This window comes from Micropterus dolomieu, linkage group LG18 (genome assembly GCF_021292245.1).
Source record: "Micropterus dolomieu isolate WLL.071019.BEF.003 ecotype Adirondacks linkage group LG18, ASM2129224v1, whole genome shotgun sequence".
Taxonomy (NCBI): Eukaryota; Metazoa; Chordata; class Actinopteri; order Centrarchiformes; family Centrarchidae; genus Micropterus; species Micropterus dolomieu.
Genome location: NC_060167.1, coordinates 35,705,476 through 35,776,187, shown reverse-complemented (window position 1 = coordinate 35,776,187; position 70,712 = coordinate 35,705,476). Strand labels below are relative to the sequence as shown.

Below are 70,712 nucleotides of genomic sequence, written 5' to 3'. Positions count from 1 at the left end.
TTTTTCTGCCTCCTAGTGGCAAAACACTGATTATTGCAGCATTAAATAAATGTCACATGACATAGCTTGTAGCATCTTAAGGGCCATGAAAATAAGGTAGAGCAATAACAACCTTTTGCATGCAACAGAGCAGTGAACATGGAGGAGGTTAACGTCAATGTATTGTGATTTTATTGTTGTTATTTACAGGATGTGACTGTGAGTTTAGAATTGATTTTGAAAAGGAGATGCAAAGAGATGTAAAGGGGGCAGGGAAATGGAACCAAAACAATGTGTGAATCGTGTTGTCCAGAATGTCATTTCTGATGGCTCTGTGATTAGGTAAAGTTTCTGAGTTCTGCAAATGGGCTCAAGGATGGGGTCAACCAGCCCTTCATAAGTTCAAACATAGCCTAGTTATAATGTTATTTAATTAAATGCATCACTGAATTGAAACAGATTACACAACACAAACTATTTCTTACATAGAGATTAGTTGTTATTAAATACACTCTAACTCCCAGGTCAGCAGCTAGTGACGCAGTGACTTCCTGTTTACTGTACAGTCACCATTATATATTTTAAATATGCATTTGTGACATTTGTCACTGTGACTTCATGAAACATGGCTCAGTGTGTGTCAGTGTTGAAAGTGTAAAGCACACAGAGCATGAATGAGTCCTGACCCTTCTTCCCTCCTGCAACCCCCCCCCCCTCTCTCCCCTCACCAGGTATATTTCTACCCAAACATGTTGATTTATTTTTCTCAGCTAAGATGTTGCTGCACCCGTCCTGACGCAGTCTCTCTTCTCTCTCTGTTCCCCCTCCAGATTGAAATCCGGGACACCAAGGATCCAAGATTCGGAGTCCGGCGGTTCCCCTGAGAACCAAACTTCCTGTCCTCCTCTTCCATTTTCCCCTTCCTTCAGTCCATCCATCCATCCATCCATCCTCCTCTTGCTCATCTTCTTCTCTCATTAGCTCTTCAGGTTAAACCTTGATCTGGGCTTGGAGGCCAAAGCCCAGCAGTTTGTAAAATAGGACTGAAGTGGAATCACCTAACAAAGGCAAACTGTCTTTTGGAAGACAATTACATCCTGAGGGGAAGTATGACCATCAGCTTTATCAAACTCTGGGATACAGTCATTCATAACATACAGTGTTACTGTCTCATAACATTGTTATAACAAAGAATATGACGTTATTGATAATGATAATGCTTGCAGTAGGAGTATTCTATGAAACTATACATATTTTTATTGAGTGGAGAAAAGCTATTTCCAGCTTTAAAAGTAATGTTATAAAGTGCGTATGTAAAAGCACACAGGTGCTACTTCTGATATAATAAGAAATAAAAAAATAAAAAAACAAGGAAAAAAGATGATTTTGTACAGCCACAGTGTAATTTTGAAGTCTTTTTCAGGCCAATTTTCAACTGCTCTTTGTATATGACAAGGTCTGATCCCAGGACCTACAAAAATAAAACATGTAAATGACAAGTTTCTATGGAAACAGGGTATAAAGAGACACTTAAGCCCCCCCCCCTCCGCCCTCCATACATGACGCATCCCTGTGAGCTGTGGAATAGTAAAACTTGTTTAATTGTCAAATAATGAAGAAAAAAGTGTGGATTCCACTTGTATTTTAACCCTGTGTGTAAATGTAAGCCAGCCGTCATCATTTGGGCCACACTACACTGAGAAAAGAAAAGGCTGAGAGGCAAAGAAATGTCCTTCCTGTCCTCAGCTATTTAATTTAGTCACATTTCACTACACTCTGTTTTTTTCCTTTTCCTCCCCCAACTCACTGGTCCTGTTCAGTTCTGCTCTTGTCGACTGGTTTTGGTGTGTAAGTCCGCCACCACGAAAGGCCCTGCATGCTGCATCTATCTCAGGCTTGCAAAGACAAAGTTTCCTGTACACGCTCAACAGGTCTGCTGCACTATCCAGGCCCACCAGCTGAAGAGCACAGAGCTGAGCCTCCATGTGTAGAGGACAGACCCAGCACAGACATTCATCAAGACAACAGGCATCATCACGCACTGTGCCGCTTCCCTCCTCTGAATCCGCACCGGACCCTCTATGGAGAGAGATTAGTGCTTTAAAATACATACATCTGAATTTGACATGTTAATTTTGAATGGAAGGCACAATTGAATGCAAAGGCTGCAAACAAGGCGAGAATGACCCAAATGTCAACATTATTTAATTTTTGTCACGAGGGTAGCAGGAATACAGAGTTAGGGCCCAAATGCAGACGAGGCATCTGGTGGACAGCTAGAGGAGGGCAGGTCTGGGGAGAGACAGGGACAAATAGTGAGAATAATGCAGGGGGCTGGGGATGAGAGAGTGTGGCTGCAGGAAGGGACTGAGAGGCAAACTGTGACAATTCTACCTTCAACCACAGTTTTAAATTTACTTTTCTTAAATTCAGATTGTGCTCTGAAAAACACATCTGGAGGGAAAATACAGACAATAGACAAGTACAGATCCAGTCCAACAACACTGGGCTGTAATGCTGCACTTTGGGTGCGAGGCAACTTTTTGTTATGCAAGTGTTTGGTAGCTTCTTGGCTAAAGGTGTATTCACATTACAGCGGAAAAACAAGGGTAAAAAATGTCCACACAGTATTTAGTGCTGTGAATACAGGATTTACCAGTCCGGAATACCTGATGGCGCTGCGCTGAACGGCGCCACTTACAATGCTAATGTTGCTAGTAGTAGATCGCTATGTTTCAGAGACTCAATTTGTGTTTTTGTAACAAACCTGGTAATTTGCATGCTGATATTTCACCAATCGAATGTCTTTTTTTGTCTGGTCTCGATAGGAGGCCAATTTATTATTGTACAGTTGTGGAGATTCAAAAACACAAGTAATTTGTTTTTTGTCCATCTTTCACTTTAAGCAGTAGTGAACAGCAATTGGCTGCACCCTCAAAGGTCAGCACAGTCTGAGTCAAAGTTCAGCAAATTTCAACTTTCGCCGCATCCCCACTCCGCGCGGCGCACCCTCTGGCATCACACCACACATACACAATAATGGCGCACGCGACAGCTGTTTTTCCACGATAATGTGAAGAGAACCAACCTGTCCAGGTGAGCATTGTGGCACAGTTGGGGGAGATGATCATTCAGCAGCACAGTGTGATTTAGCTTTCACCTTAGGGATAAAATTTACATCTGTGCTCATACCCACAAAGACCACACCTCAGCCAAGACCTCTCAAAAATCACACTGTGTAAATCTGCATCTGACAAATATAATGGAAACACATTATGTCTGTTACTGTTGACTGGAGACAATCCCCCTGGTCCCTGATGTGTCTGACAAAGCTCAGTCTCAGATGAGGAACCTGTATCACAGCAGAGGAACCTCTGGAACCCCTGGCAAATTACATGTTGATATCTTTAGGCACATGTAGATTGGCAGTTTATCTCAGGATCATACACAACACACAGGTAATTATGATTTTTTAAATTTATTATTATTATTTCCATCAATTTCCATCTAAGTATTTCTATGTCTTTAGTCCAGGATTTTTGAGGATGATATACTTTTGTTTTTATTATTTTCAAAAATACGGAGAGAAATGGAGATACTCATATATTCCAACTTGTGTTTTTACCAAATACTCAACCACTGATCAGTTTGAAGGAGTTCTCAAAGCAGGTTATTGCTATTCACATTACTGTGCAGTGCAAATCTCTTAATCAGTTTAAAATGTTCCTTTCTTGTCATTCATCCACTTTTAGGAACCTGGAAGACATGGCATAGTAGGAATGACCAATCCATTTTTTCTCATAAAAATACCGAAAGTATCTGTTTGTGTCAAAATACGTGTGAAAGGGTTTCTATTTTTCTGGCCAAGCTGTGAGGGCTGAGTATGACAACATTTACTCAAGACTTAGGTTTCCAGTATAGATCTCTTTCAACTAACCTGCCTGGTCTCTGACATTTTGTCAAATGAGCACACTCTTTTCTATTTATACTGAGGGATTTTTGAGCGTTATTGGACAAAAAGACAAACACGTAGCAATGCAGTGCCTGTGAAACACATCCAGCGTTTCCTACTCACTCATGCAGCATGCAACACCTCATTGCTGGCCACCTGAAAAATATGAGGAAGTATTCATTCTCCATTTAGCTCTGTTTTGGTCTTCACTAACTCCAGATTCAAATATCCAGCTCTGAATTTGCTGAACTTTGTTCACTGTGTAGAGATGTAGAGTTGTGTGAGGTTTGGTGACCCATTTCCCATTACATAATGTCATTTGATGAAGTGTCATATCAAAGGTATCATTTCATTGAAATTTAATTCCAACCCTTATCTATAGAAGTAGTTCCCACAACGCAATTCCATTAAACCGAAATGTGCGCAACTCTTCTCCAGTACACCATGCTTTATACACAAACGTTTTCGACTACCTTGCCTTCGTCAGGGTGTGCTGGAGAAGACCTGAACCTCGCAGTGTGTGCGCTCTCAAAGTAGGAAATCATTTCCACAATGCAAACACATTTCACCTCATCATAGTGTCATAGTCATAGTCACCAGTGTGAGTTTGCAGGTAAATCACCCGAGTCATCAACAGAGCTATGTCAAAAAGGGCTCCTGTTTGAGACCCAAAGAGGTCAAATTGTCAAATATTTCACGAAAAAAGCACACATTCCAAACTGTGCAGCAGAACGTTGTCTTCGCTCCTCTCCCACCATCCTCTCTCTCTCCTTTTGGAGAGGGGATTTTTACTGGAGACAGATGATTTTGATGTCAAATCACATAATGTTTGGGACAAAACCTGACAGCAGTTTGGGTAATCTGAAGCTAACCCTGATACTGAGTTGAGTTTCTATCCACATATTAAGGGCACACTGCATAGTTGTGTTACAGCACCCGATGATTTAACAAACCATTAAAATTAATGTATAATAATAGAATCAAAGCTCAAGCTTTCAACCACATCTCATTGAAAGGTCACAAATTAACTTTCATTCTCAAAACTTAAAAAACGATGCTTTCAATTTGTGCCACTGTTATACAAAAACAGATTCTGCCAGAGTCTGTGCTCATTTCACACAATAACGTGAGACCATTTATACAACTAGTCTATTTCAGGATTCAGTCCTGCTTTCAAGATTTTGACACCAGTATTACTGGTGTATTAAAACCTGTACAGTACATAATTAGATTTGGAATTTGGTACAGTATGTTTTTTTGTATTACTTACACTGTGTAGTTTTGGTCCACCCTGGGTTTTTGTAGTTGGTGGGATCATTAGTCCAAACCATGAAATTCAAGCGTCATCAGTAGTTAGTCCTTCTGAATGAATCATATGCCAGGGCCGAGCTCACTGAGGACACCTCAACGCAAAAATCTGTCTCCTCTCTCAGTGTCTGTCTTTTTTATTGTACATCTGCCCACAGGTATTTGACTTTATACCCTCTGTTATGCAGTTGTGCCAAATCAAGAAATGGAAACTGTACTTTTATATTTGACCCCTGACTTTCTATTTCAGTGCTTTTCAAAGTGTTTCTTTTTTTCTTCTTCTTCTTCTTTTTTTTTTTTTACATGGTTTGATTTTCATTGCTCTGCTGTTGTTGTAATGTTATTTTTTCTGTGGTTATGGGATGCTGTGATGTTTCTCAATATTGAAAAAGGAATGTTTGTGCCGGATTGTCACAGAAGAGTTCAGCATGGCAACCAGTGTCATACACCACTTTATCACCATTGTTGTTGTTGTTTTAACAAGAAAATTAATAAACTGATTGACTATTAATGTTGTTCAAGCTTTTTTAATCTACCTTCTCAGTTTCATTTCAGTGAAAAGATAAAGATAAAGTTTTCAACTCAAGTCTATAAATCAATTCTATACATTAATTAAAGCCTTGTTTTAGTCTTTCACAACCCAACCTGGAAAACACTACAGCCAATTTGTTACAGTGCTCCGTGAAAATTTATCAAGTTTACTCCTTTAAACAGATCAAGTAATTATTGTAGGGGATTTTAATATTCATGTGGACATCTACAAGCCTTAACACTGCGTTTATCTCATTATTAGATTCAGCTGGCTTCTGTCAGAGTGTTCATGAACCGACTCACTGTTTTAACCATCTCGGCCTTGTTCTGACTGCTTTATGAGCTGCAGTTGGGTCCTTTTAGAGAAATGTCTAACATCTGATACGTTTTAGGAACAGAGCTTTGGCATACTCATAATTCAAAACAGAAAGGCTCTCTTTTTCTGCTGCCATTTGTGCTCACACCAGAGTCCCTCCTCACCGCCCCTCCGTTCGTCCTTGTTACATCATTATATCTGAAGCAGCAGCAGTTGACCCGTATCTTCCTGCTCTTCCCACACACAGTCTTTACAGCAGACATAACTGCTGGAACATGGAGCCCCGGGGAACATAACACACCCAGCCACGGTGTGTGTGTGTGTGTGTGTGTGTGTGCGTGTGTATATACAAATGAAGGCATACGTGTGCATATGAATGTGTTGTTAGCCTAACTACATTATGTAACTATGTATGTGTGTGTCTCTATAGGCCTATCTGCTTTAGGTCCTACAGTGTAAAGCCCCTGACCACCTATACTGTGTTTTATGACATCCTCTGACAAGTTCGTCTCATTCACAAGCTTCTCTCTGTAGTCAGTAAAAAACAGTGACAGGATTGTGATGTATAAATGCTACCTGTTAACCAGGTGAGCATTAATACCTGCACTGCTGCACTGAGAAGTCATAAGAGACAATGTAATCACTATGTACTAAGTGTAGTGCATAAGCGTAAAACTGACAAGGGAGAAGGGTCGCAAAGTAGCAAATCCTACATTAAGCTGCCATGTCACCAATACACATAAACAGTATTCATTTCAGTCATGCACCTCCTCCAATCAGCGGACGCCATAACATCAGTATCAGAAAGACGAAAGGGCCACACATTACCATGAAACCCCAAACCTCATGAAAACATCTCCACAAATCTCTCCACCCCTCTGCGTCCGTTAGCCCACGCTAGCCGGCGCTATTTATAGTCATGACAGAGTGGCTAAAAGATAGCCGGGGGCGGCGGGCCGCACGGTACGTCAGAAGAGATTGGTGCTTTCTTTGTTGTGGAGCAGCGTGTCCAGACTGCTGTGTGGATTGGGGATAATAACAGAGATCCTTAGTGATGTGCCTTGCGGTCCTCTCTGCCTCCCACTCTCTCATTTTGTCATCTCTCTGTCTGCCTGCCTTCACAACTCAAAGAAGAGCTGTGACCGAAGAGAGCTGATGTGGCCCTTCAGGTGAGGGTCCAGGGGCCCAGGTGTGACTACACACACCAATTATCAAGGAGGTCGAAGGCCAAAATGAGGAAAAGACAACGGGGTCTGGCATACCGATGTCAAATTTCGTCTTTTGATAAAAAATGTATATTTTGACCATCCCATTTATATCAATGAGGGTGGACTAAATAACAGAAACATCTGTCTGTGTAAGGCAGTACGGTTCAACATCACCACCACCAATGACCTAAAACAAATATAACAAAAACAGTCCTACACCTTCATGAAGATATGATCAGCTGCAGGCCTGTTGCATTAGACTGCATTTATTTTAGTATACCTAATAAACTGAATGTAGGTGTCTTATACATACAGTGTAATTCAGACACGACGGGACATTAAGTCACATGTGCAAGAAGGAGTTCAGAAATGCCCCTGCTGGAAAACAACAGCAACTTTAAAAATGTGTGATGTAAAGGGGGAGGAGCGGTTTCTGCTCTCTCAAAAGGGATTTGAAAAGTATTTTGGCAGTGTAGCCTTAACTAATGACCATCAGCAGCAGGGCCGTACACAGACATTTTTGGGGCAGAGGCTCAAGTGAAAAAAAGAGAACTTCTCATAATTATTTATTTAAAAAAATGTTTTTAAACAAAATGTTAAATATGTTAACACAACTCTCACTTCAATACCAATTTATTATAATTCCCTTACACTCACGCAATTTTTTGGTACTCATCAGATTTCTACAAAATAAAATAATCAGTCCACACAGCGATCGTGGTCAGTATTAACATGGGCACGCACACACGCACACACACAATAACTGATGGTGACAATGACTTAGTTTCACATTTGAAGGATGGTTGTCTTTCAGCATACGACAAACTAATAGATGGACAGTTCAAACGATCAAAATTATATTAACTTTGGTCTATTTTGCATCCATGTCTTCTTTTACTTCATGTCTTCTAGAAAACTTCCAAAATACACATTCAGATGGTGTTAGTTTTAAGCCTACCTACCCTCTGTCTGTTAGCATCTGTAGATTTCTTCTAAATTAAACAAAACAAGTTAATCTTTATATTTAAACATATACCATTTGAGGGGAAACGACTCTTGATGTACGTCAAACTGACTGGGGAAGTTCTGCGGTGAGATGCTTTAGTTATTTTGTTTATCCTATTCACCTGCAGTGCCTTGGTAAATGGATGAAAATTAGTGCATTTTTAAAAGTTTTTTTCAGTTAACGCCTGATGTGCATCAATGTGGCGACTATGATGACGTTATAAACACAAATGTTACTGTATTCACGTGTCTCCATTAAGTACAGTACATTAGCCTGTATGGCCATGATATATTGCCTTAGCTAAACTTTAGCTAAATTATGACAGTAGCTATTTGTCTTTTGGCTTATTAGCTGTAAACTGGAGACACTGGTAGCTTGGTCTTTTGTTCATCACTACTCATCTCCACACAAGCCAAGAAAAACACAGCTGGGAAAGGAGCTGGGAGGGGCTGCTGGCTGCCTGTCTGTGTGTCTGATGTGCTGATGTGTGCATCTGCTGAGATAAGGAAGGAGAGAGAGGGAGAGAGGGAGGGAGGGCAATGTATTCTATTTTTTTTTTTTTAAAGCACCCCAGAAAAACGGCCAGGTGTTCAAGCCCCTTTTGACGTTTATTTGTGCACGTGCCTGATCATGAGCGCTTCTCACAATCATTCCGCTAATAAACTTTCTCAGGAATTAGACAGGCCTATCAAATACTTCTAAGTTGGGACTCATATTTAAGTCTCATTTGCTCACATGCTGTATGTAAAACACTACTAGATAGTTTTTTTACTGTGAGGGACCAAGCAGTAAGGCAGGAGGAGTCACAGGTAAATTTCAAAAGAAAGGGTTTTTATTTCCCCCCAAAAATCTTTACAACAAATAAAGATAAAGTTTGGGCCCTGCTCTGAACCTAACAAACTCAAAATACAACTGACCTACTGGAAGAGAAACAAAGGGGACTTATATACTGGCTGATCAGACCAGATATGACACACAGGGGAGACTAACAAGAACACGATACTACTTAAACTACAAAAAAACGTTGAAACTAGCTAAACACTCCCCTAAAAAGCAGCTCTTGCTCCAGGATCCACCCGTTTAGACCAGCAGACTGCATGGTGAGCTCAAAAGAAATACTGGTTATTAAAATAGAAAGACAATCCAGTCTAAAAGTAACTAATTGTGTGCGCTCTAAAAAGATACCTTTGTACGGTCAACTACATAAAGTATATGTAGGTGAAAAAAAGTGTCCTGTACATTATTTGTACCTCCATAAATGTCTGCAACTAAAGTATGTATGTATAAATAAACCAGTCCTAAGGGGAGAAATAACTGCATAAACTGTGCACAAGGTTACCACTTTTAGCATGTCTGTGGCCATCACATTTACTCATCATGAGTTAGCATGAATGATAATTAAATGATAAATAGCAATAGAGAGAGAGTCCTGGTCTGTTTATTACTGTGGCTGTATAAGCTTTGTTTTTGTTTTTTACCTCCAATCAAAAAAATAATCAGCATTTTTATAGACTTTTATCAAGTCCTGAAATAAGAAGGTATCAACAACTTAAAATCACGTTATTTTGTGATTTATTTGAGTGACCTTCTTTTCTTTGTGTAATAAATAATAATAATAATAATTAAAAGGCAACATAAAGTATGTTTGCCTGTATCTAATTAAGATAATACATACTATCATATAGTAAAATCTGTTCTGTAAACTGATGTCAACATATCGCCAATGTTAGGTAGCTGGGTACAACCTCTGAAAGTCATCTTAGTTATTCAGGAAAACATTAGGAAAAATACAACAAAGTTCCGTATGTTTATGTCACTTGTTTTCACTGAAACAGCCATCTTTTTAGTTCACACCAAGCGCACTGCACTGGGTCAGCCATGTTTTTTGTTCACGTTTGGGTTCAGGCACCTGGAAAGGAAATTCTGACCCCCTATTGTGACTGGACTGCAGCATTAGGCTTCAGGGTGGAGTGTGGGATTGTTCAACCCAGAAACTGTAGCAAAACGATGCACACCGATTTCAGACTGAATTTGCCCCCCACCTTTACTCATTTCTTGGCAATTTGGAACACAAAATATGTTATTTATTGATAGCAATCAATCCCAACATCCTTCAAACATTATTTTCCGCCTTATTTTGATGAGTTGAACTTCTTAATGATATTCTTCTCACAAACATCAAAAAATGATATTTAAGTTTGTCGATGTTATCAAGCTTTACTCTTGCGTCTTTGCAATAGGGGGGTTTTGGCGGAAAAATGTCACTTCACAAACTCAATGCGCACACAGAACACAGAACTGTTTGCAGAGCCAACACGAAGAGCAAACACTGTGCAGGGAAATGTTTTCATCAAACATGCAAATTTCAAGACCAACTCAAACACACCAAACGCAAATTACAGTACTAAAATATACTACTATAATATGATTATTAAATAATATGCCCTATATTACATCATTTTGCACCCTTCCGCTGTTGTATGTAGCATAATGAAATCACAGCATCTGTCCAGGCTTCCAGCTGCCTTCTACAGCCTCTCCAGTCTGTGCACACTACCTTCTTCTCTTTTTGCACAAACATCACACAAATAGACACCACAGAGACAGGACAGTGGAACAACAGCAATAAACAGCAGCTGAGCCATGCCCCCATGAAGCCTTTTGAAGCCTCCAGTTTGGCCTTTAGGCCGCCGCCATGTTGATTTTTTGCAACCAGCGGCACCGGATATGACCATATTTGGACGAGACGGCGGAGCTAACGGCCGTGTGCGGAGCTAGCTAGCTTGGTTAGCTAGGTGCATCTGTAATACACCCTAATTTTAACAGGGCTAATAATTTTGTCTAAGGAAAAACAGGCTTAAAACTAAATGTACTCACCAGAGAAAGTGAACAGCCAACTCCTTATAAGCTTTTTCAACGCCGCTGGTTAAATTTACACAGTGCCGAGGGTACAAGTCACTCTAGCCTGATTGACAGGTTACCATCATAACGACATGTCAATCACAGATAATCCGGCCCTGAAGCATACTCTGCTTTCTGGTCTATTTTCCTCTAAATGGGACCATAATTTACTAAACGAACATCATGCTGTGTTGAAGAAGACATGAAACTAGCGACTGAGACCATAAACTCATTAGGAAAGTGTTTGCTGAGTAAGAATAAATCAGCTGAGGAGTAGGGTCATTTTATTTCTAATGGAACTGGACTTGTTTTTGCAACAAGAAGAGTCGCCCTCTGCTGTCGCGTTCTCATCAGTTTGTTGACCGGAAGCTTCCCGCTCGGCCACACAGGACCTGAAGAAGTTCACCAACACATTGATGGCATCAGTAAGACTGATTATTCCACCTGAGAAAGATTGCATTGCATTGGTGTTCTCTCTTTTGGACTCTTGCAGCACACTTTAAACTGGATTGTCAAAAAAATTCAGTGAACAGACTTTAAGTTTATAATAATTATTATAATAATATTATTTATAAGAAGACAGAAAGGGTTAAGGCAAGAAAAAAGAAGAAAGCGGAAGAAGAAACCCAAGAAGAAATATAACATTCAATATACATGAATATACTCAAACTGGGACCGAACCAGGGCAGCAGCTTTGGAAACTCATGGAGTACACTCTCAGTGGTCCTTGTGGAGGCATCAGGGGGGAGTGCCTTGGGTCCTTGTAATACTAGTTTTCAGTCTCTGCAGGTGTTTCTGAGTGTTCATGTGGGACTTTGAGACACAAACTCCCCCAATTACCTCTAGTTTTACAACCAGACTGTATTTGTGTGCTGCTGGCTCTGTCAGAGCCACGCTGGTGGAGGGTGCATAAAGGCCATCTGGAGCGGTGAGAATGAAGACTTCCACATGCTGACAGGCCTCAGACCAGCCATCTGCTCTCTGCATTCTCCTCCAGTCAGAAAACCTGTCGTCAGAGCCAAAGCTCCCCACCAACATACCTGTTCACTCACTTGCTGCAATTAGTGTCTGCGTGCCTGCTGCCTTCAGGAGGGAGCCGACAGAGCGGGAAGACCTCACACCGGAAATGTGTTTTTCCACATGCTTTCTGGAACTCATTCAGGTCCATGAGTGTATTATGGCTCTCAGAGGCTCCACTCTGTTCATCCTGATAGAAACACTGGCATAGCGTTACTATTGACAATCAACACTGATGATTTTGCTCTGAGTCATTATGTTTGGATGAACGACAAATCCCTGGAAATGCTTTTTAGGGCACTGACAGTGAGAAGCATGTCTCTGTTGATTCTGAGGAAAGACATAAATCAGCCAAAAGACATTTACGGAGCTGGCTGTAATGTGTTAGTAGCTTTGGAAACCACTAATACATTTAGCAATTAATGGACATAAGGCTTCCTGGACGATTGTGTTTGCAGCAGTAAATCAAAAGGAAGGTAAAATATCATCAAGACCTACAGCCACGTATAGCCTCTAGGTCACTGCTTTGTATGATGTGTCATTTTATTTGAGATAGCCTGAAAACATGAGCAAACTGCAGGACATCCCTGTATTTTTTCTAACAGTAGCAATCACAAAGTCAGAGAGAATAATCTCAACAGTGAACCTTTCTGCCTTGTTGTTTTCAAATACTGAGAGACCAAGTCACATCTCTGCCTTCTTTGCATTATTCACCTGTAGCTCAATGCTTTCCTCTGGTGGATAAACGCAGTACTGATGCTCTATTAGTAACACTGGACCAAGACAGAATTGATTCAAAGAAAATCTGTCGTCAGACAGGAAAACAAGTTCAGTCAGGAATGATCCTGTACATCTTGTTATTGCTGATAAACAACGTATAAAGAAACCCACTGTCATTTTATGTAATTGAAATATGAGAGGTTATTTTTTTGCACACAATAAATGACAAACATACCTTCTCAATACCTGGATATTTAATTCCCTGAAATATATCAATATATGGGAATTGAGGAGGTATGTTTGTTAAAGAGAGGAGGCCATTTAGACGAGTTGCTTCTTAAGAGGGAGGCGTTCTGGATTTCTAAACTGGGCACCAGAAGGGTTATAGGAGGAATTAAACTTGAAGCCAGTTCTGTAGAGTCTTACTGGATTATATTTGTTCTCCATTACCATCATTTCTTTGAAAGGACATTTTCTTGGATGGTTATGTTAAGTTCAGAACAGACAGACTTTAGTCCAGTGAGTTAAGGTTTTTGGTAATGTTCAGCGATAGAGGTGATCTGAATACAGTTTTGAAAGAGTAGTCACGTTGAAAGAATACAGAATGTTTACTTCTATTGAAAAATGGATATTCAATCTTTTCACCCAGTGAAGAGTCAAGATCAAAAGGTGTATTTGTTGGAGAATACTGTGAAAGGTTGACATGATAAATCACTTTATTGTATATAAGGAAATTGGAAAACTTGTGAGGGCAAGATAGCTGAAAACATCTGGTGAATAAAGCATTGTGTACTGGAGAAGAGTTGTGCAACGGGTTTTAATGAATGGACTTGCATTGAATCTCACACTGGTCTGCATCTTGCGGTGTGTGCGTTCTCAAAGTAAGAAAAACAAATTCTGTTTTAAAATCCTGATTGTGGAGCCGAACTAAAAACTATCAAGTTATTGCTTAGCCCACGGCCTCTTCTATTACCACACCAACACGCTTAAGATGATTTTTCTGTCTTGTCTGGTGGTTTGTTCATTAATAGATCGAGTTTTCCACCAAATATCGTTGAAATGTTACCAGGTTTTTAATAGATCCTGTTAACTAGCAAATATAAGCAAAAACAAGCTTGTTGGCGGAGATCTGTTCTGCTGGGTGAAATCAGGCTTTGCACTCGGCCGATCATTAAGCAGAGCTAGGCCACAAAACGGCAGGAGATATTTTATGCATCCTAAAGCGCTGTGTCCACTGCAGTGCTAACATGAACCACTGAAGATAAATAAAGCTTGTCAAATAGTTCAGATATCTGCCACAAGTGAAAGATACTCTATGAAATACCATCATCAAGCCCGCTTGGACTGCTGTGACGTGTGCAAAACATACAAGTGACTCCCTCAAATGACACATCACAATGGTAGTTTCCAAAATACATTACCATCATGATTATTTTATTATCAAAATGCATTACATCTTTTGCTTCTTAAACCTTTTGGAGAGGAACAATAAAATAGCTACTACTATGATCTGTGTAAAAATAAAACCAAACTAACAGAATGACCTTTACAAAACAAAACAAAAAAGAATGCAGCGTCTGGTTTTTGGAGGAACCCAGGAACACACCCGATGATTAGCTTCCAACGATCTGAACAAGTTGGTCACTCAGACCCTAAAAACAAACATCATGCGATTAACTCAGTGCACTGTATTTTGTCCATATAGGTCTGCATCACATTTCTTTCTATACAGGTACACATCACAATACATATTGTCCTATTGTGTTTTTAGGTTGTATTTCTTTCATTTTAAGGTGCTGGTTAATTTTGGGTCACAACTTTATTTTTTCAATCTGTCAAACATTCACTAAGTACCCTTCTGTGTGTTGGTGGACTGGGGGGGTTGGGGTGGGGTCCAGTCTCATGACTGTTCTCGGTCCTTGAAGTCTTCCACACAAACAAGGCTGTTTTCCACATCTGGTCCAAAATAAAAGTCTCAGGGAGGAGAGGGCGACTCCTGCTGCCAGCTGCCAGCTTAATGTCGGTTTGAGGTCCCACTGAGGCGGACAGGAGAACCGCCTCTTTCTTTACAAGTCAGTTTGTGAGGATCAGAGTTAAAAGGAAAAATAAAAATACAGCATTCTGTGGAAAAGGAAGCAGCTCTCACAGGAGAAAAATAGCAGCTTTTTTTACCTAGTTTTTATAAACAATCCATACACTCATTCAGAGTGTCCCCTTCCCGGTTTTCCTTGGTGTCGCACGGAATGCAAGGATTGGTCAGAAGAAAATACATATACATATCTATATTTAAAGAAACCGGCTGAATAAAAACAGTCAAATCCAACATTAAAATAAAGTTGGATTATCTGCCTCTTATTTTGTTCCTGCATTTCATCTCTACAATATATGATTAGCATGAATTTGGAGAAAAATAAAACCGATTTCAACTGATTCAATGACAAGATGAATGCAGCAGTAGGTGGGGAACATAACTGGATTTCAAATTTATTGGAAAAAACAAGAATGCAGCACCATGAATCATAAGACCTGTACGTCTCAAGTACAATATCAGAAGTCTACAGTGAAGTAGTCCTAATGTGAAATCAAACAGTCCAGTGGAGATGAGAGAACAGAAGAGAACCCAAAACAACAGAATATTGGAACAGACGGAAAACCTAGAGAAAAAAGGGTGTCTGTTTTCATGTTTAGTGAGAGAACGTGGAAGCTGGTAATCATGTGGAATGATCGTATCCAAGGAGAAACCCTTCCCCCTGCCTCTCTAATGCATCTTTAGAACGGATGATTAACATGTTGCCTTTGCTTGTATTATTTCCCCCTTTTCAAATCAAACACTTGTTTACTGCAGCACAGACTCGGCCACCCGCCAAATCAAAAAGAGTAACATTGACAATGAAAATGTTTTTTAAAATAAAACAACTCTTGCTTTCAGTTACATATGCATCTCAACATTTATCCAACCTGGGTACCATGACGACAGGTACGGCATTTTAGAACATTTTACAGACATTTTTTTTGTGGAAGTTTTTACTCTCCGACAATATAGAGCCTGTTTGCACAGTCCGGCACGTGAGGAAACACTGGGGAAAATTTCAAGTTACATTTGATTTCTTGTTTTTCTGCAGAATGCATCATCCAAATCGCTTTTTCCACTGATTCTGTGATGATGTCCAAAGTCAATGATTAGCTCTGTGCAGAATGTGGTAATTTGTTTTTTTCTGAAAACAAAGAAAGAAAAGACAGAAAATAAGAAAAGGAGAAATCCGTAAAGAAGTCCTTGCTCCTCTTAGGTCTGTACATTTCCCCTCCCCAAACTCCCTGAGCCCCATTTCACCACAGCTTTAGGGGTTGAGGAGGTATGAACCTTCATACACACTCACGCGCACACACTCACACTTACAAACACACTTGAACAAGGTCCTAAAAGCTTCCTGACTGTGTCCTTACTCCGGGTCCCTGGAGGGGGGAGTGCTGGAACTGACTGAGGCTTGTCCCTCGCTGTGGGTAGTGTGTCGGTCCAGAGGCCGACAGCAGCCTGGAGCCGGCCTGCAGCGCCGTCTGGCCAGGGCTGCCTGACTTCAGGCTGCGAGAGGCCTGCTGCTGACTCCCTCTGGAGGCCTGAGCGCCCAAGTCAATTTTAGTCTGCCCGTGGGCCCTGGGTCCCGGGTTGGGGCTCCCCACCATGCCACTGCTGTTCATGAGGCTCGCTTTTAAGTGGCTACTGCCATAGCCATGACCTCCGTCCACATTACTACCGCCACTCTGCTGGTGCACAGAGCCTGCTGGCGGCCTGGAGTCTGAGGAAGAGGTGGGAGTCTGACTGGGATAGGAGGATGGAGGGTGGTCCTGGGACAGAGAGGAGGAGGGGCGAGGGTAGAAGCTCTGGCCTGATGAGGGACTGTAAGAACCCCGGAATGGAGAATTGGAGGTCTGCTGGAGAAACGACGGACTGTCGGTCTGCTGGTGGCTTTCTAATGACTGAACACACACAAACACACTCTTTTGTGACAATGACAAATTTCCAAGGCTGCATTCATGTGATGTGGAAAACAACGCAGAGAAGTCTCCCATGCTTACTAAATGCAAATATTCATGCCACTGGACAAAGGAAGATGGCATCTGCTGGTACTAACAATGAATAAAAAAAAAAAAAAAGAATGTTTGGGCTGTGGGGCTAAAAACAATGTGCGTATTCAACAATAGTTTAATTTAAAGTTTCTGAATCAGCCAGCAAGATGGATATATAAGACTAGGCCTGAATGATTTTGGGGAAAAAAAAAAAAATCAAATTGCGATTAAGATTTGATTTGCGATTTTTTTTAAAGTTCAATATTCACTGCCAGTCTATTTCTGACTGAAGCCGCATTAAGCAGCACAGAGCAGATGAACCGGCCAGGAAGTCAGACACAGAAAGGCATAGAGAATCCGGTCAAACACCCTGTGCAGACTCCTGATCGTTTATCAACAATAAAGAATAGAAATAGGACAAATAAATAAACAATTTAACTACAAAGCCAGCTTAACCATGGTAGAATGTAAACGCCCTGGGTCCACTCTGATTGGTGAGTAGGACCGTAACAGAAGGCGCATGGCGCTTGTGTTTGGCAACGGAACGAATCTGTAACTTCATGACCGCTTAAAACAGGTGCGCTGTGTAATTAACCTTAATCGCCGTCTTTGCGATTAGCTAATCACGTTCTCTTTCTCAATTTGCAATTTCTATTTGAAAACAATTAATCGTTCAGCCCTATTAAGACTTTTAAACTTTTTAAAAATGCAGGATTCCAATTCATAATTGGCAAATGCTAATTACTTCAATATGATCAGGTCTCATTAACAACATTAAATAATTAATTAATCAATCAAGGTGTGTGTGTGTGGGGGGGGGTGTGTGAATAGAAATAGCAACACAGAAATGGACACTAACAGCGTTTTTATCATTGCTGGTACCAGCTTCACTTGACGAGACTCACTTTTGGCCCTCCATCATCCATGTTCCATTGCAGATAGTACCCTCTCAAAGTAGCTGGTCATCATAGCAACGGCGCACGAAACTGCAGCGTCGTCAACACAACACACGCCCGTGACCCACACACACCAGATGTCTCTTGATTTAAGCTGGCTGGCTTGCTAGCTACCCCGCTCGCACTTCTCAACTCCGAAAAGGTTTAAAACACATTTTCTATCCGCCATCAATTTTTGTTAAAGTGCCAATATTCACCTTCTGGTGATGCCTCAACCCGACTGGAACCTCAACGGAGGTGATTCCAAAAAAAAAAAAAATGTACCAGGTAAAAAGGTACCAGGTACAACTTCTCCCCATTGGTAAAACCAACAAAGGCGAGTAGAGTCTAGGCGAGTGGAGCTGTTACCATGCGGAGGAAAAGGGCCATAAACAAGGCAACAGCCATCAGGCAGCTTGTATGCCAATATCAGTGTCACAAGCAAACTGTCCAGATACTAGTGTTTTGGGAAAGAAGTGATATAAATGGTTTGTATAGGTTACCTGGTGAGAGTACACAGAGGGACTGTATCTGTGTGGACTCTTCATGGGAGAAGCCATGGATGCTGCCTGCACCTCATATCGATCTGCATCTGAAAACACAGAGAGGAGGATCAACTCCAGCACTGAAATAAACACGTTATCAAAGCACAAGATATATTGATGTATGTTTTTGGTACATCTTAGTAGTTTCTAATGTCTTCATACCAGATTCCTTCTCTGTAGAGCCATCACTCCTCTTCTGAATCCGCTCCATCTTGATGCTTCTTAGCACTCGCTCCAGACCCCCCTGACCTTCCCTTAGACGTTCAACAGTAGTGGGGACCATCCTTGGAAAAATACAAATCCAAAAGGTTATCTGCCAGTCGACTCTCATCAGGAACAAACCCTGAACCCTTCCAGGTAATGTGACATGTACTGAAAGGTGTCCTCTCACCATTGGTTGTTGCTGTCCTGGCGTCTGGACGAGCCCTGGTGGTCTGGAGGACTGACCTCCTCTATCTGTGGGATGGAGGAGGAGTGTGCTGAGGAAGAGAACGAGCTGTGCGGGGAGGCCAGGGACTGCATCTGCTGATGGGAATGGGAATGGGTATGGGAATGATGGGATTCCTGGCTGTAGTGGGAGCCAGGCCTGGTGGGGGTGCTACCCAGAGATGAGCTACTGCCGACTGGCTCCGAGTCGCGACCACTGCTCTGCTTCCTCTTACGGTACTCCAGCAAAGACACCTGAGGCAGCAGAGAGAGGGAAAGTGCTATTTAATAACTGTTGTTGAAGGAGTGACACACAGTGTGATCCCCAGGTTTAACATCCAACTTCATGTCATTCACACTGATGCTGGGCCGCTGACTGAATCACATCATTCACCAAAACTGCACTGAGTGATGGGCAGACCGCATGCACCACATCAGAGAGGACTCACCTGGGAACAGTATTCAACACGACAGAAAGACAAACACACCTTAATCACCATGGAAATTCTTTTGTTCCATTCCATAAACATTCTTCTAGTCATGAGAGAGACTCAAATACAACACACTGAAGATCACTGTGTGTTCTGAATGCACCAATGTTAGTAACATACAGCATCTGAAGCTTAGACGAAGGAGCAGGCAACTTTAAATGCACCACGCCATGATGCAACCACACTGAAACAACCACTACACAAACACCCATATCAATGTCCACAGAGAGTTGCGCGCGCGCACACACACACACACACACACACAAACATATACACGCCTCCACTTTTAACAATGAGAATGAGAGCACTCATCCCAGCTTAATGTCGTCATGACACAAAAAACACTTGCAGGGATGGAGGGGTATAAGAAAGAGGCAGGTGAGTGGGGTGATGACCACACAGTCAAATACTGACATGGATGGCTCTTTGCGTAATATTACAAATAGGGGACACTGCAGAAGGCAGCTGTGTTGTCAGGAGAGCTGGCAGTCAGGGTCTGAAATTATATTATAAATACACACAGTACTTGTCTGTTGTTAAACCTTCATAGGGCTGCCCAGCATACACTTTTTTCAGGTCAAACCAAGGTCTCTGATTGGTTTACTGTTCAGCACCATGAAAACTGTTTACAGATAAACAATGGTTAATTACAACATGAGTTTTAATTTTGGAACCATCAGTTCTATTGGTTTTACACTGTACTTTGAATAATTGCTGAGATCTGAAACACCCAGGTAAGTCAAACTTAAACAAAAAGGCAAGTGGGAAAATTGGGTATTCAAACTGCCCGTCGTAAACATCCATCACAGGCTACAGGCTGACTTTCTGTTTCAACTTTGACCTACTGTAATTGCCACAGCTGTTTACACTCATTTTCCTGTGCAATAAGGGGCTATTTTTTCAGGTGTGCTCAGGTTCAGTTTTAACACCAAATAAATAATCTACTGGCTAGTTTACAACATGTCTGATCATCTGACTGCTTCTGTGTCCAGTAATGTTGGACCTATTTTTTCAGCGATGTCACCACATCCAAAGATCTCAACAAACACTATGATGAGTACAATGTTGTTGTTGTTGACTAAAATCTGAATTTCACAGCCTGGGATTCTTTACACAAAGTAACAGGACAGGTGATATTTCTTTAAAAAGTGTATATTTGTTTTGTTTTGGCTGGTGAACATGAATATGGATAACCAATTCATTTACACCTACTTGGCAAGTTGATCTTAATACTTGACTCTTTGTAACAAGGACTGATGTTGGTACTTTAGAAATATATAGTGGCCATCTATAGAAGAGCAGAATGTGAGGTATTTTATGTTCACATATTTCCATAGGTTCATGTTTTAGATATCTTCTCAGTGAACGTCTAGCCTGGCTTGTCCTCCAGGTTCTGGGCCAACGCTGCTAGTGGCCACTGATTTTTCAAGTGCAATCCATTACATTTACCCTTATATTTACAGGAGTATGTGATGTGACCAGCTGTATAAACATGTTAGCTAAGTTTAACATTGAATTTGCTGCTTCTAAAGAGGCATCTATTTGTCACGTCCTTAAATTTACCCTGAACCCCAGAACTTCCCACGGTGCCTTTTGATATTGCTTTAAACCAGACTGGCAAATTTAGCCTTGCTAGCGGTGGATGGATCATTGATCACAGTTTGGAAAGAGCCATGGATGACATGGAGCAAAGACACATGGGCTTTATCTTGACACAATCATGAAAATTCATGAACCATCGGCCTCTTGCGTTGAAGGCAATGGATGAACCTTCACACACTTCAATGAATTTGACTGAAATGGCATAATAACTTAAAACTCCTGCTCAAAACATTAGAGTCGTAATTTAATGTAGGTTTGGAGGAGGGGAGGGGACAGGGCTGTCGGAGCATGGGGTGGGTGTTGTATGCAGATGCAAAGAAACAATATTTACATGCACACTTCTAAAGATGTAGTTGTAGGGAGAATATTCACCATATTTTGTACTGGCTTGTATTCACTTCTTACAGCTATAGCCTGGTAATCTGGCTTTCCTGTCAGCAGACTAATGGTATGCTGGTTGGCCCTCTGCCTTGGAAGAAAAGTGGAAGAGAGACTTGGCAAAAAGTTTCAAGGAGCAGCGAGGGGGAGGAAGGGGACTGAGGGAGAGGAGGGGGAGGGTAGGGTCAAAGCTAGTCGAAATCATTTCAGATATACACATAAAACGGTTAAATATGTTTTTGTTTTTTTAAATGCCTTTTGCTTTTGGATTTGACCACCTGACACAAGGGACTAATTGATATACATATTTAAGACAACACAGAGCAAGGGGAAAAGCACATCATGAGGTTTGGCTTTTCAGTTTGCACATTTCACACTCAAAGTCATTCGTGCTTGAAAAGAACAGAGGAAACTCCTTAAGATTTACCTGAAAAACTCAGATTTTTCACATTCATATCATTAAGATGTGGAGAACTTGCCTTCTTCTTTTGTGGTGGGTTGCTGGTGTGAGGAGGTGTTCCACTATCCGGGTAGCCTCCCCCATAATGAGGTTCGCCATAGGGTGACATGGGGCCGGGGCCCACATCTCCCAGAAGCCCCTGGCCGCTAATGGAACTGTGGAAGGACTCTGCTGGGGAGAAACCACCTTCTGACTGGGAGAGGCGGAGGTCCGTGGCCACAGGGTTCCCCAGGTTTGCGTTGAGGGGCGAGCAGGTGTATATGAGGTTAAACTCTGTCCTGAAGGCCTGCTCCCTGTTTTGGGGGGTTAGGTCTGATGAGGGACAGGACACTGGGTTTAGGGAACTGTTCCCTACAGATGATGGACCCTGGGAGTCGGGGCCTGAAGGGCCTCCAGGAAGGGAAAAATCGTCTGAGGTCACAGCCACAGGGCTCTCCAAGCTGGAGGGGAGTGACAGGTCTGGGAACTGAGGCCGAGGAACGTCAAAGTCTGTCTGAAGACATGGCTGAAAGAGGATGAAAATAGAGAGAAATGAAAATTAATTAATTAGAAATTAATTAGACAAATTTGTGTAACAAGTTAGCAGTTGGCGGCATTTAAGTGTTAGAGGTAGAGCGATAGGAGTGTACCTCAGGAGAGATGGACTCTGGCCGGTGAACGGGAGAAGCCTCAGGGGATGATATGTTCTAGAGAGAAATAATTGTCAGTTATAAGAGGATTCATAGTGTCAAACACACATGGTGTATCCCAAATATAAATTATATTTTCGAAATCTTGGAATCTGCCCATGTAAATTGTGTCTAGCAGTTCTTCTAATGTGTTTAAACCAAAACAAAGATTTAATTAGGTCAAACACCAAAAAGGTTCATTTGCAATGTTCATTTCAATAATTACAAACACTAACTATACTCTAAGGCAGTGGTCGGCAATAGGCGGCCCGCCAGCAATAATAGCCGATTGTTTTGATAGCAGAAAAATAAATAAATGATATAATGACAGCGGCTGGTGCTGAAATAGATCTCAGTCATGACAGCTACAGTTACTCACACAATCACTTCCTCTTAAGTGATTGTGCCTCCAAAATAAAAGAGCGAGAACTTTTTCTGCAGCAATGCTTTATGTGGAGTTTGAGAGCTTTTCTAAACGTGCAATTGGATTCCCCTGAATTTCCTCAGGGAAATGAAAATCCAGCGTCCATAGGTTTATGAATGCGGATGAAACGCCGGAACACACACACACACACACACACACACACACACACACACACTGCAGCACATGCTTTATTGTAAGCATGGGCAAAAGTGGCCTTATAATCAATTAGTTTAACAAGGGAGAAAAAAATAAGTAAATATCCGCCGTTGGTTGGAATCAATCGTACAACATTCCTAACGGGAGTCCCGCACAATACCGACTGAGCTAAACGTTCACACGAGTACACAAGGATTTGAAATAATTTGACTATGATCTCGCCCACCATGTATCAGCTTGAAAAAAAAATATATCAATTACACATTACACATGTACTATGTGAGCTCTGATAGACAACGGCCTGAAACAGTATTTGTGAATCTAGGTGTTTATGTGGTTGTGACCTTACTTCAAATTGCAGAGGTGTATTGCAGCGGCTGGTGGGCAGTGAGGTCATGGGTGAGTAGATCAGGCCGTTATGCAGCAGGGAGCCACAGGTGGTGTGGAGCAACGGGTGGAGGGAGTCCTCTGGGAGTGGCGGTGTGATGGGCGACAGTGGGCGAAGCAGGTGGTCCAAAGGTGGTGGGGTTGTCTCTGCCATATACTTGGAGCGGCGTTTCTTAAAAGGTGCAATGACTTCTGTGGGGGGACATAACAGTACAATATAAAATACTTTTATCTGCACAAATGAGAAACACGCTCTACATTTAGTTGTACTTTCAGTAACAATACCATCCAGTTGCTGAGTTCTATTGATTCTTCTTTGGCGATTTCAGAAAACACAGCACTAAATGAGTCATCCAGACGGAGGTGGGGATTTTACGTACCGCTGGACAGGGGGTTGGGGGTGGATCTGCTACTAGTACTTTGCTGGGAGGAGGTGGACTCTGTGCCGTCCTCCACACTGGCCGAACAGCTCTCATCCTCCAGCTGCTTTATCCATCTCTGCATCAAGACAACGGTAATGTTGGGTTAAAAAACAAATACATTTATTTAGAGATCAAGACTAATTTATTTAGACCTCACATTAAAAAAAGTGGTATACACATTAATTTTATGACTCATTTAAAGGTACAATGACTTGAACAACAACTCTTTCACCAAAAAGAACAGCATACTTGGAAAGTGATTCAACAGCACTCAATGTGAATTCGCCGAGGATGACCACATTTGTATACATTTTCATATTCATACACTCTATCTTTTTATAATACGTTGCAGCATCTCTCACCTTCTTGTAGCAGCCGTAAGTGCCGTCCATTTGGAGTGGGCGGGGCCGCCGTCTCTCAGGGTTGAATGGGGAGCCGAATCGAACGTAGTGTCTGGGTGTGGTGCATATGAGTGATGAGTGGGAGAGGCCTGGCAGCATGTTGAGGGTGGTGGCCAGCACCGTGGGGTCAGTGGTTATCCGCAGCAGGCGCTCAACAGGCACCTCTTGGTGGACCTTCTCCCCTCCAGGGACCTTGTCATTCAACCACTCTGTCACCAGGTACTGTGAAGAAAGACAAAGATTAATGTTTACTCTTCATTTGAATATACAAAATAATAAACATGATTAGCTCTACCATCGGATAGCCAAAATCCTACAAATGATATCTATGAAGTCTAATATCCTCTAACCTTCTTGGTCTTGGGATAGCGAAGGTTGCCTCGATTTATGCAGTTTAGACCCTGGCCATCTCCATCTAGGAGATGACCCCCCAGACTGCTCTCTCCACTGCCATGTTCAGCACCATACGGGCCCTGAGATCCCTCCTCGTCCAGTGCAGCACCCTGATCAGCCGATGATGGCGCCGCTGCCATTGCTGCAGCCGCAGCAGCCGCTGCTGCCTGCTGGGCGAGGGCCTGGCGCTGCCGCCGGGCACGCTGGGAAGAACTTGACCGGTAGCGAGAAATCCGACTTTTGGGCCGAGGTTTGGTAGGTCGTGCAGGTTTAGGGGGAGCAACTGGGGCAGGCAGGTTGGGTAATGAGGTCTTCTCTTCAATAGATGGCACTTCCTGTTTGAAAATATGTGACCAGAATAAATTAAAAGACACAAAACAAAAAAGGAAAAAGATGAAACAACTTGATTTCCCTCACTGTTCACTGACCATGACATAGGTGGTGCGTCGTGTGCTGACCCCCACTCCAGTGTTATGGGGTATGGGGGTGTTCTCTGCGAGGTTTCCTGCCCCATCCTCAGTTTCCACACCCTCCTCCTTTACCTCTGTTCCCCCCACTCTCTTTCGCCTCCTTTCCAGACTGTTACATGTCTACATGAATCGTCAGAAATACAACACAGGGGCAATGTCAAGAGAAATGCCTGAAAAAATGTGTCTTTTGAATTACTGATGTTTTGCTGGAGTTGGAATCCATCATCACACAGAACAAAAATATCTAGCTGAAAAGGAAAATAGTTAATTGTCATACTCTTTTAGTGGAGATGGCGACCCCATTTTCATCCACCTCTCCTTCCTCTCCCTCTTCAACCTTCACCTCATCCAGCAGTCTCTCCTAATTGCACAGACGGGCAGAACATGAGGAAAACATCTCACCCAGCAGGAAGTACAAGCAATGTCTGGCTCATATAGGTATTTTTAAAAACTGCAGGCCCAGTGTCTAGAGTACTTTTATTTCCCATATGTGGTCAGATTAATACTTGATGTAGTTAAATCCAAGGACTGATATCTTTGTTAACCAGATTGATTTAGAAGATCCCTTCATCTTAGCTGGACAGAAAGACACAGAAAGACAGACAGACAGAGAGACGGACAGAAAGACACACCTCTGCATCACTGGCCCCCTGCAGTTCTTTGGCCTCCTGGTGCTGGTCCAGGATCTGGTTGCCATCACCAGCAATGCTGCCCTCCAGCTCTCTCCTCCAGGCTTTTCTGCGTCGGGTCTCGGCACCAACCAGAGGAGTGGGAGGCGGCAGGGACGGGGGGTTCAGCAAGCTCTCCCTGGGGCTGAGGTTGTGCTTCTGCACCGGGCAGTTCTGGTTGCCCTTATGGCAGGCACAGTCCACTTTGTAATTGCTGGTGGTTTGTTAAAAGAGAGGTGAAGATTACACTGGAGAAAGTGCCAGACTACGGAACAAAAGTTAAAAAGAGTCTTCAGGTAAACCGAAGGAAAACAAATAACCGCTTTACACCTGATACCAACATGTGTTGCATTCATATCTACTGTATGTTTCTAGACACCACTTATATTTGATATTAATGTTGTTTGGTTGTCACATGTATATGTTGCGTGGACCTGTGTTGCTTTCTATGGATGGATGTTGGAAGAGAGAAATAAGCTGAGGAGCAGTATTTACCAGCTACTGAAATCATAGTCAAATCCAATGGTGACCTCAGCGTCCTTTGAGATTTGACTGACGGCGTAGATGCACAGGTGGATCATGCCGTCAGCAATCATATGCCGGACCTGGGGACGGGAACAGATAAAGACTTGTTTAAAATAAAACTGATTCTAACAAAGATAGCTGACAAAACTCAAAGCTACACAGAAAAGAAACACATGTGGCAAGCATTGAGATTGTGAAAAAGCTTTTTGGCTGACCTCAGCATTGGGTGTACAGGACCTCCTGATGAAGCGGGCGTCATTTCCAAAGGTCCTTGCATCTACACACATCTCTATGTCATTAAACTTTGAGTAGAACAGCACAAACGGGTAGGGTCTGGAAAAAATATGATGACATAATTTAAAAAGCAGCAAAACAACAGGTGACAAAACATTGGAATCTTTCTGAATGTAACTAGCTCTCTTTGACCCAAATACTGAACATACACATATACCATGATCTCTTACTTTTTGAAGAAGTGCCCGTTGACTTCAAACTGTTGTTTAAGCATGACCTTTCCCCGATATTCAATTATGAGTGTGTCTGGTTCCAAGTTCTTGGCAGCTCGGAGGATCTTCCTATGTTTCTGCACCCGTGTTACTCGCCCCAACTGGAGCTACAAACCAGCAAATCACAAATAATTTATTTGCAAATGCAGATAAATATTAAAGACATATTAAGGCATGATTACAACATTATTCAACAGAAAGCTAACTTCCAGTCTTTGATTTTTTCCTATCACTCAGTAAAAGGGTTTATATAATGTGTTACTATGGGCTTGATTATTACACGCTAATTGAATTGCATCTATTTCAATGTTACTGCACATTGCACATGCATGGCTTGTGACATGTAAGATGAATCAATATATTGTGGTCCCAAAGTTGTTAATTTGTAATAATACTTGGGCTGACCTGCATCTGTGAGCCAAGCACTGTGTTGTTACAGGCCAGCTTGGTGCGGTTGATGGTATCCATGGAGTCGACTGAGGCGTGGATCTGTGTGGTGGAAGGAGGCATTGTGGTACCACTCTCAGCCTTTGAGACAGTGGCGTTGGCAGCGCGGTGAAGCTGGAGAAGTGTTTGGACATCAGCGCTGTACTGGTTGGCCAGAGCCTCCTCATACTGGTCCGTCCACTGGCGGATCCTGCTCTCCCATCCCTCTGTCGTGTTCTCATCCAACACGCTGGCCTCTGTTGTTGAGTTCTAGAAAGAAGAAAAGTTTAAAAAGGGTTTTCTTTACAGAAAAAGAGAAGCACGGGGTTGATAGCACTGAGTGAAGCATAATGTTTTTATAAATGTCAGGTAAACGCCAATCTTACCTTCATCCTCATGGACTTCCTAGAACCCTCTCTGAAAGCCTAAAAGAAGGTAAATAAACACAGACATGTTAAGCAAGATCCTCTCAACAATCAAAAAACAAAATGAGGTATTCTCAATGCGGCAAGCTTGTAACAAAAAAATAATAGCTCTATATTGGACTTAATCTGTCAATTGATTCTTGCTAGACTCATCCTCTGCTTCTAACAGTTTGCATACTTTGACTTTCTTGCTCTTCGGCGTTCCACGGGCCTTCTCCGTGCTCTTCTTCCTCTTTTTGGATTTACTCCTTTTGACCCGGTTGACAGTAAGTTTGATGCTGGTGGGTGTATGCTGAGTGGCGGTGTAGGAAATAGTAGAGGGCGACACCTCTTCGTCACCACTCTCAGTGGCACTGCTCTCTCCAGCTACAAAAAAAAAAACCCCAGGACAAACAAAAAACTGATCAAATTTCATGGGGGGAAACCCTCCTCATTTATATTGTACTTTAGAAGCTACTACAGTGAAATTAATTTACCAAAGACAGACAACGTACCTGAGACATTTTCTGTTTTTCTGTGTTGGCCTTCTGCTCCTTTCCTCCTGTCGAGTCCACTGGAACAAAAAAACACAATGAAACACATCAGTACATGATGTAAAATGGGCCATCATTTAAATGCACAGCATCGAGTCGAATTATCGTTACAAAGCACATAACAATGTTGAATCAAAACATCGTAGCAAAAAAATTGCTGAACAGTCTTTTTTGATAATGGCGGTAGATTCTGCTGGAGTTACATTTTTGAGAAGACTTTGTGTTTGAATAAGAACAGAACAGAACAGTAAGACCATATCATTTGAAATTCATCTTGACTAAACAGAGCGCTGATTTCTTGACCCAAGTATTTTTTGCACTGGAAAACACCAGGACATATAAAACACAATGCAGGAAATTTTAACATGAAATATATGATATCTAGGAAACTATACTGCTCTTCTCAATAGCAGAACTTTGTTTTGTTGCACTTCGCAGTGCTTTCTAGTACATTTCCAAAACAGTATGGAATCATATGCTCCAGGATCCAGACTGGGCAGGTTTCCCATCTCTCACCTGCAGTTGTCACATTTGATGAGCAGGCCATCCGGTGTCAGGCTGCAGTGACACCAGCTGGCCACGGCCCCGTCTTCCTCTGAGGAGCTGTCGCTGTCAGCGGAGTTGTCCTCGGTAGTTTCGTGATAGTGGGAGCCGCGTACCACGCCGTTGAGATCCATGCGGGGAATGATGGTTTGGGAGAGCGGGGAGGCGGGTGGGGTTGGGGGAGGGGGCGCGCCATAGTTGTGATCCTGACAACACACAACGGAAGACTGTTGCATCTTCAAACAACGGGTGTTCAGGCAAAAAGGGAAACGGAAAATGGAGACGAATGAAAATGAGGGCAAAAAAAACAGGTATGTGAAACAGTACAGCTGTTAATAACAGAAGTAGGTTGTGGTTACAGAAGACTAATAGTAGGAGAGACATTCATGTAACACCAATCCTTAGTTTGACTCGATATCATGAAAAGATTGGATAGTTATTTTAGCCTTTAAAATGTTTGTAAATGCAGCTAACGTATCTTTGATTAATAGAGAGTAATACTAACTTCATATAAAACGAGATGCTATGATTAGAATTGATGATTAGAAGAGAGCTGTATGAACTCACAGCATATGGTAGTCCCCGATACCCATGACTCTGTGCGCTCCCACAGCTGTGGTTGTTGTAGTTTTTCTCATTCACGGCAGGGCTTGCTTCAACTGACTCAGGGCTGGAAAATAACAAAAATTGTTATTATTTAATTTAATTATTTTAAGGAATAAAAATAAAACAGGAATTATTACAGTTATTTTATGTCATATGCTGTTATGTAAACAACTGTTTAAATAAAAGACATCAATCAATCACTAGATGGCACCAAGACCCCAAAGTTGCTCTCCAGCCTGGTAGAACAGCAATTTAGGAAACGGAATGTGGGCCGCCATTATGTTATGCAACTCCTTTTGCCCTTTAACTGAAGTCTGTCTGGCCAGACAGTGAATAACCTTGCCTTTCCTCCCCCCCCCCCGGTTCTCCAATTCTGGAGCAAACTTAAATGTCAAAAGAATGACAATGACAAAATGTTAGATTTAAATCCCTGAATTCTGTATGTAAGCAGACACGGTGCATTTATTTCGAGTGTTAGAATCAATCCTCCTCACGGAGGTTTGGAGGAAACTAAAGGGGGCCGTGAACAGGGATGGATGGGAGAGAGACCAACTGCATTCCACAAAACCTCAGTCACGAAAGCAGGCTTACCTACAGAGAACTGGCAACTGTTCTTAGTTAGACTGTCTGTGGACATTTCCTCAGACACCAATCTACACAGCTACAGAGCCTGATGTGGTGATATGATACAAGTCTACCTCCATTAACAGAGGGAGGGCTGGACGATACAGAATCAACAATCAGTCATAACAATACTACAAAGAAAAAACAATTACAGAGATGCTAATTAGGCTCCTGGGGGTGGGTTGTCTGTCCGGACAGAAATGTACAAATCACAACAGCTGAAACCTTTTTTAGCATGTTAAACAAAAATGTGCTGTTTCATTCAATTTGGCATAAAACATAATTACACAGGCCAGTTACACACTGCACCCAGTGCGACTAGGTAGTGATAGCTTCAAATTAAGATTAGACAACAGCATTGCAAATTAAATAAAAGTGAGGATGTTCTGATCTCCATGAGAGGGTGGAACATTGTGACACAGTGAATTAACTGCAATCACTAAACCTTCTGAATTTGAAGTGGCTTTGAAGGGGAAGACAAAATGCCAGCAGTGGCATTTTTGTTTATCGTCCAGCCCTGTACCGAAGTCAGTGTTACATTGCTTCATCTTTAGACGGTTTTGAGTTCATGTGCAACCAGCCTGACTGAAGCATCACATACTGTATTTCCTTTATTTCTGTCTGGTAAAGTTTAGTCTTTGGTGGACTGCACTTCCCATCTCTTCGGGTCTCTCCAGCAGACTTTGTGGAGAAGACAGAAAACTGCTGACAGGATATTGGAAGGAAGCATATTTATTTACAACCCAAGGTGCTACAGTTGTAGAGAAATGTGAAAAAAGGGGAGAGCTCAGCACCGTTGCAGGGACATAACACTGTTGCTTTGGGCAAAACAGTTGTACTCCCCTATTAATAATGTAATGCTGATGGGTTTAAACCTATTATCACAACAATATTTATAATACATATTCTAAAGTGAATAATTTAAGCTATTTTCATTAGCTGGGAATCCCTGGGATCTCTTCAAAAACAAACAAACAACACTGGAGGTTACTGACACCAAACCTATAATGAAACAGGAAAGCAACACTTCTACCACTTACCAAAGGAAGGTTAAAATCAAGGGCACCTGGACTTGGTTAAAGATACTTGAAAACGTTTCGCCACCTCACCCAAGGGGCTTCTTCAGAACTGACCAATGTCCACCAAGTCCAGTTGCCCTTCATTTGCACCTTGCTTGGATAACTATGACCTGGATGACTGAAAATCTTCACAGACCACTCATTTCCATAGCTTTTACCATTGATTAGTTTTGAGTATTGATTATGATAAAAGAACCAACCTCATTGCTATGACTGAGGGATGTGGCAACATCACCACTACAGACAACATAGGTGGTCAGACAATGACATGGGCTGTTAACAAACGCATTTAATCGAATGTAAATTCAGACATGAAAACCAGAGTCAACACACCTGAAATGTCCAGTACAAAGCTCCATTGCTTTTAAATACAGTGAGCATGCACAATTATGTACCCACAGTAGGTCAGGTCAGGCGCTGTTCAGCACCATGGGACATTTCTGTTTTTAACTTTAACATTCACCTTTCTTATTGTTTCCAGTCAGATTTTTTTTATTTGGATCCCTATTGGCAACTGCATTACAAGAGCTTCTCAGAGTGATCAAGTTAAACAGTAACTTTGTTTACAGCCTATGACACTTGTTCTATTTGAGCAATGTTACCGCATCCACAGATATCAGCAAGTAAGCTTGAGAGTAATATGTTGTAAAAGGTATAACTGATGGCCAAAACAACAAAAGTAAGACCCAGGTTGTAAATAAACACTGTTTGAGTCCCACCAGCTAGTAGTGAGTACTTACTCTGATCCAGCAGCCATATCTGAGTAAGACGTTTCAGGTGTGGTGACTCCCAGTGCGATTACTATGCTCATGACGTCCGGCACAGCGACGCGTGGGAGGGGGGGAAGAGGGGGAGGAAGGGGAGGGGGAGGGGAGGGACAGGATGGGATGGGGGGGGGGAGGAGGAGAGATGAGTAGAGGAATCACAGGGTCCCAACTACAGCAACAGACCACTCCAGAGGTGGGGCGCCGCTGAGCCGTAGCCCACGGCTCACGGTCATGGGGGACCTAAGGAGAGAGGGCAACAGTTAAATGCACATACATCCTGGATACTGAACAACAGCCTGCTACGTGACTCAGCATGTCATGGTGCCTTTCAATGGAAAAATTCTTAATTATAAATATGAATTAACATGTGAAGAAATAGAGAGCACAGCTGTAATTAAGAGTGTACCAGTAAACCATTCAAATGAGCCAGCCTGAACAATACCAGGGACCTGGAACTGAAACAACATGGAATGTAGTTTATTGTAATGTTATTAATTAAGTGCTTTTTGTACCATTAGGCGTCAAAAGGTCTACCTTGAAAAAAGCTGTGCCCTTACGTTTTGTAAAAACCTGAGTATATGCCTGATACACCGGCAACCCAGTCTATTCCTGCTTTCTTTGCTTGGCTGGTTATTGAAACACATCACAGCTGTTACCATAAAAACTGTGGTGCAAATGTGCAGCGTCTTCAACAAGCCAAATCAACTCTAGTAGGTCACCTTGGGGACAGGTACAAGTGCAAAGTGAAGAACAGCATTCTGAAAGCTCGAGATGTGGCCCAATTCATTGCCAATTATTTAATTAATTCCACATAGTGCATTTTAAATCAAAAATTGCCATTAGATAGTCACTAGTCAGACATAGTACAGTTACTTATTAAAAGGACTATCAAAAGAAAATGAAGGCCTGTTCAAAAATGAAAGCAACTCTGTCACATAAACAGAGAGCCTTAATCAGAGATCAAAGAGTTCTCAGTTGAACATTGACAGAGGGTTGTCCAGTCTACATGACCAACACTACACAGGGAAACCATCCATTACACACCTAATGAGGAACCAAATTTGCTGACTCATGTTGACAATGAGACTTGTGTGTGAGAAGCAGCAGAGAGCTTTCATCTGCATGCATCCTAAAAGATAACTTGATATGGACATGATGTGACAGGCCTGTCTCTCATCCATACAGAAGCTTCCAGCATGGAGGGGAGGCTATTCAAAGCGCAGAAAAACAACCAGGGGCTTCACAGCACCGCTTACTCTGAGCCTCCCATAGGATGCACTAATAAAGGGAACCAGCAGGAGGCGCCTTCCTCCCAGGCGGCTGGAGGGGTGAGTCATCCAACATGAGGCCTGGCCCTCATGTCATGTGACCACACTCTGCTGAAACACTGACCCACACTCCTCTGCTGTGCCTTGCTCTTCCTCCCCTCTTTGGTAGCTCTGCTCAGCCACCCAGTCAGATACAGAGCCAGAGACAGCAGCCACCGCTGCAGATAGAGGAACAGGCCCTCCGGTGCTCCGTTCACACGCTGAGGAGAGGATTTGGCTTATAGCAAGGTCATCCCCTGGGCAAATACATGCAAATTTGTAACCTCACAAACACCAGACTGTTCAGATTCACTATAACACAGGTCCAAAAAAAACGCAAAGCCTGTCTTCGACAACAGAAAATAACCCTATCATTCAAACATGGGCTGGTTACAAGTCGAGAGCCACAGCAACAGGATGCATGACATTTCTTTAGTGGTCCCCTGGCTACAGCGACTGCTGCCCTCACTCTCCAGCACCAAGGCAACCACAGCAAGGCTGGGGACTTCCACTAATGTCAAGGTCAGTTCAACCGTGCTCACTGTCAAACGGAGAATGTCAGCCCCATCCAGCTGGATACACACACACACACACACACACACACACACACACACACAGGTAGGTAGCGGCAAGAAATGTCATATGTAGCTTTTTGTTACAAAAGCTGAATATTCTGCTACAACTCAAATTGCATCAGGAAGAACAGAGACATACAGGTGAGGCTATAGAGAGACAGATGGGATGGCTCATTTTTTATTACCGGAAAGAATTCAGATTTTGGTTATTCAAGAACACTTCCTCTCTAAGAATGACTCATTAAATACTCAGAGACAAGAACAGCATGAAAGGAGGCATGTAGGGTTACAAGGAGTTTGTAACATTCTTAGATATGACGGCATTGAGAGGATCCCAGCTTATTATCCCTGTGGATGATCGCTGGCCCACAAAAATAGCCACCTAGCTCCTACTTAACTCACAAAGGGAGTCACTATTTGGGCCTCTTCCAAAAGAACCAGACGGTGAACTAGGAGGTAAATTCCATACGAATAAGGAAAGCCTTTCTTTACCTCGCTCCCTCCCCCTTCTCCCCCCGCCCCCCCCCCTTCCTTGTTCGTTTTTTTGGCCATGAATCCCAGGCTCAAATTACCAGTAGGCTCAACAAAGTCTTTTCAATTCCACTAGAACAGAGGCCATTTTGGAGACAAGTCCAAGGGGGAGGGCCATGCACACAAAATGAACAGCAAAGGAGACCCCCACCCCCTCTTATCTATCACATAACTCTCTCCCCCCTCTTCCAGTTCCAACATTGCAACATTGTTAAGCACTAGCGGAAGTGCACTGTTCTGTCCTAAAATAAGCTATATCATCCTTTAATAAATGTGTCTCTGGGATATTACAGCAAGTATATATCGTATAGAAAGGGACAAACAAATCCAACCGTGAGAGCATACGCTCAGCAGGTTAAAGTACGGGTGGGCGATATGAGTATTAGTAATTTTATATCACGCAACAGTATACATCATGATACTGCAATTTTGGTTCAGTTATCTCCTTCCTTTATTTGGAACTTTCATACAAACAAAAAAATGCCTCCTGCTCTGTATTTAAGATTTCACTCTCCTCCTCCATGTTTTCTTGTCACTCTCTTCTTCTGTGGTGGTTGGCAAACCAGCTTAGAGGTGCATTACCGCGACCAACTGTCTGGGAACTTGTTAAGCACTCGATTTGTGAGAACTCGAAACATCAAACGAGAATTGCAGTGTCAGGCAACAATCTAGCCCTGATTTGCTACATAGTCCTACCCTAATATATAGTAGAGACACTAAGGGATAGCTCCATGGATGTATAATAAGACCTGGACAGGGCTCCGATCAACCTTGCTTCCAATTTTGCACAGTGGCCACTTGCAGTATTGCAGAAAATAATTCCCCTGCAATACAATACATTTCCCCTGTAAGCCACATTATAAAAAGGGACATCTGTAAAACTGTTGACCGGACACCTCGAACTACAAACAAGGATAATATTTTACATCAGTAGAACTTTACTCAAGTTGAGAAAAGCAACTTAAAACACTGTGATGTCATCACAATGAAAAGTCTATGGGCTGAGCAGGAACTCGCAGACGGGGACAGCGGGAGAAACAACTGCTGCACACCCTGGAAGTAAATCATTAGCTGTGTCCAAAATCACCCCTCATTAACTACTCCCTACCTAGTGAGTTGTGTGTCGAGGACTATATAGTGAGCTCACCCGCAAAATGAAAACAACCCTTTCTGACAGTACTCCAATCATTATTTCCGCGCATTAATTATGTCATTGCTGTCGGACAATCGGTTGGTGGACTGTTGGTGGAGCGCAATGCATGATGGTATATAAGGCTTTGTTGGTGACCATCAGTTGTACACTACTTTTCAAAATGCATTCTGGGATAGTCTGAGTGGACTATATATAGGGTATAATAATTCTCACTACACATTCGGACAGCCCTAAAAATTGGCGAGCTCACTATATAGTCCACTATACAGTGAGTAGTGGGTGATTTCGGACACAGCCCTTCTCACTGGACTGAATAGGTGCCAACTTTGGGTCAGGTATCCAGTTGTAATAATAAATCCATGTATAGCTGCGTGGTGGAAACTGCATTGCCAAATCTCTACTGGTGGACACATTTCTACCATTGCACCCTTAGACCGTCATATTGCCCGACCCTGGTTCAAAGCCACGGAACATAGCTCAGCACAGCAAGTTCTATAAGCATTAAAAAACATATTTAAGAAACAAAAATATAAAGTATAACCCACCCCATGGACTTATTACATTGAATTGTAGTGGCTTTAATTATGTCAACATGAAAAAACATCTCTACATTAATAAAATTTTTAAACAAATATAAAAAACACAGAACTGCTGCCAGGATGCTTTAACAACAGCAGCTGAGTGGCAATGGGAATGACATCAGGGTGCAAAATAAATTTTTTGTACCAGTCACTCAATAGATTACCATGTTTTGTACACTGCTGTGTGAAGTAAATCTAAATCTAGATCTCTAGTAAATCATTTGCATATTTTACCAGCATTTGGCTGGTGCTAATTTTGGACCCTGGGCTCCTGCAGAATTTACTTTCCAAAATTGTGCCCAAATTTTAAGTGTAAAAATATCCATTATGTAGTGCCCTAAGAATTCCCACAACAGAAAAAGTGCAGTGCAACAATGCAATCTTTGCCTTTGCTCCAGGTGATATGGGATTTGAAAATTACAGTTGACCATTCATTTACGTGACCCTGCCTGTGATGGCACAAAATGATAAGTGAGCAAAATTTCAATTGTACTATGCTCAGAGTACTATATAGCGCAGTGGGTTACAACAAATAGTTGTTATCCTATTTTTTTAAGATTAGGATGCAATTTTCAAATTAAGGTTGCTGAAATTTTTATTAGCCAAAAGGTTGTTGTCTTAAAAAGCTTTAAAAAGGCAAGAGTTGCTGGTGAAGTTACGCCTGTCAGGGGCTTATTTACTGCTAATTAACTTCTGTTAGTTGGCTATAGAATGAAACCGTAGGCTGTTGTGCGCTCTCAAGTATCTGTATCATTTATAGTTACTACTTATATTTTGAAAAGTAAAAGAATCTGTTTGGCTGTTTAAGAAGACCTTAAGAATGGTGAGGTAACACTGCTTCATTTTCAGACTGGTTGTTAGCAAATAAACGGTCAGTCAAAACCTCCCAGTTAAACCTTTAAGAAGGGCATCATTGTTTTAAAGCTTAAAAACTCAGTAGGGACCTCTGGGATTCTGGCCTGTGAAGTAGCTTGTCCAGTCTGTCATTAGTACCATAACTGGAAAACTAGAATATGTAGCGGTCATTGTGATTGCTTTAAAATAAAATAGAGCCATTTTGTGTAGAATGTACAAACATAATCACTACGTGTAGAACAGAAACACAGAACTGAACTTCAGAGAAGATTCAGAGACAACCCCAAACATAAAGTGAAAGCTACACTGGACTGAGTTCAAAACAAACAACAATGTTAATGTCCTACATCGCACAAACCTTCTGCTCACACTTGCTCTAGCAATTCAGCTGAACCTCTACATGCTCCTATGAAGCTGAAAGAAATGAGAATGAGAGCATGTACAGCACACGCGCTAACAGGGCAGTTCTATCCCCAATGGGAAACTTCAAAGTCAGGTCAAGTGACTGACTGGAGAAAAATGCTAAATGCTAACTTTCATTACTGGGCATCTGGATATTAAGACAGATACTTTGCCTTTGTGTACACTATCCTAAATTCACCTTAAAGGAAAAGTTCAACATTTTGGAGAAATACCCCTACTTACCAAGAATTCAATAAGGAAACCAATTCCTCTCTCACATCAGTCTGTTGATGTGAAATTACAGCCAGTGACCAGTTAGCTTAGCTTTGCATAAAGACTGGAAACAGCTAGCATGCCTTTAATGACTCATTTCACGATCAGAAAGTGATCGACTCGGTCGATAACATTTGAAAAGTCTACAAGTCTACGTTTATCATTTTACCCCCATTCAAGTTAGCAGAGGGTTAAACTGGAAGTTAGCTTGCTCGGCCAGCAAAAGTCAACACAATTTAGGAGAACATTCACCAATTTTCTCGTATTTTGAACTTTCTCTTAGGCACGAACACAATTTATCAGTGGTGCAGACCTGTTAGGAATGAGTCATGTGCTGTGTTAGTCTGCTGTTATAGGTTATTCCCTAATGGATTGCATTTTCATTATATTTCATTGATTGGGAGTTTTAAAATCCTATATAAATTACTGTCGTGTTGACATTATACAGTTTGACTGTCCTGGAAGGGCTGTGCTTCTGCAAATGTGAGACTTTAGTTCAACTGCTGACGATGTAAAAATGAAAGACTTTCCTTTATGGATCTTCAAAAGCACTACAATCTCTGAACAAGTAGTCGTGTAATTTTCAGGAATGAACACTTGCCCCATACCTAATGTATGGGATAGGACTAGGGCTTGGCAATAAATCAATAATGTTAATTATCGCAATTTTCCTCTATAACAAAGCTTTAATGTCTTGTCACTAAAAAGTTAGATTTAATTCATTTGAATCATAAACAAATTAGTACTTCATTTCTATTTAGACATTTATATTGTTGAGGAAAAGGGATTTAAAAAAAGATTTTACTTATTTTTACTCAAACATATAAAGAAAAGATTTTATCTTAATTGTTTCGAATGTTCTTCCTCAGATTTGTTAAGTGATCCACTGGCTAGTTTTTGTCATGTTATGATCATAAAGAACAGTTCAAAACCACAATTAACCATCTGGTTTCTACAAAAAGCAAAAATAAGCCTTTTAACTTAAGAAATAATGGTTTGACATTTATCGTGATAGTTATCGATATTGAATAGTATAAATTTTTTTTATCGTGAACTTTGGCTATATTGCCCAGCCATCGGCGCGCACTTAACAGAGACCAGCGTTCCACCTGTTTTTGGCACACCATGGCTGCGGAATAAATGATTACTAAAATGTCACACAATCATTAATATCAATGCGCAAGTGATGATTTTAACTTGCACACTGTGCGAGCATGATGACACTCAACACTTGGTGGTCTCTCTGTGTATGTGAGGCCGAGTGAATGAGAGAGAGAGCGAGCGGCAGAACATGACAATGAAAGTTAGCGTAGAAAAATATTAGCAGTAGGTTTCAGTCTGGAGGTAAACGTGTAGTGTAGGTCAGTGTGTCCGTTAATAAAAGTGTGTAGTGTCCCCAACTGCTGGAAAAGTGAAGTTATGTTACGTTAGCTAAATTATCAACAGCTCTGTCCTGTACACACACTGAACATCCTGATAATTATATTTCAGTTTTCAGAGGATGCTGACAACTGGCAGTTAAAGAAATGAAGGTGGTGACCATGGAGCTCAAGTAAATTGGGGATGCAAACTAGTCCTTTTAAGCTAATAAGGAGATGTTTCTTTTGTATTTTAATGCGCAAATTAAATGCTTAGCAATTACCCAGAGATCTTCTATAGAATAAAATCGCTAATTTTATAATCACATCTTGGCCTCTGAATCGTAATCGAATCATGAGGTGCCTGGAGATTCCTACCCCTAGTTGTTAATTATGCTAATTTACAATTATCGTCAACGCACACTCAGTTACGCACAGAAGGCGTTCATCATGTTTACGCGGATCATTTACACAGTTATCTGAGGTTAGGAATGTTTGCTGACGCTGACGTAGCACAGAATTCACTTGCACCGTGTAATACATGTAAGGACAAAATAAGCCAAGTTTCCCCACACAGACTGTGCTTGAGCCACCCATATACCACCCAGGTGTATTAATGGTCACCAAAGTTTATTTGGTAACCAATTTTAGCACTTTGCCAAAAACACATAGAGAGACCTTAATCTGGTATTACATTAGAAGACTTGGACCAGGTAAAGCAACAGTGAACAATCGTGGTCACACGGTCTCAATCATTTCAATCGGCGACGTCATAAACAACAAGCCTCCTCCACGCACAGCTCACAGTCTGCTGCTGTGAAAACAGGAAAAAACAAACAAAATGCAAGTTGTAGTTTTTGGGCAACTTCAACTGCTGACGAATAAAGTAATCAGAGCAGAGAGATACAGGGAGAGAAACCGAGGTCACAGTCAATGTTTTATGATGACCATACAGATGAATGTACCCCCGGAAGAAAGGTTTAAGTAAGGTTATTTGATCTTATATTACACATAAAAACAGACCGATAATCAAATTCGATAGGACGTGAAGTGGTCTACTCACAATGTCTTTTCCACATATAGCTTCAAGAGACCACTACGATTATACATACACACGAGCAATTTCGGTTTGAACAGCATGTCCATGCTCGCACAGTGTCCACCTGTGCCTCGCCAAACCTCCACAACACATCAAGTCCAGTGAGATTACACCAGCCCCCTCAGTCTGCCCCCGCACACATGCTTGCTGTACAAGGCAGGATACGAATATATCTGCCATTCCCCAGCTCTGCGCAGGTCGAGCTACACTCGTTGAGCTACAGCAGGAGGAAATTGAAGATGAAGAACAGGCAAATCAATACGGCTTGGCTTTAAGACAAACGGGATATATTTGGCCAGGGAGAAAGCTCATTGTAGATCTTATTTCACACTCACCCAGACACATATACAATAGCAAAAAAAGAATTATTTAAAAAACACACACACACACACACACACACACACACGTCAGGGATAACATGGATTTATACTAAACATTTGGCCCCTCACTACTAGCCTGCTTCATATGTCACAAATGGAAAACAAGATTGTAGTGTGATTATGTAAAATAGCGTTCTTTAGCAAAGGTATTTCTATATCCATGTTAATTTGTAAATGTATGGCTTACATTGTCATGGTGACATAACAGTCGGAGCACAACCAAGGAGAGAAATAGTGACACCCACACAGCAAAAACAGTGATATTACAACAGTGCTTCAATAACTATCTTATAAAATTGTGTTTTTGTCTTCCAAAACTCTCTGAACCAGGCTAAATAAAACAATTATGTGATGCAATGGGACAAACCACTTCTCACTACAGCAGCACAATCATACATCTTTACCACAATTACAAAGCACAAGAGCTGCCTGAAACAGATATGGCTGCCGCAGAGCCAGCTGAAAACACCACTGGAGCAAGCTGTAATCAGATTGAGGCACCAGCCAACTGTTGGTGCAACTGCAAAAAAACTATATTTAATCAAAAACAGTTTAGTTTGCACAGGCTGTGATGTGTGGCTAAAGGAACGGCATGTGAAGAAATGATGCAAACATCTGGCACCACAGTAAGAAATGTATGCTGTATTTCAAAGGGCCTATGGATGAGTTGCATCGTCACTGGATAATGCTTCAACACTAGCAGCGATGTGACTGTTGTCATGCTGAGCAGGCGAGCGTCATGGAAGCGCAGTGTGGCCGCCCATTAACACAGCAATGTCCAGCTGTCTGAATGGACCGGGACCAGGGCAGGGATGAGAGGCACACAATGGATAACAAAGGCCAAGTAGGTGCTATAAGAGGGGTGGGGGAGAGAGCAGGCGACAGCAGGGCCAGCATGACACAAAATCAATCATCCGTTTCAGGGAAAACAAGCCAGCCACTGTCCGTTTGAGGCTCCGTAACCTAGAGGAGGAAAAAAGGAAGGACTGAGCAAAAACACTGCTGCCTGTTTGGGCTTGACTACCTCTTTCTGACCTGCCTCTGTCAAACTGAAAGCAGGCTGCCTCTATGGAATGAAGGAACTCGTCATTAATCCCTAACCAAGACAGCAGCTGAATTAAAAGGAAATTAAACAACAGAAGTATTGAAGTCACTCTGTTGTGCATCTGATTGAAATTAAAATGTTATATTTAAAGAGCTTGAGAGAGAAGGATGCTCATCTTCACAGTGGCAGTATTCCCTGTAAGCCATCTACTCCCAAATGTGTGGAGGGATGTTTTCCTAGTAGTAGTCTAGCAGAGGCATTAAGCCCAAAACAGCCATCTTGTTGTTAGATAAGCTCATGCTCTGGCATAACATAAACCAGAGACACCCTGTTTCTCACCACGTGATCTCACTGCATGACAAACACATTTACATGACATTTCCATTTCCTCTTTTGGCTGACAGCCTTATCCAGAACAAGAAAAAGGCTTGTTCTGGCTCTTCGTAACATTTGCATTGAAATCCATGCTAGCCACTGCAAGACTACAAGGTGTCCCTTAAAGAAAAAACTGACCATCAGCCGCCCTTTTAACTGCATTGGGGCTTTAACTACAACACCTTTGACTGTTTCGCATTTATGAAATCAACACAACAAATTATGGGGGAAATGTGTGTATGTGGGGTTTAGGGTTAGCTTTAGTGAGGAATAAATGTCGGTTCAAAGGGTTCATAGGTGGTACTCTAAAGACCAAACCTGACACGAAAGAATGAGTGAACAGATAATGCATTTAAACTCCCACCTCACTCTTCCTAAAAGGAATGACTTGCTCAAGGTGACAGAGCAAGGTGCGGCACCGGCTATTCATTTCTCCTTTTGTTTTTAGCACTGCTGCTGTGCATTACAAAACAGGGCAGCTGTGAGCAGACAGGTGTCGAGTGGCTTGACTTTGGTGCAAAAGCTTTCTTGGTTGTTTTTCTCCTCCCCTTCTCTTTATTTGCTCTCTCCCCCTGCCTGACAACACCCTCTGAGCAAACACACAATATGCCTGTGGATTTTTTAATTTTTGTTTCACATCTCATAGAGCATTTGGGTATTTTAATCTACCATTATTTGGTCTCCTTTACTTTCACACTTAATTACATGAAAGACAGACAGCCAGGACCAGGGGCAAGAGTGGGAAAGGAAAGAGGAGAGGGTTCATGTGGTGAAGCCTAAAATGGCCGCCTGCAGTTCAAAAGGTGGAGAGGCAGAAACTCTAATATTGGTGAGCTTTTTTCCTGCTGTATGCTCAGCCAAGTATCACAAGAAAGCGAGATAGGAGGCGTGACAGAGAAAAAGAAAAGGAAATGAAGGAGAAAACATAAGGGTGCAATAAAACGAGAGAGAGAGAGAGAGAGAGAGAGAGACTGCCTCACCCCCCTTTCGGCCTTGTTTTTTTTCCCCCCCGAGCGACCTCCTCCTCCTCCTCCTCCTCCTCCATTATTCTCCCAAGAAGCATTGCTTCTCGGCACGAAACAGAATTAACCAGCACAACCCTCTGCAACACAGCTCCCCGAGCGCTGAGGAAATGCAGTGCCCCATTGGAGAAGCTCCAGAGCTCCTGCACCAATAGGAATGCAACAATGAGGCAGGCGTCAGAGCAGCTTGTTTTTAACCCCGTTGTGCAAGACGACAAACCACACAACACACAGCACAGCAGCTGCAGAGGGGAAGCTACAGTGACAGGACAGTGGATAGACTTGTGCTATATCTGTCCCTGGAATTAAAAAGGAAAGGTAGAAGGAACCTCAAGTTAGTCTCTCATACAACTGAAGAAATCAGAAAAACAATCTAAATGATATATTTATTTAAATCATCAATACTTTTCATATTCCAAGAAATTAAAGACATTCATATTTATAGGTGTGACAAAACAACTTTTAATTTTTTTATAAAAGACTCAGGAATTAACTTGTCTACAAGTAACAAGACAAGCACCATTTGATACATGCAAATAAAATTGAATAAAACTACAATTCAGAGACAAAATGCACACAGCTGCCTCTCACTTATGTGAATTTAATCGTTCTGCTTTCATACAGATGTAGAGCCACAACACTGGCTTGGTTGACTTGGTCACATTAGACACAACGCATGTGAAACCTTATTAACATATCAATAGCTACACCTGCCCTGCATGTAATGATAGAGTGTCATCAGCATGCAAATGGAAAGCTAAAAGGACAGGGTTTTCCCCCCCATTCCTATTCCTCACAGCAACACCTCCTGCTCCCGCTCTTCTCCAACTGTCTGCACCAAGACAGAATCCTGTCTTGTTCTTTTGGAGGTGCGCCAACATCCTGCTTCGCTCCCCCTTGTAAGAGCACACACACACAAACCTGGGTTTACATTCTGTACAGTGCACGATCCAGGCTTATCAGAGCACAGCACTCACCTATTCTAATCATGTTTTCAAGGACATGTCACCAAACGGTTACGTTTATGGTTTGTAACCACTATGTGAACGTGCCCCCCCTTCCATAGTAAACAGAAAACGGGGCCAGGCTAACCTTGAATGTCTGCACATTCCTCACATCTCCAAACGTTTCAGAGGCCCATATTGGGAAAGAAGGGTCCTACATCCTGCAGACAGATCCACACATACATGCACAGTGCTGCTCTTGAAGGCAGCCCTCTTTCACCAATTGTTGTAACTTAACACCCTTAACACATGTACCTCACTCTAAAACATAATCTGAAGCTCTTTCAGAGGCCTGGAAACCAACATGGCGGGTAAGTTCACGACAGACCAGCAACAAGCAGCCATGCAGTACATTCTTAGCTTTCCCAGGGTGGCAAGGTTGAGTTAAGAAGGCATGCCAGGGTCAGGGGGACTGCTGGATGGGCTCATGTTTCCAATGGTTGTTAGAGGCCAGGTTTGTGAGCTGCAACCCACACAATCTATTAAAAGATGTGAAACATATTCAGAGAATGTCAGTCGCAACCAATGAAAACAAGGCTCAGTACACTGCAATCTGGCTTCCAACGGGCATTAAGATCAATCCAAATACTTGGCAGTGGCTGAACTGCCTCACCCCCCCCCCCCCACAGGACACAGTGTAATCTTTGTAAAGCAAGGTCTACAACAACTCAGGAAAAATAACACTTGATGCCACACATACATTTTCCAATCTCAAATCAATTTCTTGTGTCAATTTTTAACCACTTCTGATTGGAATACACTTGATTAGCACACATACCCAGCACCAAATATGATTGTGACACCAGACTTTGTTCTCTAGTGATATTCCAGCATTCAATATAATCCTGTCAAGACTGAGTAGAAAGGGCAATATGGCTTAAGTATGACACATCTCACACAAATATCTACTGCTGGGAAGGTAGTCACACATCCGCTGACACATTAGTTGACCCAACCAACCCAACCGTCTTCTTTCTCTGAGCTGCTGAGCCCACTGATCCTGACAGGGACGCAGCATAGCAGCCTACGTGGTGCAGCTGAGCTACTCAGGCGACGGTTAGGGCAGCCATTTGTGCTCAGAAAACGCGGGGTCCTACTAAATTATAAACCTCACAAAACGTGTGAAGGGAAGTCGCTATTTAATCACTCAGTCACTTCACCGTCACATTTATCAACTGTGACTGTTGCTAGCTCACAGTTCTGTGTGTTTCATTATACTTAAAAATTCATCAATCGTCATCAGCTACACTGTGAAAATGACAAAGCACAGCTTAATCTTGAGACCAGGTTTTAATCCCTGAAATCAGCTCAACAGAGGTGCAGCATTTCGTTTACTACATTCCGGCCCAACAATACTACTCGCACTTAACTCTTCAGTTGAAATTAAGAAAAAAAATGGAGGCTAAAAAAGGAAACAAGAGCTCCCCTCTAAAATACCACCCATTTCTCTTAACCGCCACCGAGGCAGGGGGTTGGTAGGTGGGGGAGGTGAAGAACAGCAAGTCATTGATGTTACCCAACTGATCGGATTTTCTGATTGCTAGATCCCACACGCAGGAAAAAAAAAAGAACAAATAATGTTAATCGAGTTTTTAGCTTGAGTCACACGCCTCAGCGAAGTTAGGAATGTTGCCAAAGACAAATACATTAACATGATGAAGCCAAACACCACCATGACGGAGACACCATATTTGTCATAAAACTACACGTATTAGTCCAGAAAACAACAAAAATAATGAGTTCAGTTTACAAATACGTATTCAGGTGTAAACATAACTAAATACTATAGTGTGGGTGCGCTGTAAAGTACCGCTTCTGAATAAGGACACAATCAACTGGAAAACATCCAAAAAGTTAACGTTAGCCAAAATGCTAGTATAGCATTTGTTAACGTTAACCAACATAGCAGCTGGTTGCTTAGCTAACAGGAGTCGTCAATAATGATCAAATAATGCAAGTTGTGTCATGGCTGACTAAAAAAAAATTCGATAGTTTCTTGATCGCGGAACAAAATGTAAACACACTGCTGTCAAACGAACAATGCAACAAATTGTTTCGGTTCTACCAAAACAACTTTGCATATTACCTTAGGCGGCCTGATTCTGAACTTCCTAGCCCAATAGATGGGGTGCAGGTCTATTCTACTCTCAGTTTCACCTACTGACAACAATGCAACAAACAGGAATAAAGTACATATAACAGCTGCTGCTGTTTTTTAGACTGTGTAACCTTAGGGTATGTTTAGCCTATGAGGAAACACATATTGAAACTTGGTCAACAAACCGTGTTATTATGGTAACTGTTATTACCATAATATTTGTTGTTTCAAAACGACACCCATTTGGAGCTTAATGGGCTTGGGGCAAAACATAATTCCTCTAATTGGTAATGTAAGTTAACGCTACAACGAAGTGTGACTGGTTTATCCATGGTATGAGAACTGAGAAAAAAACAGAACCGATGGCACCCTTAATGGACTAACTGTTAACACGTTATCCTTACACGAGTCAAACTCCTGAAAACTTGCTGAATGTTGTTGAGAGATTTGGGGACATGGTTGCTTGAAATGTGTTATAACATTGGCTATTGTGTAAGTAGTAATGGAGTGGATTTCCAGACTAACAAGCTAGCTATCAAAATAACACGAGGAGCTGATCAAAAAGCCACGGAAGATCAGCCCAGACAGCCAACAGCAGCCCTGCAGGGCAGACCATCGATATAGGGAGCATTTTAGCCACTCTAAAGTGGAAAAATAAGCGAGGGCAACCAACTTGTTCTAATAAACTTAACTGGACGTTAAGTAGTTAGCTAGCTAACTTGGTTAGCTTCATAGCTGTGTTTGGTTGACTGAAAACATGGCCAGTAACGTTACGTGTCTGTTATATTTCACGTTATGTTACTGCCCCCATTTGTAGATGGTGATATTAACAATTAACACAAACGTAAAGCACTCACCTAAAGAGACATTCCAAACTTGTACAAGCGAGGCAAATTCATGTACAGTAGAAAGTCCTCAGAGTATCCCAACATCAAATCCAACCAGACCAGTAGGCCTGTGGGCCGGCCTCGGAGTCTCCTGTATCCTTTGCCCTTAAAAGTAGCTCCCTCTCCAGGGGTAGGAAACAAACTTCTTAGTGTCTCCCACGCATAGGCGGAAAGTTAAATTCCCTGTCCTGTTCAGGTGCACTGCATCCATTGAGTGTCTATTATAGATCCCCGTTGGATAAATCCATTTATTTTAGTGTATTGTATATTTACAGTCGCTATTTATAATGGGGTATATGCTGCTGTATGTGATACAGGGCTCTGATTCTGTCTCGGATCCTTACATTCGCAGAGGCGCCCATCCCCCTCCTCACCGGCATCGACCGCGGGTCCCAGCGAAACTGACACACAACCACGCCACGGGGTTTCCCTGGCGACCGCGCAGGGGCTCTCTCCTTGGGCGGCCCTTGCTGCGTTATCCCGCCTCTCGCCAGTGATTCGACAGCGGTGGGTCCGTCATGTTACACACGCGATATAGACGTAGTCTTTGGCAAATTTCAGCGTCAGTTATTGTTTTTTCCGCCAACTGCGTAGAACGGGGCGGGCCCTGCTTTGAGGAGGGGTGCGAAATTTCATTTCCATTAATATGTGTGTCCTGGTGGCGCACAAGGAGGAGAGCGAGAGAGAGTGTCGGGACTCCGGAGAAAATTTGACACCCAGCAGAGGATCCGCACCTTCAGAGTTTCGGGAAATGCTCGTTATTAAATTCAAATGCCATGGAATTAATTTTAATTCGTTAGTGGGATTAATGTTTTTTAATTTGAGGGTTACATCTATCTAACGTGGAAGGAGCTTTCATACCAATACATAGTGGCAAGCGTTAGCTACACGGGGTCTCTGGGGCCCAGTTCCAGGGACACCAAAGGCAGGGTTAGCCCACTGGGTCAGCCCCACCTACCGGTATGTCAGTTGAATGGAGTACGAGGTGTTGCTCTCGTAGCATATGGTAAGGGGCTGGCCAGGGAAATTGACCAGTGCTCCTGGGTTGCATCTACTTATTACTGGTCCCTCCTACTTTTGTTCCCGCTTCTGAAATCAGTCTCTTCCCACACTTGGCAGACAGAAAAAGTAACCGACACAACGAAATTAAGCATACCTGCAGCGCCTCAATAAAACAAACCATTCCTGGGAGTTGTACCGAGCGTGTAACATTTGCTGTGATGTTAGCATGATATACTTGTTGAATAGTGTAAAGTTGTTGCCCTACCACACACACTGGATTTACAAATAAAGCGTCAAACGGGAGACGTTTTTAACAGATACAAGTAAATAAAGAATATTTTTGACAGTCACAATGACGCGATTGGTTTCTTGTCATGTCATGAGACGTGGAGGACGGTTTTGATTGGCTGCGGTGATACATGCCAACGTCATTTGTTGCAGAGGTCTGACGAACGACGAAAATAGCCAGCAGAATAATACAATTGTTACATTGCGGCTGTGGGATTTCCTTAATAAAACGGATAAAGCTCCGGGTTTCGTAAAGCATGATTAGTTCATGTAATTATAGTTGGCATTCAAAGTACACGAGAGGTTTGCGTGTTGCGTACATAGATAAAATGAAGGTATATGCCGAAAAAAGCAGTGATGCATAAGAATAATGGAGGCTCCCACTTCCATTGCCACTTATTTCCGATTAGTTGCACAACTGTAGGCTATTCCTCGACATTAAAATAAAACACACAGTGTTGACAGTATTAGAACAGTAGTATGTAATGGAAGTAATGCCACCATTACACAAATGTGTCAATATTGAATCAGTACAAGCAGATATAGTTCCCTATTCGAATTCACTGTAAACTATCTTTTTAATAGTCGGTGGATTATATAAAACACCTACGCCCCAAAGCAACGCATAACGCTAAGTGAATCTATGTTTGACGTCACTTATTTTACCAGTATCTAATCTATCACTTTTGTCAAAACAGTGTCACCTATCCGCTTTCCCGTGTTTTTCCTGCGTTATCTAATCTGGTTCCTGCCCTTAATAATCGCGACCGCCAGGATCATTTCCGAGAGCACGTCATGAGAGGTTAAAGATTGACGGACAGTTTACAAGTTTCCCAGATGGCCTGCCATGGTAGGCCGTGGCCATTTTTAACAATACCGCCATTGTTACTGCGGTGAAAAAGCAATGTCATATGGCCAGTCCAAACCGCGCACTGCAACATGGCTGTGTTCAACCCTCCCCCACACTGCTTTCACTGCCACAGCTCCAGCAAATCTCTTTCATATGCATAGTCACATATGTTCCAGTCTGCAAGGTAAAAACACGATTCAGGCTGCTTGTTACTTAATTTGGAGGCATTTTAATTGTCTCCGTAGTCCGAAGCACTCACGCAAACGACACACAGGAGGTATCAAAGTGTGGACATGTTACTGAAATTGACATAACTTTGGGATTCCAATGGTATTTTCAAATATACATTTCATATTGCATGCATGACACTGCCATTTTTACAGAATTTCTGTTACAAATAAAACCTTTGACATGAAGCTAAGAGATCTGGGAGTGGCAGTTTCTGCCCACAAACAGGTCTTATTAAGAACATAGACACACAATAGCTCATACATCATTCTTTGTGTATTAAGATTATTAGTGTACAAGACTATTCACAAAGTCCATAACAACTGTCATACACACATCATCAGCGTTCGCTCAAGCTGTAAGTTGATCAACTTAACAATTGTAAACTATCCACGGCAGGCAATCCGAGTGCATAAAGTTAGGCCCAGCACAGGCCTTTACTACATGACATATTGGCTCCACAGAACGTCTCGCCCATCATCAAATTCTACCGATAAATCCAAAAATTGTTATTTAGAATATTTTTACCTTTTGCATAAAGAAAAAAAAAACAATACAACAAAGTCCAGTAACTGTGCATACTGTTAAGGATGGCACACCACAGATTATACAGTATAACAGGCGTATGTATACAAAATATAGCCATTTATCAATAATAAGTAATGTTATTGAGACTACAGGATAGGGATCTTTGGGAGAATAGTTGCATACAGACACAAAATCATTTAAACGTCAAAAATGAGTTCACATAATATCAGTTAATAAGTTGCCCTTCACTCAGGAGTAGTGAATCCAACAGGGAAATACTACATCAGCTATGGGTATAATTATAATTACATTATTTATTAAGCTACAGTACACGGCCCCTTGAATAAGCATAACTACAATACTGGTCAACCACCAAAAATACGTAATTTAACTTTGCCATATCTGATACTGGACAACAAACTAGATGTGTCTGCAAATGTTTTAAGATTCTAATAAGACTCTTCTAAATAGGGGGCCTGTTTAAAAAAGAAAAGGTCACCAGAAAAAGACTGCCTTCGTCTTGTCCCCCTATGAACAACTGGTCTCTCTCTCCTCCTGCTCTCAATGGCCGACTATGCGGCTCAGACAAAGAATGAAAGGGAAACAAATGGCTGAGAGTGTTTGTTTTCTGGTGTTGGGACATGTCTGGTCTCCCCTGGTCTTTTTTAAAGGTTGTTACACTCTTGCATGCCAAGACTCTCCCTGTTGCTGGGAAATGCTGCCCTCTGCTGGTCGCACTGTGGCATTGCAGAGTCATGCCTCCCCCCACTGTGGGTTAGAGCCCCTCAGAGCAGCTTCAGACTCCCAGTGACGTTGTTCACCATCTCCTCCTCACCCATGATGGCCAGAACAGTGCGGGACCCAGCCTCCACCTGCCAAAGACAAGAGGGGTTGGTTTAGTGTTAACATTCTGACAAAATCAAATGTACTTTCTTACCAAATATATTATATATAAAATAAATAAATATTAATAATGTGATAATATCCAGAGAATGACTACGTGCACCTCCAAAAGACATTCACACACAAGATAACTTTGAAAACGGTCTTTTTCCTTTACCTGGGTAAGCCCTGCATCCTGGACCAGGTAAGTGGGCAGGCTGAGGCTCATGGCCAGAGCCTGCAGCTCCAATAGATGAGCCACGTTGGTGCCCTGGACCACCACCTTCTTGGCTCTGTATCAACATAATGCACATTTATTTTTTATATCATTAATGTTCATTAGAATTGACTTAATTATTCTGCAATTTCTGCAGGCAACAATGTTAGCAATGAAACACCTGACTGCTGAACAATTCTACAAAGCGAACAAAGCCCAGAACAATGCCAGGACAAGTGGAACAATTACTGGGATAGAGAAAAGCAAAAGTAGCACAGCTATCCTGACACAGTTGAAAGATGGAGAAAAAAAAAATTAAGTCAAGAGACTCTGAATTCAGATCAAATCAGGTGCTGCAGCGAAAATCAAGTCCTTCCCTTCATTTAAGAGGGGGTAGTCAGTTTAGGCAGCGTTGGTGGGAGCTGCAGAGGATGTTGAAAAAAGAAATAAAAAAACAAGGCAACCTACAGCAGAAAAGTCCCAGGTTCCCCCAGCTGATAGGATGTTTGCTTTTGGATGTTTTTTTTTAAACAGAAAGTGTATGAAACCTATGACCAGTATAGCCATACATTCTGCCATTGTGCATGCTATCGTAGCATTTAGGGTCTCACAGCAGAGTATTGAGTCGTGCTGACCCTAACCCTGATCCCCTAATCCTAACCACAATTTACAGTATGCACAACGAGCTAGCTAATTTAAATCTGTTTAAATATAATTTACATGCGTACAGGTCAAAAGGACGTAATTTTTAAAAAAAAAGATTACTACTGTTAATAATCATTTTTACAGTACTAAATTCTAAAGTTCACTCCTTAAAACTCTAATGCTTAGCTTTAATTATTTTATGTTAAATGTACGTGACTAAGAATAACTTAAAAGAAAGAAATTAGATGACCTTCCACATATTCTGTGTAAACCTGTAGTCATTTTAAGGCTTTGCCAATGAACACCATAACACCATAACAAATGCATGACTTTTCAGTGCATCTCTACTAACATACTGTACAGGCCTTACCCACTGTGGTCCCACTTCCAGGCCATCTCCCTCCAGCTGTTCTTCTCCTGTAGAGCCTGGTACAAACCCACAGCAGCATGGCCAACCTGGGCTGCCACCTGCACAAACACAAGTTCACACCCACACAGGAAACTGTCAAAGTTTTCGTATTAATAACGGTCTCTATGTGCAATTTTTTTCTATTTGAATGCAAACTCCTGAAACGACTGTTCCAGTGCAACTGATCTGAACATCAAGTACAGAACCTGGCAGGTGATCCATACAAATCCAGACTAATAACAACACAGAGACAGGAGTGACTAAATATAGGCGTAAGAGCTTATAAGTTGTTTGTTCAGTCAGTGGAGCAACAAACTATGACTAAGCTATTGTTAAACATTAGGACAACACTATCTTTATGATGGATCGTGTATTTGAGCACAGCACATACCCGACAGTCATTGACAGCACTAGACTTACCTTTCCAACACCCATAGCAAGGTCCATGTTCACCACTAACACCATCTTGAAGATTAGGTCATCGTCTCCCTCCTCCTGAGGGTCAGAGCAGACAAAGACACACTGAGACTTGGCTTTAGACAAACTCCACGAGGTCTAATGTACCAAGGTGTACCTGTGGGGACTAAGGCTATCTTATGGGCACCTCATTCTCCAGCTTGTTGAAGTAGTACATGGCCGCCTCCTCGGCAGACACATTCCGGGTGTGCAGAAGTGCCTGAAGTGGTGAGAAACAATAAAAAAGGTAACAGTAGCTGACAAAGCACAAACTACATTTATTCAATTTGTTTTAAAGTTGGTTCTCTCACACTTACTAGTACTGAAACTATAATTATTGCGTACTCAACTATCCGTCATTTTGAGCTGTTTGGTATAACTGCAATAAATCAAATAAGTCCTTGTTATCAAGGTCTTTATCACAATGCCAGGTCAAGAGTCACAAAGTCAACCATAGTCATCTTTCTTGTTTTAGCTGAGGTTCTAGTTCTGTAGTGTAAGTCAATCCTGGTAGAAACTGTCCATGTGTCCTATTTCTGGAGATCATTTCAATATTTTACAGTGAGCAGAGTATGCAATTAAAATTGAAAAAAAAGCTGTCAAGTAATACATTTTCAATTCAATTTTATTCTATTCTTTCAGACACTATATACATTTACATTTATTCATAGCGACTTACAATTGCTATACATATCAGAGGTTGCATGCCTCTGGAGCAACTAGGGGTTAAGTATCTTGCTCAGGGACCCGATGGTGGATGGTGAATGGTGGATGTCTCACAGTGGGAATTGAACCCAGGTCTCCCACACACCAAAGGCAAGCATCTTGTCTATGCGCCACCACCACCCCACTGTGCCAGTATAACATTGCCATTCATAATTATCAATGGATGTTGATATAAATGTAGCCTAAACTTTGACAAAAGCGCCCCACCTGTTTGGCTGCTTCCTCTGGGATGTCCAGCTCTCTGAGCTGCTGCAGAAACACAGGATTGACATCCTGAGAGCCCGAGTCTGGGCCTGACTGCTCTGATGGCTCCATTCTTGACTGCAATAGGGAACACAGCAATATTGAACACCCTGCACAGCACAATCCCACAGGCAAAATGATACCATTGTCAACTGAATTTACCACATTAAGACTAAAATGACAAATCAATGACTGTGTGCAGTTTAAACACCTCCATCTTTATCCATTAGGCTCTTGTAAAAGAGATCTGAATGTTCTGCATGACTCTGAATAAGGGCTGAACGATATGCAACGGTATTTTGAGAGATAGTGAGATTGCGATTTTCATGGGAATGGTAATTTTAGGATTTAATTTTCACTGAAAGAATATGTGATATATGTTGATGTGATTTTTGCTGCAGTCTATACCATAATAGCATGTTCCCTTACGTCTGGAGAAAATGGTTTGTATGCCTGCACCACACCTTTGTGACACATTTTACCTTTACAAAAAAAAGGTATAGATGCTATTTTGCTATTACAGTTGGCCATGCGATAACCATATTTAGAGTAAGTTCAGCACTGCTCTGAATGCATGCATGCATCATATATGGATGGGCGGATGGCTTATTAGCACAAACATGACAAGCTAACAGAATAAACGGGGGCCTGTAGCCCTTAAATACACAAGTTAAAGCTGGATATAGAACTGTATCTCTACTGGTAAACTGACACATTGCGTTTAAACCTACTGTTAGATGGATAGGAACATTTCGTAAAATGTCGTCCGTTAACGTTACTTGTCCAAGCTAGGCCGTATTAAAAATTGAATGAAGTAACGTTACGATTTGACGTTCTCTTCATTTGCGAAAAGGAAATATAACGTTAAATATAACGCTGCCCTGACAGACAGACAGAACGTGTAACAAAACAAAGCAGAAGTTAGCTGTCGAAAGACAACGTTCAGATAGCTAACGTTAGTTCTGCGCAGTTGACAGTTGTTAGCACACCAACTACGTTTAACGCCATTCAAATTAGCATCGAAAACAATGCAGCTAATGCTAGTTAAGTTACGCTTAATTTTCGCTTAGACTTGTGGTTAAGCCAATACAGCAAGACTACTAACCACAAATTGCACTAAGATGCTGAACGCTAATGTTTTCTTGTTAGTTAAGGCAACCTTTCTGGCTCCACCGATGTTGCTACAAAGGTAGCTAGCGTTAGCATTAGCCGCTAAGTTACCACTCACTGGACAAGCTTCAGTTCAGCCTGTAGTTACCTATTTTGCGCAGCTAGATCGACAGCAGGAACAACGACGGCGACTTCCCCGCGGTTTCTACCAGCCTTAATATTCACCTGCGACGGAACAATTTGTGTTTGAATGTGGAATTACATTCAGTGGGATTCCCGACAGTACTGTCTTCACCGTTACTCCATTTTGCACCCTTGTGTTTGTTGGCATAGGATTCTGCCCTGCCTCGGTGTGCTGTTACAGATTTCCTGGTGATATTAGAATTATGTGATATGCGCATGGACAAAGCACACGTACCCTTCTTACTCCTTTTCTTCCACGTGAGGACAAATGCCGGCTATTGTAATTTTATAACCTCATTATCACATATGCATGCCATTTAGTTATTCATTTACTTGAAGCTTTGTTTATTGCTTTTTAAATAAAGAAAGAACACACACGGCGCCCCCCCCCCCCCTAAGTAAATACATAGATAGAATTAATGAACGACATTGAATAAAAAGTAGGCCTACAGCAAGTAAGAATTATTCTATTTGTTGACTTAAAACCACAGGTTTTAACCACAATGTACTTGACCTTTTTATCTCGTTTTATCCTGTTGCAGCTGACGTGTGTAAAGGTCAGTAGGTTAAGATACAGATAATATATTGATCACGGTAACCTCAGCCTCATGAAGGCAAATAGCACCAGATAAATGGCCCCAGGTCCCTTAGACTCTCACTGGCATCCTGTCCATTATTACAGTTGGGACCACAGCTGTCACTTACCTATGAACACCTGGAGGGATTCAATATGAATGTCGTTTTTTTTGGAAGAAAGAAAACCCATCATTTTAAGAATACTTTATTACATCACCATCTGTGAGAAGTTACACCTTCTCTTATTAAACAGGTTAAATCACTACAGTTACATTTTAAATCAGTATGCACAATGGTGTTAACACACAAAATAAGAAACATCCTTAAAAGCGCTCCTTGCAGAGCCTGCTCTACATTGCCAAATGTATACAGCCTAACACAGTTATAGTCTTTTCTCAGTTGGCTTGTCCTTATCATCATTAAGCTTTAACCCCCAGCAGAAGTGACAGTGTATGACAGAACAAACCATCTGTTCGTATGAATCTGTAGTTGCTTGTGTGTGTTAAGCAATGTAGTGATAAACCTATGCGCTACATTCTGAGCCTGGATCTGGGAATAACACACTTCAGGCTCAAATGACACACATCAACACTCTTCAAGGGGGACATGGACAGAAATGAGACAGATCAGAAAAACTAATCCTTTTCACGGTCATCTTTTTTTGGTCGTTGACGACTAGGGCTGGGTATCAAACCACATTACTTTTAAATCGTGGACTAGACTGTGTATATAGCACTGACTTGAGTAGTGAGAAACTGTTAAATAGTAATTGAGTTTGGTCAGATTCTCAGTCTTCTTTTAGTGTGACACTGAAATGTATATATTCTGCAAAGTAAGGTATTGAACAACTTCAATATTTTGGTATTGAAACTATGACATACTAAAACTACTGGTATTGGTGTTGTGTCAAAATCCGTTTCCCTGTCTATTTGGGTTTCTCCTTGCACTCAACTGAACCCAACCAGTTATGTCTGCAATGCCTGACCATAACCTCAACATTAACCTAAACTGAGCCCGAAGCACAAAGGGCGGTGCCGAGAGAGACACCATTTAAAGGAAACAGACTTTGATACCAGACCGTCATCAACAAATGTCCAACCATAGCCAGCCCCTCCAGCACCAGAAAGCCATCTCAGTCTTTGTCATTTAAATAAGGAAAAATAAAATCAGCAAACATTAGCTCATGTATATAAGGTCTCTGTGCTCCAACCAAAAGCAGTGTGACAAGATCAACTATAGCTACTGAGCCAGTAGTAGTATAATCAATACATAACCTGTATCAACTTAACAAAACAAAAATGCCATATAGACCTTCAGCAAATGAAGCAGTGTCACCCTGTGTTCAATACAAGAACTGTATACCATGATGTCAATACCAAAATATATCAACACGTACCTTTAACTCAGCTTGAAGTGGAACAAGGTGAACCATGATTTAATACGTTTGTTCAAAACCTAAAAGGAATGTTTAAAAAATGTACACAATGGAAATATGACTGACTTGCAAAATAAAACAGGGCGGCGCACACAAAGATTCCACTTAATTAATACGAGTTACTTTATGGAAGGATTTTTTTTTCCTCTAACATCTTTCCAGTGACTATGGACACATCCAACAGTAAGAAACAAAAATGAACGGTCAGGGTTTAGGTACCTTAAAATGCCCCAATGAGCAGGTTCTGATTTCCAATCTCACTTAAAAGGAAAGAAAATAATAACTAGAAATGTCTGAAATGTATCTCTCTGTGTGTGTGTGTGTGTGTGTGTGTGTGTGTGTGTGTGTGTGTGTGTGTGTGTGTGTGTGTGTGTGTGTGTGTGTGTGTGTGTGTGTGTGTATATATGTGTGTATATGTGTGTGTGTGTGTGTGTGTGTGTGTGTACTACTGCAAATGTATGTCCAGCAGGTGTTTCTGTATATGTGCATGAGGGCAGATGTGCGCTGTGCTGCTGTACTGGTAGTTATAGCTGGTTGAAATGTACCTAGTAGTGTCAACATCATCACGAAAAAACAGAGTATTTGATGCAGCACAGTAGGCTGAGGTAGAGTGGCAGTTACTTATTAAACTCTCAGCAATTGGCTTTAAGTAAATGGGGGTTATAAACAATGTTGTGACCAAGGCTTCTTTCTTAAACATCTCCATTTCAGAGAAGAAAATCTTGAAGCTGATTTCACTATTTTCTGAATATACATTCAGACTTAAACATCTAAAATATACTTGATGATGATGAACAATTACTTCATTACTTTGTACTAGAAACCAGAAATGCGAAAATACAAAATACAGCCAGGGCAATATGGATAACGGTGCGCGCGTGCACACGCACACGCACACAGGCATGTGACTTTTGACCGTACAGCAGCGACAAGCACACAAGGCATAAGAGGTACCGCTTCATAAAATTCACTACAGAAGGGAAACTGACATAAAATCCTTCTTTAATAATTTTTCAGATCAGATCAGCTGACTGTGGAGCAGCTGGTTTCCTTTGCACGAGAGCTGCTGTGTAAGATGGAAAAGTTTGAGAGTTAAAACACTCAGTTCTTCCTCCAAATGTCTCTTCAGAAAGTCAATGGAGGGACAGCAGGCCCGACTAGTCTTTTACACATCCCCTCTTTCTTTTTTGTTCTGTGTCCACGTGTTGTCCTGCTACTACAGAGAGCTCAGCGTCTGACCGATGTCTCCTTAGCCAACAACAAAACAGGACAGAAGGTGCTGGAATGTGAACTGAAAGCTCACGGCTCCTCGACTCCAACCCTTCCTCCTGAAAGGAAGGTTGGTACTGTCTTCTTATTTGTCTGTCTCTTGCTCTCCTGCTTTTCGACTCAACCCGCAGGGTGCAAGTCTCTTAATTCACTTTCACGCTCCTAACCTACTCTGCCAAGGCTCTGGTAGGCGTTTCTTCTGTCACAAGTCGGTGACTTTATTCTCCACGGCAGCTGCGATCTGCTGCAATCTGTAGCCCAGTTGCATCTTCTGGGCCGTGGTGTCCTCCTCCAGTGCCGTAATGATCTGATGAGAAGAAGATGGCACAGAGATTGAGGGAGAGAGACAAAAATAAGATTCATCACTCCTGTAAGCAGAAATGTACCAAAAGACTCAACACATAAAAAAAGGAGCAGTTGTATTTCCTCTAAAAGATTATAGTTCTTAGACCCGTTACACCCAGACTGTTCTGACCTCAATTGTTCTGACTGATGGAAGAGAGAGACACGACAGATGGAGAGCTCAAAAAGCAAAGTACGTATCTACATTTCAGAAATCCTGGAAGGAAGAATTTAGGTCGGACTTTCTGCATGCACACTCCCGAGCCTCTTGTCTACTGATTCTGAACTCTACACACAGTGACAACACCACAGATAACGAAATGGAGTCTGCCAACACAAACTCTACTGAAGGACAAAAAACAGCAAACAAGTTTTATGTGCCGAAGCCCATCAGACCAAATCAGAATCAGATCAGCGTCTGGTGAAAACACTGTCCACATCTGGAAAGCGTTTAAATCATGGAGAGACCTCCGCTTTGTTTTGGATATAAAAACTGACAGAGTTGGCTTTCATCCTGTTGGACAGGTAAACTAACATTACTGCAAAACATGTGAAACACATTGTGATTTTGTGCTTTAGCTGGCTCAAGTTACTCTAACGCGACCCACATTTCTATCCTGTGTACCACCAGTATCATGTCAAAGCAAATGTGTAGCGATTTGTTTATACTATATACCTATAGTGACGCGCGGCAGCCAGCTAGATTATCACGGATTGGGTGTTCAATTTAGATTTATTGTCATTTTGTTTTGCGGGAGCACACGCCCCATCCACACTACTCCGTTTGTGTTTTTTTAACAAAACAGAGTTTTAAAACGAATACGATCTCCGTCCACACCAGCGTTTTAGCTGCGTCAGAATTGATCTTAGTCTACATTAAAACGCTGGGCATGTGGGCATGTGTGTGCCGGTGTAAACATGGAGAGGATGGTCTATTCCATAGATACAGAAGAGTAAAGAAATAGGCTAGAGACAAAGAAGTGGCTGTGGTGGCAGAAAACAGACCGTAAGTCATCGTAAAGTAAACACGGCGACATACACAGTACGAGTGTAGGCTGTAAGTGTTATCTGCACGGTACAAAATATTTTAATAATAAGCTCTATCAGCAGCATCCTGTTTCTGCAAGACCCAATTAGAGAGCCAAGGGTGAGCGTCTGCGTCATCCTTTCTATAGTCCTCCATTTTTGTCCGTCTGCGCTAAAACGCTACCCGGAGTTTTAAAAAGAAAAACGGGGTCGCCAGCGTTTTCAAACCTCTCCGTTTTAGGTCTCCATTTTCGCCGTTTTAGGCTGGACCGTAGGTGCAAACGTAGCAAAAGGTCTCCGTTTTAAAACGAAAGCGCAGTAGGGTGGAGGGGGCCTCAGCAGCAATCAGAAACTTCACCGCTAGAGGCCTCTGAAAACTACACACGGCCCCCCTTAATATTGTGATGCATTTTTTGAACTCTAGTATGCACATTATCAAAAATTTGTTGTGCCCCGATATCCTGCGACAGCTCTACTGTTAAACACACCTGGTCATAGTATTTGTTGATGTACTTGTACAGCTCATGCAGTGCGACCAGGTAATTCAGCTCTCCAGAGTAGTTCTGAAACACAAAGCATTCAGATCAGATGTCAGCCTTTGTTTCTTTACACTGTATTTCTCTCCACTGTGGGCTCTGAGGTGTGGCAGCACTCACCCTGGACAGTTCAGCCAGAGCAGAGTTCATCTCCTGGTCACTGGCTGAGATGGTCTGCCTGATGTCAGCATAGTACCTGCAAGAAGGGCATTTATGAGATTACAAACTGCTTTCATGAGCTTGGAGAACAAACATTTTAGACTATAACATGCAGATAAGAAACAAAGAAAAGTGACCTCTAACCAAACAGCAAACATTGCATCATATTGTCCGGAGAGGTGAACCCACCTTTCTACCATCTGTTTGTAGCGGGGGATGTCTCTGGCATACAGCAGCTTGTTGATGGGAGAGTCCTGCTCAAAAAGAAAAGAGGGAATGAGAAGAGAGAAGGAGGGGCAGGAGGCGGCTTCATCTCCATTTGGGACTGAAAAGCCACCAACTGCAACCGACTGATCCATCATCTACAGCCTTAACTTTTCCTCCTTTTTAAACATCTTTGTCTTCCGGTATTAGTATATCTGACAGGGCATTTCATTCAGTCTAAATTATGACTTCAGACAAACAGGTGGTACATAATCTTTGTGACAGTGGAACCACATAAAAAACTATTTCACATAAAAGCATACGTATATAATGGAAATATGTAAGTTCTAGCGTGCAAGCTTCTACTTGCTCCCTCCCCCGTCCAGCCTCACCCGTCCCAGCTTGTGCTCAGCGATGGTGCAGGAGTCCATGAAGGTCTGGGCGATGACAGAGAGCACAGCGTCCACGTGGTCCGACGCCTGGACGTCAAAGATAAACTGAGGGTTCTTCACAATGTTGATCCAAAAACGCAGAGGCAGGCTGGAGAAATAGAGGAAACATTAGAATTATATATTATTTGTTTCAAGATCCAGCTTGAGTCACTCTTTCAAGTGGTGGAATTCTTTATTCATTAAATCCAATTGTCCAAGAAGTTTTTTGGACAAAATCATTTTAACCCCTCATGTGCCCGCACAGTGTCACCTTCATCTCTTCATGCGAGTACTGTACCTGTTGGTTTTCCAAATGTGGATGGTCTCTGGGTCAGAGATGCCGTGTTGTCCTGCCTGGTCGTCCAGCAGGTCAAAGAAGTATTTGACAGCCAGCGGGACAGGACGACTGGTGCTGAGGATCACGGTGAACAGATCGTCTACAAACTTCTGCAACGTCCCCTGAAGAACATGGCGGAGGAGGGCGAGAGTCAATATGATTTAGTGCGGAGGTATGCTTGTTACAACGCAGTAATACACACATTATAGGGAAGGAGGAGTATGTCAACGTGTTAACTGTATACACCTCTCTCTGTATAAAATTAAGTGAAAAGGAGAACAAACTGGTGTCAGCAGTTTTTCTAAATTGATTGCAAACACTGACAATTAAACAATCTGGGAAAGAGATCTCAATTTAGCTGATCATTGGTGGACTGCCAGAATCTCCTCAGTTGTTCTTATTAGGAGACAGGTCTCTCCTGCCACAAGTTAAAGTGCTGCTAGAAAGCAGTCTGTATTTCTGCAGAAATGGGACCTAAAATGTGATCAGATCTTCACTCAAGTCCTACAAGTTCACAAGGAGAGCCAGTTTATACCACAAAAAATAATCCCTTATCTTTGGTGGAGGAATTTTGGCCCATTCCTCTTACAAAACCACATCAGCTCAGTGATGTTGGTGGGCTTCCTTAACATATTGGATTTAGGCTTGTCTTGTTCCCTTTGCTTTTTTACCTGTTCCTCATTGATTTAGTGTAGTTTGTTTCTCTATTGAAAAACTTAATAACAAACTTGAATTACAAAAAAAAAAAGTTTTTGTTGTTGTATAAATAATGACCTATTAATGTTGTTAAAACAAATTAGGCAACCATACAGTTTCAGAAATGTACTATAGTACAAATATCAGGATTATTTCATCATTATAATTGCAAATTGAAACAAATTTACCAGCTGTTGGTATGGACAGCTGTATGGAAACCTAATGTGTGTGCGTGTACCTTCATGGACAGCAGGCGGGTCAGGTAGATCTCAGGGATGGCCTTGGCCCTCTCTCTCTCCCTCAGGCTGCCTCTGCGGTGTTTGGGCAGCTCAGGCTCTTCACTAGCTTTCACTAGATGCCACAGCCTCACTCCGCCTTCATCTGCATCCTCCAGCATTGGAGTCTCTGCATAAGTCAATGTTTTAAAAGGTTTATTTAATATCGTTCACTGACCAGTGGTGTTCAGTTAATAATGAAAATAATCGTTAGTTGCAGCCCTACGACAGACATGTTTCTGTTGCAGTCGTACACATAGAAAGGGTTTAGTCAGGATTCTGTTGGGAGTGTAGTAGAAGCAAAGGTGATTTTAAGGTGGCAGCTTGATTACCACGAGGAGAAACTGATTATTCATATTTGCAATAATACAGTTCTCATGTTAACTCACTCTCTCCTGCCACGTAGTCATGGTTGTCATGGTGAATGTTTTTGGTGTGGCGAGGAACCAGTGCTACTGTTGCACCGTCTGGGACCTGATGAACAACATATACAGTTAGCATGATTAGACTTCTTACTTTCAGAAATTAAAACATATTCTTTGAAAAGGAAGCATGTTAGTGAAGCCTGAAACTTCGACCTTGTAGTGCTGCAGTGTGTTGAGGCGTTTCCAGTTGCCTTGAACCACAGACGTCAAGTCCTCGTCCGACAGGATGAGATGACCGGCAACACCAGACCGCCACTCTGAACAAGACACAACAGCCAGACAGTCAGCCCACTGTGTTTAAAGTGTGTGCGCACACACACGCTTATCGCTGCCAGAACATAACAGAGTGAGATACTTAGAAAATGTAATATATTTACAGTGGAATATGTGTATGTACACTTCCAGGTGCTTTCCAGTATGTATTCCAGCTGGAGGAGCTTTGGTTAGTTACGGGTCTTACATCAGATTTTGTCATCTGAACGCACTGATAACTTGGGTGAAAGACTGACCAAGTAATGAACTTTTCTTGCTGTAGGGGGCACCACAGCTCAGCTAATGGAACTGGATTCACCTCACAAGTGTGCCGATTCAGAATGTCATAGCCATAGCTAAAATGCTACAATGGCTTTAATCTGTATATAAATCTGCGTTAGATGTGATGGGGTGTATATGGGTTCTCACCAAGGTCCAATGACTCGCCGTGGGGTCGGTGGGAGAAGGAGGTGCCCTTGTACACCTGATCCAGGAGCTTCTCTTTCACCTGTGTAATGGTGTCACAGTCCAGCACTTTGGAGGGCAGTGGCTGGCTCTCGTTCACTCCTCCACCCTGCACCAAAACATTTAGAGTCTGCAGAAGTAGGAAAAAGGAGGGATGAGAGAATGAAAGAGGGTTTAAAAAAAAACAACTTCCTAACTGCCATGGTGGCTGTGTAGGATTCTTTGCAAATGATTATTTTCTTTAAAGTCAGACTTCTCCCTACCAGGGTCTTGTACTCCACGTCCTCTCGCAACAGGCGGTTGTCATTGAGGGTGTACTTGGCCTTGCCGGTCACAGCGTCCACTGGTCCTTTATCTACCTGGTGCTTTATGGCCCTGAAAAGCATGTAAAGAGACTCCCCCGCTGAGTCCTGCACAAACACACACATACACACAGAAGTCAGTTATCACTGACCTGACACACACTGCAGGAGAGAGCGAAGGGCTCAAATGGCACATTGTTATGCTAACATGCTAATGTGTCATAAAGTGCTTTTTGAGAGTCAAGTGACTGATGTATTATCAGATTTTATTGGTCATGTATTTTGCTGCAAATATTATGTTGAGTAATGACTCATCTATTAAATTTGACAAGATCTAAGAAGGTTATGGGTTTTTTTTTCCTTACTTGACTCCTACTAATACACTATTCAGTCTATTTAACAGTTTTAACAACTCTTTTCATAGCCCTTTGGTTCTAATAATATTGACTGCATTTTAAATAACATTAAAGGACCAGTTTAGTTGGTTTCTTGTAGTAAAGGGAAACAATTATTCAATTTATTACAAAGAGTTTGATGCCAAGATCAATACCACTCATATCTGTACGTTAAATATGAAGCTACAGCCAGCAGTCAGTTTCTTAGTTTAGAATAAGGAAACAGCTAGCCTGTCCAAGGGTGACAAAATTCAACCATCAGCATCTCTAAAGCTCACTAATTAACACATTATATCTCATTGGTTTAATCAAAAACCGAGGTGTAGAAATGTCATGCTGTGGTTTTGTGGAAGGTTATGTGCTCCAGGAGGTCACTGCTCCCAGCCATGCCGCTCTACAAGAAAGCGAATAAGCACATTTCCCCACACACACCAATTTATATGTAGAGTGGAAAGAGAAGTGGGTGGATGTTGGCTGTGGAAGGACTTTGGCTTTTTTGTCGCTTTCTTTTTGATTTTTTTCTTACACTGTCAGTCAATCAGTTTTGTCTGAATGGTGTGAAATCTGATTAAAAGATGGGTCATAAAGATAGTTTACACTATATGGGTTTTTCTCATGTCTCAGAGATCAAATTGGCAACCTTCTATTCACGAACACAGATCAAACTCTGTACAATGTTACAACATTTCATTGTAGCAGCAATATAAAATCATGTCTTATGTGTTGACTGACCCTGAGGAAAGCGTAGAGGCAGATGGACATCCAGTTGGTCAGCAGCTTCTCCACCACTGTTTCTGTTCTGCAGAGAAAAAACACACAGGGTTTGACTCGCATCTTAAAAACACCTTTACCTATAACAACGTGCTCACCGCCCTTCTTCTTCTTACCGTCGCAGCATCAGCTTTGGGTTCTTGGCCACATACTGTTCCACCAGGTCGTTCAGGAGAGTTTTGAGGATGTCAGTGAAATACTCCAGTTTGCCATGCAGCGCCACCGTCAGCAGGGAGGCCACGTAGGCCCTGTCCCTGGGAGAGAAAGTCCGCTGGCTCTCCAGAGTGTGAATGAACTGAGAAGAAGAGCGGCAAATTATCCCTCTGATCAAACTGCTGGTGTTGTCTTAACGCCTCATTATACTGACAATACTACCTTGGTGAGGAAGAGTTTACTGTTAAGCAGGTTGGACAATTGCACCAAGCCCTGCTCCACCGTCTGCCGCCGACACTCCTGAACGTCCAGGTCCCGTCTCAGCGGAGATTCCCGGTGGCCAGGGAAGAATATGCGCTCAGCGTACATCCGATAGTCAAGGAAAGGGATGCCAGAGCCCACCAGGTCACTGGACATGTCCATCATCTCTGTCATCAGGTCTGAAGTGGGGTAAGGGAGGGGGCATAAAAGATCTGGAGGTGTTGCTACAAGCTCTTTTGTCTTCAGCTTCTACTATATATTATATTCAAAATGCATGCTGGGAATGCTGTGTTGGAAGACTAAAAGTAAACTCCTCTGAAGCAGCCATGTGGGATGGAACATTTCATCCAGGACGTGTGATGTAATTGTATAATTTCATAAGGTGTGAAAACAAAGTGGATCTGTTGGCCACCATAAAATAAACTTTCTTGTTCCTATCCTCTCCCAACATCCTTCCTCTCTTTCCTGCTCTCTCGCTTACTCTTTTTTACACTCTTACCTGTGAACTCTTTCTTGCAGCGGTCTCTCACGCTGGTCTCCAGGTTCTCCAGTTGGATCTGGACCTTCTTGTAGTCTCTCAGAGCCTGCTTACTCTTTCTCCTGACAGGCACCAGCAAAGACGGGAACAGACGGTCAGGCAGGGATAGAGGAGAAAGGAGAAGTAAAACCAGTAACTGGAAGTAAAACCAGTGAAACTGTGAAAAGGGTGACTCAAGCCATTTGCCCCAACAAACCCCCAGCAGTAAGGATCAGGGTTAATCGTGGGGTCGTGCTGGGTCAGAAAATGGAAACACACTGTCTGATTTGGAAACACCCAAAGGTGATCCTGTTCCTATACTTCTCAATGTTCTTGACTTTACATGATCAAGTCACCATGTTCTTCCTCCCCAGTCTAATAATGATGGTTCTAAGTGTGAAAATAGGAGACAGTTGCACCTTCCCCCGTCCCTGTTCTACATCAATTTTATGTGGATTTATAAATATTTGCAATGGACATCTGAGCAAATATCCTAGGAAAGTGTCACACTGAATCTAAACATACGTGTGTTACATCTGTGTTTTCAGATTTGAGCTATAAAGTACTTTGCCTCCATGAGCCTCCATGAGCTGTGTGTCACAGTCACTGCTGACCGTGTTTTTAGGCGGGCCAAATCAGTGGTCAAACTACAACAACTGACTCGCCTTTGATTTTAGAACAAGCTGTTCGTCTCACCTCATGCAGTAGCTTCGCCTCACAACTCTCCCTCTGGCCCCCTAATGTTTCTTCTTCACATCCTATTCATCATTTATGTTTTTACATTTATATTTACTCAGAGTATTCTGTTGCCTACTTTATGTCTGACAGAGCAGTAGCACTGAATGACAGGACGTAAAGTTGGTATCACTTTATTCCCATTTGCTCACATGCTATATGTAAAGCCTTTCGCTGGATTTCATCCACGTGCATCTCAGTGCTGCTAGATTAACATTGTTGTACAAGGGCTTCTTTTTTAAATCCTCTTCTGCCACATACTGTTGAGGAATACCAGAATCTCAATTTAAAATTTGGTCATTCACGGGGTTTCATATTTTATCAAGTTTGGTGTATTAAGGATGATAACTGATAAAAGTATCACAGCAGTCTTAAGAAGACAGATTAAGAAGTGCACTCTCTGTGCACAATAACCTTGTGCTGCTGCAGCGTTTATAATAATCTAATGACCAATATCACCAAAAAACTCCTGTATAGTGCAAACCAAGTCCACAGTGCATCTCTAACTTTACTTACCAATTGACCAGATTATGTGTAATTTACTGACCTGTAAATGAGCACAATGATGAGGACGATGAGGGCTACTATGGACGCCCCGACTCCAACTCCAATCTGAGCCTCCAGGGGAAAAGTGGACAGGCTGAGGTTGTCATACTGAACCTTACCCAGGGAGAAGTTCAGGTTGCCCATTTGGACCTGAAACACACAAACCAGAGCCTTATTTCATCAGACAGAGCTTTCAAACAGCAGTGTCCTACCTTGCTTGATGAGACTTTATATCAGAAGGAAATTTACAATCTTGCAGAGTGGTGAACAGAGAGCCACCTAATGCTGCTGATTTTAGGAAAAAGGGGGCAAAAAAGGTAAAGAAAGTCCAGAAACAGCTATATTTCTTAAGGAAACTTAAGACAGCAAAATTCCTGTGCCAAGTTCAAGTTAACTTTTACAGAGGAGCAACAGAAAGCATCCTGACTGGAAACATCACTAACATGGGATGTGCACGGCCCAGGACCGGAGGGCCCAAAGGATACTGAAGGACAGTACCCACCCAGCCACAGCCTGTTCACCCTGCTGCCTTCTGGGAAGAGATATAGAAGTTTCTGCTGCTGCACCACCAGACTGCAGAGCAGCTTCTTTCCCCAAGCTATCAGACTTTTAAACTCTAATTTCATCCTCAGCACTGCTCCATGTAAAATTGTTTCATTTCTCTGACGTTATTTATCATATACCATCTTGTATATAAAATTTTTGTATAAACTTTATAAACTTTTTTTTTAAGCAACACAAAAAGGAACTCCAACATCATCTCGTTATACAACCCTGTGTTGTAAAATGATGAATAAATCTACCTTATATAAAGTGAAAACACTGAGGACTCACTGTGAATTCGGGCAGGTTATCAGAGCCTTCACGTTTCTTGCCGTTGGGTCCAGGTGCAGGCTGCTGAGGCGGAGGCTCGCAGTACAGATGGTTTCTGGTCAGGGTCTTAACAGCACACACACCCTCCCCGACCAACACTACCACCTCGTCCTTAGTGATAGCCAGGTCCAGGTTTTCCCCCTGAGAACACATGGAGTTCATCTTAAATCTATTTTCACTTCCAGTTCTTGTCATTTTTTTTCCTCTTAAAATTTTCCAGCCATACAAAAAAGTGAAAAACTGAGTGAAAATCTGCCTGTCTATCATTGCCTCTAACCTCCAGCTGGATGAAGCTGCCGGGGTTGTAGCGGTAGGCCTTTAAAGGGTCCTGTTGGTTCAGGGGCCGTAGGACGGGGTTGGGCTCGTAGCTGAAGGTCTGGGGGTTGAGACTGCCGAAGCCAAAGCGCAGGTTGTCCAGCAGAAACTCTACTGTGACCTTTGACCCCCAGATGGAAGAGTCCACCATAGGAGAGCGGCACAGGATCAGGGAAGAGGAGTTTACCTCACAGCGCTCCGTGAACTGATGAGAGAGATGTAAAACAGACTTTTAAAGGTGGGGTTTGCAGTTCCAATCCAATACTCGTCTTTTTGTCAAATATCATGGTCTGCTAGCTGTCCATTCTGTGTGTGCACTGAAAAAAGTCTGGTGTTTGTCATCCTGATTACTCAACCCTCATTATAACACTCTCTCATATTGGATAACATGTAGGAATAAACGTGACAGAATGCCCCTTTAGTAAAAGAAGAAACTTGCATTTAAAAATAACAAACTAACACACACACACCTGTTTGACAACAGAGCAGAGTGGGTCTCTGGGACAGACAGGGTCAGGAACCATCCTCGCTGGCCTTCTCAAAGTCTTCTCCCGGTCCTCCCCTTGCTCTCCACTCCTCCTCTTCCTTCTCCTTCGCTTCTTCCTTTTATTCGGGCTGACCGACTCAAGGGGAGAGACAGCCACCACCATCTGCGGCTCCTGCACCACATCCAGGTATTCGCCCGACACGTAGATCAGCCGACCGCCACTAAACAGACAGAAAACTCTTAAATTCACAGCACTTCAATTTTTAGCACCTAAAAACTCAGTGAGGGAACAAACGGTTGAGAGATGAAGGCCAACGTCCCAGACTCACGCCAGAAAGCTCTTTGCCGGTGTGGCGTGGGTGATGTTGGGGTTGTCGGTGTAACAGTAGGTTGAACTGTGGAGGTGGCGCTGGCTGCTGCCATAATGCAGGGTGACCTTGTGATCTCCGGTCTTATTACTGCTGCCTGTCACACACTGAACACTGGAGCTCTGCACCTCTGACACACTGAGGAGAGGAGGAAGCACAAAGGGGAGCGATTAATAAATGAGGTGATACTTTATTGACCCCAGAGAGAAGTTGTATTTTGTCCTCCCCCCTCTGCCACAAGGAGGTCAAAGGTCAGACTGACAGAGGGAACAGAGAGTGTCTTACATTTTACAGGGCACCCCTCCCACAGTGATGGTGAGGTCAGAGGAACGTCCTGTCAGCAGGTTTCGGCCAGTGATTGTCAGGGATGTTCCTCCAGCTTTGGGCCCCCTTCCAGGAAAGACCCCCATAACAAAGGGGTCCTGAGAGGGAGGAAAAGATGGAAGAAGACTGTGGTTAGAACTACAACTTCTCAAACACAGAGAAAGTGATGAAGAACCAGCTCAAAGAACAGTGGTGCTTGCAGTTAATATTCTACAATGTGCCCTTACTTCTCTTTTACTAGCATGTGTATGTATGTGACATCCTGTCAATCGTGCGACATAAGCTCCAGTTTGCTAATGATGTTACATTCCATGTAATGCTAAAAACCTTAGTTGATCAATAGAAAATGAATCATCACTAATTTTGATAAATTACATTCATTGTTTAAGTCATTTATTAAGAAAAAGTAAGTAGAAAGAAAGAAAATAAATTCTATTCTCTGCTTGAAACTTCTCCAGTTATAGAACTTGTTGTTTTTCTGTGTTGTAAACTGAATATCTTTGGGTTTTGGACTGTTGGTTGGACAAAATAAGCAATGCAAAGACGTCATCTGGGTCTCCAGGAAATTGTGGACATGTATGACTTATTTTCTGACATTATAAAGACTAAACGATTAATAAAAATAAAAAAATCAACAGATTAATACAAACCCTCTAATCTCTCTTCCTAATTTATTATCTTATATGTCTTTGATATTTAGTTATATTTTGCTATGTGCTACTGAAACAATACAGTTTTCACAGATGGGTCAACGACAGTCTTATCCAATCTACTATAATTCAATCTAATTTAATGTACCTGGTAGCTGAATATTTCGCTGGACAGGCCCAACTCTCCTCCACTCACTTCAACAGACACTTGGCCCTTCTTCTCTCCTCCACTGGCTTTGGTTCTGCACACAATCCTGAAAGACAGACATCACTCTTGGGATAGTTCTTATAAAGAGTCATGCATGCACCCTGGCAATGTTTAATTAAGATGAGAACAAGAGAAGGACACACTTGCACATGCTTTGTAGTATGCTACGTTTTGAGAAACACGCTCAATCCACAGTATTCCATTCAAGTCCCTTACAACATGACAATAAAAACACAGAACTTCTGAACTTCTCCCCTACACCCCCTCAGCAGCAGCCCGTCTGTACCTGGAGGAGACCTCGTAGAGGCTGGGGATGACAGTGCAGTCCACCCCAGCTACTGACACAGAGTGGAGGATGTCTTCCGCCTTCTGGCCCAGGTTGGAGCCTGAGATGGTTACCATGGTGCCGCCTTCTAATGAACCAGAGAGTGGCTCAATCTGAGGGAAGTAAGGAAATGCTTCAATTTAAAAGAACTTTTCTGGATGCATCTTTTTCTGTTAATGATTCATTTTGTAAGTGCCAATTTATTTAAGTTTTAATGTTGAATGATTGTAAAGAAAGAGCTCTGATCTGAAATGTGAAAACAAATTGTCACTATAAGCATCTGAAATGTTAGGGTTATTATGTGTCTCCCACACTCCCAAAGTAAATATGTAAGTGAAGAGGTCAAAGGTCAGTACTCACGGAGTGGATGACAGGGGCAGGGCATGTCTGCTGGACCGGTTCACTGCAGGAGTCTGAATACAAACAGCTGGCATGAGCACCGCCACACCACACACAACCATACTTCTGGTCAGCAGTAT

General features: G+C 42.1%; 4 protein-coding genes across 16 annotated transcripts in view; 1 reads left to right on the top strand and 3 right to left on the bottom strand.

The window, feature by feature from the left end:
* lhfpl4a (LHFPL tetraspan subfamily member 4a) overlaps window positions 1-1,341 on the top strand; it is a 53,906-nt gene extending 52,565 nt beyond the window's left edge. The window contains exon 3 of one of the 2 annotated variants that reach the window (XM_046075223.1): window positions 810-1,341. In XM_046075223.1, the coding sequence (XP_045931179.1) occupies window positions 810-814 (5 nt within the window). In that variant the 3' untranslated portion in view covers window positions 815-1,341. The remainder of the gene's footprint in view (window positions 1-809) is intronic. The other variant, XM_046075222.1, reaches the window with a different exon arrangement.
* Window positions 1,342-15,393: 14,052 nt separating this feature from the next.
* On the bottom strand, window positions 15,394-47,256 carry setd5 (SET domain containing 5). Of its 8 annotated transcripts, none has more exons than XM_046075158.1 (26): window positions 46,779-47,250; window positions 31,837-32,103; window positions 29,355-29,457; window positions 28,761-29,023; window positions 28,206-28,264; window positions 27,890-28,077; window positions 27,673-27,711; window positions 27,266-27,556; window positions 26,819-26,967; window positions 26,570-26,687; window positions 26,325-26,434; window positions 25,794-26,043; window positions 25,439-25,522; window positions 25,120-25,281; window positions 24,649-25,026; window positions 24,260-24,520; window positions 23,856-23,973; window positions 23,438-23,667; window positions 22,470-22,526; window positions 21,860-22,345; window positions 21,375-21,467; window positions 18,875-19,164; window positions 18,646-18,767; window positions 18,442-18,530; window positions 16,383-16,913; window positions 15,394-16,153 (listed from the first exon to the last, which is right to left on the bottom strand). In XM_046075158.1, exons 2-26 carry the CDS (start codon window positions 31,905-31,907, stop codon window positions 16,112-16,114), a joined length of 4,584 nt encoding a protein of 1,527 aa, XP_045931114.1. In that variant the 5' UTR covers window positions 31,908-32,103; window positions 46,779-47,250; the 3' UTR covers window positions 15,394-16,111. The 8 variants fall into 8 exon arrangements, with proteins under 8 accessions (XP_045931114.1, XP_045931115.1, XP_045931117.1 ...); XM_046075159.1 differs by having other exon boundaries at window positions 28,761-28,993; XM_046075161.1 differs by lacking the exon at window positions 46,779-47,250 and adding an exon at window positions 30,619-30,722 and having other exon boundaries at window positions 31,837-31,961.
* Window positions 47,257-49,161: 1,905 nt separating this feature from the next.
* Window positions 49,162-54,833, bottom strand: si:dkey-19e4.5 (UBA_like_SF and PTH2 domain-containing protein). Of its 5 annotated transcripts, none has more exons than XM_046075230.1 (7): window positions 54,811-54,833; window positions 53,247-53,360; window positions 52,462-52,533; window positions 52,278-52,352; window positions 51,819-51,916; window positions 50,765-50,879; window positions 49,162-50,576 (listed from the first exon to the last, which is right to left on the bottom strand). In XM_046075230.1, exons 2-7 carry the CDS (start codon window positions 53,352-53,354, stop codon window positions 50,490-50,492), a joined length of 555 nt encoding a protein of 184 aa, XP_045931186.1. In that variant the 5' UTR covers window positions 53,355-53,360; window positions 54,811-54,833; the 3' UTR covers window positions 49,162-50,489. The 5 variants fall into 5 exon arrangements, with proteins under 5 accessions (XP_045931186.1, XP_045931181.1, XP_045931183.1 ...); XM_046075225.1 differs by lacking the exon at window positions 54,811-54,833 and adding an exon at window positions 54,655-54,774; XM_046075227.1 differs by lacking the exon at window positions 54,811-54,833 and adding an exon at window positions 54,618-54,747.
* Window positions 54,834-55,340: 507 nt separating this feature from the next.
* The window catches only part of plxnb1b (plexin b1b), a 107,459-nt gene continuing 92,087 nt past the window's right edge, over window positions 55,341-70,712 (bottom strand). Inside the window, exons 16-39 of the mRNA XM_046075156.1 lie at window positions 70,594-70,712; window positions 70,195-70,346; window positions 69,849-69,954; window positions 69,012-69,148; window positions 68,688-68,864; window positions 68,342-68,579; window positions 67,834-68,076; window positions 67,518-67,697; window positions 66,685-66,833; window positions 65,385-65,485; window positions 64,847-65,064; window positions 64,588-64,766; window positions 64,433-64,499; window positions 63,267-63,413; window positions 62,968-63,133; window positions 62,440-62,543; window positions 62,251-62,335; window positions 61,825-61,991; window positions 60,852-61,012; window positions 60,515-60,662; window positions 60,108-60,172; window positions 59,880-59,955; window positions 59,712-59,786; window positions 55,341-58,162 (exon numbers count right to left, since the gene is read on the bottom strand). The exon at window positions 70,594-70,712 is cut by the window's right edge and continues 48 nt beyond it. Of these exons, the coding sequence (XP_045931112.1) occupies window positions 58,058-58,162; window positions 59,712-59,786; window positions 59,880-59,955; window positions 60,108-60,172; window positions 60,515-60,662; window positions 60,852-61,012; window positions 61,825-61,991; window positions 62,251-62,335; window positions 62,440-62,543; window positions 62,968-63,133; window positions 63,267-63,413; window positions 64,433-64,499; window positions 64,588-64,766; window positions 64,847-65,064; window positions 65,385-65,485; window positions 66,685-66,833; window positions 67,518-67,697; window positions 67,834-68,076; window positions 68,342-68,579; window positions 68,688-68,864; window positions 69,012-69,148; window positions 69,849-69,954; window positions 70,195-70,346; window positions 70,594-70,712 (3,365 nt within the window). The 3' untranslated portion in view covers window positions 55,341-58,057. The remainder of the gene's footprint in view (window positions 58,163-59,711; window positions 59,787-59,879; window positions 59,956-60,107; window positions 60,173-60,514; window positions 60,663-60,851; window positions 61,013-61,824; window positions 61,992-62,250; window positions 62,336-62,439; window positions 62,544-62,967; window positions 63,134-63,266; window positions 63,414-64,432; window positions 64,500-64,587; window positions 64,767-64,846; window positions 65,065-65,384; window positions 65,486-66,684; window positions 66,834-67,517; window positions 67,698-67,833; window positions 68,077-68,341; window positions 68,580-68,687; window positions 68,865-69,011; window positions 69,149-69,848; window positions 69,955-70,194; window positions 70,347-70,593) is intronic.

Bases quoted from the DNA above. Each gene is read 5' to 3' on its own strand.
- si:dkey-19e4.5 (XM_046075225.1), bottom strand. From the start codon at position 54,723: ATGCCAACAAACACAAGGGTGCAAAATGGAGTAACGGTGAAGACAGTA. The intron at 52,534-53,246 runs GTGGGGCGCTTT...TCACCACTTCAG, and splicing joins CAGAGGAAGCAGCCAAACAG to GCACTTCTGCACACCCGGAA. The intron at 50,577-50,764 runs GTAAAGGAAAAA...TGTCTTTGGCAG, and splicing joins AGGATGCAGGGCTTACCCAG to GTGGAGGCTGGGTCCCGCAC.
- setd5 (XM_046075158.1), bottom strand. From the start codon at position 31,907: ATGAGCATAGTAATCGCACTGGGAGTCACCACACCTGAAACGTCTTAC. The intron at 26,968-27,265 runs GTCAGCCCAAGT...GCTGGTTTGTAG, and splicing joins TGCTTGGCTCACAGATGCAG to CTCCAGTTGGGGCGAGTAAC. The intron at 22,527-23,437 runs GTAAGGTCACAA...ATTTCTCTCTAG, and splicing joins ATACACCTCTGCAATTTGAA to AACATATCATCCCCTGAGGC.